The 69,567-nt window shown below is 56.2% G+C and overlaps 2 protein-coding genes across 2 annotated transcripts in view; both read right to left on the bottom strand.

The window, feature by feature from the left end:
* LOC140911755 (B-cell differentiation antigen CD72) overlaps nucleotides 1–12,729 on the bottom strand; it is a 28,180-nt gene extending 15,451 nt beyond the window's left edge. The window contains exons 1-4 of the mRNA XM_073345487.1: nucleotides 12,645–12,729; nucleotides 12,463–12,561; nucleotides 8,898–8,987; nucleotides 1,323–1,679 (exon numbers count right to left, since the gene is read on the bottom strand). Of these exons, the coding sequence (XP_073201588.1) occupies nucleotides 1,323–1,679; nucleotides 8,898–8,987; nucleotides 12,463–12,561; nucleotides 12,645–12,729 (631 nt within the window). The remainder of the gene's footprint in view (nucleotides 1–1,322; nucleotides 1,680–8,897; nucleotides 8,988–12,462; nucleotides 12,562–12,644) is intronic.
* A 10,854-nt stretch (nucleotides 12,730–23,583) lies between these two features.
* Nucleotides 23,584–64,333, bottom strand: LOC140911997 (B-cell differentiation antigen CD72). Its single transcript, XM_073346151.1, has 8 exons — nucleotides 64,249–64,333; nucleotides 64,067–64,165; nucleotides 48,904–48,993; nucleotides 43,827–44,183; nucleotides 42,087–42,235; nucleotides 37,293–37,393; nucleotides 24,205–24,356; nucleotides 23,584–23,718 (listed from the first exon to the last, which is right to left on the bottom strand). The coding sequence occupies exons 1-8, from the start codon at nucleotides 64,331–64,333 to the stop codon at nucleotides 23,705–23,707; spliced, it is 1,047 nt and encodes a 348-aa protein (XP_073202252.1). The 3' UTR covers nucleotides 23,584–23,704.
* Between the last annotated feature and the right edge of the window lie 5,234 nt (nucleotides 64,334–69,567).

Genomic DNA, 69,567 nt, shown 5'->3' with positions numbered 1-69,567 from the left:
ACGAGCGGCATCTCCCTGTCCTTTTGCTCTCCCCCACCCCCGGGGATTCAGCCACCGTGAGGACGTGGACACTGCTCCGTTACAGCTCTGGCCGGAGGGCTGGGCAGTGATGCGCGGACAGACTGAGCCCTTCTAGGGATCGGGCTGTTTCCCTCGTTCTGACAGAGCTCCTTGTTCCGTGTGAGCAGACGGCGACGCGCTGCCCGTGTCACCTGGCAGCCGCCTCCTCCCCGTGCCCCGCTCTGCCCGTTGGCGAGGCCCCAGGCTGTCTGCGATGGCGCGTCGTCCTCAGGGCTGGGATTCTGCCCTTGGCGAGGGTGCAGGGCCCTGGGTGTCTCCACCGCACCAGAGCCCCGGCTGGAGAGTCGCCCAGCTCGCCTGCCTGGGAGCCCGGGCCAGGACTGGCAGGGGCAGCCTCAGGGAAGCTGATCTCATTTTTTATTGCCTGGGATAGTTTCTTTGCCTGGGGTGGTTGAAGCACCAAGCGCGTCATGGGCACAAAATATGACTCAACCTGCCCCGTGTGTGGGCATTTGCTACAAGAAGTCCCAAAGGCGAACGGGCCGTTGTGTGCTGGGCCCCATGGGCTGTTTGTGCGCGTCGCCCACTTCTGAACACATGGGAGAGAGGCCTGGACCTGGATTGTGGGGCTGCAGGTCGGGTCTGAGGAGCGCCAGCAGATCGGGGGGGTGGGGGCAGGGAGAGCAGGGGGGTGCAAGCAGAGCTCAGTGGTGGAGAAGCAGCCCGAATTCAGTTAGTCCAGGTGTTATCTCTTAGCCAGACTGAATCATGGGAGCTCGGCTGACTAATTAGCATGTTCATAGTTTGTATTTGGCCAGCACCCTTTCTCCAAAGATCCTAGCTTGTGTCTACAGATAAACCGTTAGACAGGCTACATGTGGCAGGCATTGCTTCGTGCACCCCTGAGACGCAGCCACCTCTGGGGTGGGATGCAGCGTGTTTAACAGCTGAAACAGCAGGGGGATTTAGGGGAGCTGGTTGGAACTGGGCCAGGACAACGGGTTCACGTCCCAACTCTTATTCCATGGAACCAGCCAGTGCCCACCACCCGGGGTTTTCTGTCTCGTCTCCAGCACTGATTGCCGCCCCCACCCCGCCCTCGCCATCAATACACACACACTCCCCTGCACCATGCAGACCTGGGGGCCAGCACTGCCTGGGGGAAGAGCTGCCCCTCCTGAATGACCAGAGCCACTTGCTGCAGCACGGCCCTGGCCCTGGGTGCTCCCCCGCCCCAGAGCTCAGCTGTCCCTGCTGGGGGGTGGGGTGCCCCAGTGACCCCCACCCCGGGAACCCAGTACCTGTTTGCTCGCAGGGGCGGATGCTGGACAGGGCGCTCTCCGTTTGGTTCAGCTTCTCTTTAATTTCTCTCTTCTCCTCCTGTACCCTCGCCAGCTCCTCCTTCGTTCCCTCTAACGCGGCCTCCCGCTCTCGCAGCTGCTCCTGGGTGCTGTTCTCCTCCTGCCGCATCAGCTCCAGCTCCCGCCTGGCCTGCTCCAGCTCCCTCGCCGTCTGCTCCAGCTCCCTCGCCGTCTGCTCCAGCTCCCTCGCCGTCTGCGCCAGGGTCGCCCCCTTGGTGCTGACTTGCTGGGAGAGGCGGCTGCTCTCGGCCTCGTGCGCTCGGGATGCCTGCTGCAGATGCTGGGAAACCTGCCAGTCTGCAGGGGACAGACAGCGTGAGCCTGGCCGGACGCATAGGCCGACGGGCACGTGCCAGCAAGGCAGGGTGGGGCCGGGAGGGCGACTCAAGAACTGGGCTCACTCATCCACCCCAGCAGGGCCCCAGGGGGACAGGGACCCTCCCGACCGTGGAGAACAGCCCCGTAATGCTGTTGTATCAACCAGGCAAGGTACTAACAAGCTTCAACAGGACTTTATTTTTGAAGTGGAAACCTCTTTACCAAGCTGCTGCTGCACCCTCGGTAGTTTTCTCCCAGCCTCTCAACTCCTCCCCGCTCCTTCCTGATTCCTGTCCTTTCAGACTCCCAACAGCCAGAGCTCCCAATTCTAATAATTACAAGCAACATCTAAACACCACATTCACGCCTCTCTTAAGAAACTCTCCCAATTAAAATAAACATTATTGTTCTAACCACAGGAACAAATATGAAACAAGACACTATACTGTTGGCAGAAATATGACACTGAAAACACTGTAGATACTACATAACCTAGTCTCTAGTCCAGACAGGTGGTCATCTGGGTCTGACAGGCCGTCTCTCAAGCCCCGGTTCCAGGTCAATGTCTTGTTGTGTTGGTACCACGGTGAAGTCATCCCATGCAGACTGGGCGTTGGCATAATCTCCTCTTGGTGCATAGGCAGGTGCAAGATAAGAAGCATTCCATACTCGCCCATCAGAAAGTCAATAGGTGTAAGGTCCCTTCTTTTCTATGATTTTAAGAGGAGCTGTGAATTTATGGTCCCCTTTGCGTAAAGCTCCAGGTTTTTGTATTCTCACGAAGGAACCACACTCAAACTTTGGTTGCTTAGCACCCCGCCGCTTGTCTGTGAAAGCCTTAGACTTTGCTTGGTTCTGTTCAACTGTTTTTCTGACATCATCCTCGGTTGGGGCATCAGGTCGTGCCTTTAACAATCCAACAATGTTCAGTTTAGTATTCATCTGTTTCCCATGCAGTAACTCTGCAGGCGATCTTTGCGTGGTGGCATGTCGTGTAGCCCGGTATGCTTGCAAGAAATCAGTTGTGAAGGGTATCCACAATCGCCCTTCCAGTTTAGCCATTTGCAAACTCTCTTTCAAACTTCTGTTAAATCATTCAATTTCCCTACTGGCTTGAGGGTACTATAGGGATGACCTTCTGTATAAAATGTTCCTCTGTGCTAGAAAAGTTTCAAACTCCAGGGAAGTAAATTGACGACCATTATCTGAAACCAGTTCTTTGGGGTTACCTTCCCTGCTAAAAACTGAAGAGAGGAACTTAATTACTGTAGCAGAAGAGATTTGCGATGTAAACGCTACCTCAGGCCATTTACTGAAATAGTCTATTAAGATGATGGCATAATGGCAGTCAATTGGAGCAGTATCAAAGGGTCCTACAATGTCAATTGCCACTTTTTCCCATGCAGATTCAGGAAGAGGAACAGGCTGTAATGGAGGGGTACATGTCACTGCTCTCTTATCATGCATTTGGCAAGTGACACAGGATTTTATGACTGCTTCAGTTTGAGAGTCCATCCCTGGCCACCAATACAGATCCCGTAGTCGTTGTTTGGTTTGGACAATTCCTGGATGAGTATCGTGTGCCAGGTGTATGAGTTTTGACTGTAATTCTTCTGGCACAAGGAGCCGGTGTGTACCTGGTAGCACACAGCCATCAAACAAAGTTCATCCTGAACTCTAAAATAAGGCAGCAAAACCGGGTCAAGGTTTTTAGGGTGACTGGGCCATCTCTTTGTCAGAAATTCCTGTAGTTTTTGTTGAATTGGACACGCTGAACAAGTAGCTTGAAATCGTTCTCTTGTAACTGCAGTGAGAGCACTTGTAATAAGCGCAACCACGACATCCTCATCCTCCGGTGGACCATCTGGTGAAGGCAAAGGCAGGCGAGAAAGGCAATCGGCGACCACGTTTTGGTTTCCAGGCTTATATTCCAGTTCATAACTGAAAGAGAGTAGTCCTGCAGACCCTCGAGCAATACTATATCCTGCTCTTCCCAGTCCTTTCGTGGTGAGCAACGTCGTCAAAGGGCTGTGGTCTGTGCGCAACTTGAACCTGCGGCCCCACGGGTAAGTTCTCCATCTTTCCATAGCCCAGACACAAGCAAGTGCTTCTTTTTGGACTGTAGAATATTTCCTCTCAGCATTACTTAGTCTCCTTGAACCAAACGCAAGCGTCCTCTCTGTGTTGTCCTCACGCAGTTGTGTGACAACAGCCCCAAGGCCATAATCAGAAGCATCAGTAGTTACAACTGAGGGCAATGCAGGACTGAACAGTGCAAGTACTGGACTATGAACAATCAAGTCTTTCACCGTTTCGAAACTAGCTTGTGCGTCTTCTTGTCCACACTAAGGTTGAACTTCTCCGTAGTAATTCCCGTAACGGTTCAATGACAGAAGCATAACTGGAAATGAGTTTTGCATACCAGGAGGTAAGACCCAAGAATGAATGTAAGGTTTGCAAATCTGTTGGAGGAGGAGCATTTGAAATTGCCAGGATATGATCTGGATCAGGTTTTAGTCCAGCCTGTGAAATTGTATGCCCCAGAAAGGAGAGTTCAGTTTGTCTAAATTTGCATTTGGACCTATTGCGTTTGAGGCCTGCTTTGCTGAGGCAGTTTAGTACAGACTGCAGGTTATTGTCATGCTCCTCAGAAGTATTTCCAAACATGATAATATCATCCAGATAGCACTGAACTCCATGTTGATTCTTCAGAATCAATGACATCATTTTTTGGAAGGCACTTGGGGCAGATGCGAGACCATATGGAACACGTTTAAAACGAAATAGTCCCTTATGTGTAATAAATGCTGTGAGGTCTCTGCTATCTTCATGCAACGTAACCTGGTGGTATGCACTCTGCAAATCAAGAGTAGAAAACATCTTTGCTCCACGGAGTTCTGCAAATGCTTCTTCTATGTGAGGAAGAGGATGGCTGTCAATCACAATAGCTTTATTTGGCTCCCTTAAGTCCACACAAAGGCGAATGCCTCCACCCTTCTTCTGCGTCACTACGACAGGTGAAACCCATTCCGAGGAGTCGATCTCTTCAATAATGTCCTTTTGAACAAGTTTTCTCAGTTCCTCTGAAACAGCTTCCCTGCCTGAAAATGGTAAGCACTGTAACTTCTGTTGCACAGGCATCACATTATTCCGCATTTTACCTTTATGCAGAAACCCATAAGCACAGCCGCATTTCTCCTCAACTTGGTGTTGGGTCCCAGCTGAAACTGGTGTGTGTACCGCAGGAGCGCTTTGCTGAGGAAGATCAATTCGTCCATTAACTACCCTGAGATTTAAAGCAGCCAATAAATCTCTGCCAAGGATAGGAGTGCCTTTGTGGACAATGTAGAACTCTGCAGTTACACAGCAATCACCAAAAGTAACTATTGCTGGCAGGCAGCCATGTACTGGAATATGGTTTTTCAAATAGCACACCAAGTGAAGTCTGGGTTCAGTAAGAGGCACGTCTTTAAAGTAAGGCAGAAAGATGGAATCAGGTAGCATAGATACTGCTGAGCCAGTGTCCAACATTAGCTGAATAGAATCATAGAATCATAGAATCATAGAATATCAGGGTTGGAAGGGACCCCAGAAGGTCATCTAGTCCAACCCCCTGCTCGAAGCAGGACCAATTCCCAGTTAAATCATCCCAGCCAGGGCTTTGTCAAGCCTGACCTTAAAAACCTCTAAGGAAGGAGATTCTACCACCTCCCTAGGTAACGCATTCCAGTGTTTCACCACCCTCTTAGTGAAAAAGTTTTTCCTAATATCCAATCTAAACCTCCCCCACTGCAACTTGAGACCATTACTCCTCGTTCTGTCATCTGCTACCATTGAGAACAGTCTAGAGCCATCCTCTTTGGAACCCCCTTTCAGGTAGTTGAAAGCAGCTATCAAATCCCCCCTCATTCTTCTCTTCTGCAGGCTAAACAATCCCAGCTCCCTCAGCCTCTCCTCATAACTCATGTGTTCCAGACCCCTAATCATTTTTGTTGCCCTTCGCTGGACTCTCTCCAATTTATCCACATCCTTCTTGAAGTGTGGGGCCCAAAACTGCACACAGTACTCCAGATGAGGCCTCACCAATGTCGAATAGAGGGGAACGATCACGTCCCTCGATCTGCTCGCTATGCCCCTACTTATACATCCCAAAATGCCATTGGCCTTCTTGGCAACAAGGGCACACTGCTGACTCATATCCAGCTTCTCGTCCACTGTCACCCCTAGGTCCTTTTCTGCAGAACTGCTGCCTAGCCATTCGGTCCCTAGTCTGTAGCTGTGCATTGGGTTCTTCCGTCCTAAGTGCAGGACCCTGCACTTATCCTTATTGAACCTCATCAGATTCCTTTTGGCCCAATCTTCCAATTGGTCTAGGTCCTTCTGTATCCTATCCCTCCCCTCCAGCGTATCTACCACTCCTCCCAGTTTAGTATCATCCGCAAATTTGCTGAGAGTGCAATCCACACCATCCTCCAGATCATTTATGAAGATATTGAATAAAACCGGCCCCAGGACCGACCCTTGGGGCACTCCACTTGATACCGGCTGCCAACTAGACATGGAGCCATTGATCACTACCCGTTGAGCCCGACAATTTAGCCAGCTTTCTACCCACCTTATAGTGCATTCATCCAGCCCATACTTCCTTAACTTGCTGACAAGAATACTATGGGAGACCGTGTCAAAAGCTTTGCTAAAGTCAAGAAACAATACATCCACTGCTTTCCCTTCATCCACAGAACCAGTAATCTCATCATAAAAGGCGATTAGATTAGTCAGGCATGACCTTCCCTTGGTGAATCCATGCTGGCTGTTCCTGATCACTTTCCTCTCATGCAAGTGCTTCAGGATTGATTCTTTGAGGACCTGCTCCATGATTTTTCCAGGGACTGAGGTGAGGCTGACTGGCCTGTAGTTCCCAGGATCTTCCTTCTTCCCTTTTTTAAAGATTGGCACTACATTAGCCTTTTTCCAGTCATCCGGGACTTCCCCGGTTCGCCACGAGTTTTCAAAGATAATGGCCAGTGGCTCTGCAATCACAGCCGCCAATTCCTTCAGCACTCTCGGATGCAACTCGTCCGGCCCCATGGACTTGTGCACGTCCAGCTTTTCTAAATAGTCCCTAACCGCCTCTATCTCCACAGAGGGCTGGCCATCTCTTCCGCATTTTGTGATGCCCAGCGCAGCAGTCTGGGAGCTGACCTTGTTAGTGAAAACAGAGGCAAAAAAAGCATTGAGTACATTAGCTTTTTCCACATCCTCTGTCACTAGGTTGCCTCCCTCATTCAGTAAGGGGCCCACACATTCCTTGGCTTTCTTCTTGTTGCCAACATACCTGAAGAAACCCTTCTTGTTACTCTTGACATCTCTGGCTAGCTGCAGCTCCAGGTGCGATTTGGCCCTCCTGATAACATTCCTACATGCCCGAGCAATATTTTTATACTCTTCCCTGGTCATATGTCCAACCTTCCACTTCTTGTAAGCTTCTTTTTTATGTTTAAGATCCGCTAGGATTTCACCATTAAGCCAAGTTGGTCGCCTGCCATATTTACTATTCTTTCGACTCATCGGGATGGTTTGTCCCTGTAACCTCAACAGGGATTCCTTGAAATACAGCCAGCTCTCCTGGACTCCTTTCCCCTTCAAGTTAGTCCCCCAGGGGATCCTGGCCATCCGTTCCCTGAGGGAGTCGAAGTCTGCTTTCCTGAAGTCCAGGGTCCGTATCCTGCTGCTTACCTTTGTTCCCTGCGTCAGGATCCTGAACTCAACCAACTCATGGTCACTGCCTCCCAGATTCCCATCCACTTTTGCTTCCCCCACTAATTCTACCCGGTTTGTGAGCAGCAGGTCAAGAAAAGCACCCCCCCTAGTTGGCTCCTCTAGCACTTGCGCCAGGAAATTGTCCCCTACGCTTTCCAAAAACTTCCTGGATTGTCTATGCACCGCTGTATTGCTCTCCCAGCAGATATCAGGAAAATTAAAGTTTTTTTTTAATTTAAAGTTTAAATTAAATAGAGTGTGGTTTGCCTGAGGGTATACCGGAAACGTTTACAGTGCACTTTATTTGTTCTGGAATATGTGCAGTTGTGATTTTGTCCACGCTCAGCACAGTAACATCTGGTATTGTAACTGTATGCACCTGTTTATTGAACTGGCTACTGCGACATACTTGAGCAAAATGTCCAGTCTTTTTGCAATGATTGCACTGAGCTACTTTTGCTGGACATCCTGTGTAGCTTGCAAGGTGTTGTGGGGATCCACAGCAAAAACATGCTTTTCCTGTATTTTTAATTTGCTGATTCGGTGGTTTTAGCAACATCTAAACACCACAAATGCCAGAGCCTCCAGCAGCGGTGACGGAGACTCAGGAACGCTGGGCCGAGGCAGTTCAAACAGCTGGGAGGTGAGTGGGGGCTGCAGCCAGCAGGCAGCCTCCGAACCCACAGCGAGGGGCCCCGGGTGCTGGCCAGCGAGGGGCTGGGCAGAGCGCCCTGCAGGCAGCCAGCCAGGGCCAGCCGAGTGCCCGCCCAGCAGCCTTTCCTGGCCCTGCCAGGGACCCGCCTGTGCCCTACAGCCCTTGGCCAGCGGAGCTGGGGAAGCGTCAGCCCCACCATGCGCTGACTGGCCCCAGCAACATCTGTGCCGGTGGGCGGGTGCCAGGCGGGCAGCGGGTAGAGGGCCCAAGAAACAGGGCCCCGCCCCTCCCCCCATGGGCCCCTCCCCAGAGAGGATTCCCTGACAGGGGCTCCCATGGCTCCCTTGTGACAGGGCCCCCCCAACTGCCCCAGGACAGGGCCCCCCACATTTTCCTGGTAACAGGGCCCCCACCTGCCCTGGGACAGGGCCCCCCACATCTCCTTGGTAAAAGGTCCCCACCTGCTCTGGGACAGGGCCCCCCACATCTCCCTGGTAACAGGACCCTGCCTGCCCCAGGACAGGGCCCCCAAATGCCCCGGACAGGGCCCCCCATGGCTCCTCAGCTGGATCCGTGTTGCTGCTGGGGAGGTTTCCTGAGCTGCAGCCCAAACTCTCCTTTGCTCGGGTTCACCCCTCCCCGCGCCCTGTGTTGCCCTGACCCCCCCCCATGGGGCCCCCTGCCCCCCACATCATCACTCCCCACATGCAGCTCCTTCCCTCTCTCCCCTGGCCGGGCGTTTTGTCCCCACAAGCCCCCCACAGCCCGAGTCCCCTACTCACAGCGAACCCCCAGGCCGATGGTGGTGGCCAGAAGGAAGAGGCAGGTCCCCAGCAAGCCAAGGGGCAGGTACCGTGTGCTCCACCATGGCTCTGCTGGAGAGAACCAGCTGCGTTAACGCAGGGGAACCCTGGGCACCAGGTCCCCCATCTCCTTCCTCCAAGAGGGCAGCGTGCCTGGGAACCCAAACCCACGGCCCAGCTCCCCCCTCCGGCCACCCAGGGAATGGGGCTCAGCCCCCCAGGAAGGCAGTGGGAGCCAGGGGAGAGCTCCCAGTGCCATGGGGCTGCAGGGACACGACCCACCCGGGCTTAGGCTACCAGCTCCGGTTCCCCCACAGTGCGTGGCTGGCAGCGTGGTGGGGTGGGCGCCGAAGCCCTGCCCATGCAGTGGGCCACGCACCCAGGCTTTGCCCTGTGCTCCTGCCCACCCAGCTGGGGCCTCTGCCCTCACCCAGCCACACTCCCCCATCCCCATCCCCACCAGGAACAGGGACACCCTGCCCAGGGGCCGGGACAGGCTCCTGGGGGCATGGCCAGCACCAGCTGCTGGAGTGCTGGGGAGCGCCCCATGGGCAGGTCTGGGCTAACCCCAGGTGCTGGGTCATTCCAACCTGATCCCTGAGCCAGCCGGGCGAGGACCCCGCAGACAGAAGAGCCCCAGCAGCCCCCCAAGCCCGTCCCCGGGGCTGGGCCAGGTATCGCCTGGGGCCTGGCCCAGCCCCCTAGGGAGACAAGGGACAGTTCACTATAGCGCCCGTCCCTGCCCAAGAGGTCTGTTCTCTCGCGTTCAGAGCCTGATGGGGGCCGTGTCGGAGGGGGCTGCGTGGGGGGTCTGAGCTCCTGTGAGTGGGCTCCATGCCCCTTGTGTGGGCTCTCCCCACGTATGCCCCACCAGCCGCTGGATTTCCTCTCTGTGGCCAGGCGGCCTGCTCCAGACACTGGGCCTGGGGCCTCGTGCCTGGCTGGCTACTCTGGGCGCTCACAGCTCCACTCAGAGCTGGGTGAGCGGCAGGGCCCAGGCCCCAGCCCCTCCGAGCGGCAGCGGGAGGCAGCTCCAGCCGGGCACCCGCAAAGGAGGCTCCAGCGAGCATCGGCCGCAGCAGCTCTGTAGGGCTCCACGCCCCAGGGGCTCTGCAGCCAGTGGGGCACAGGACACAGCCCTTGTTATCCTATACGGCAATTCGTTACCATGGCCCGCTTGTGTTGAGGTGTGTGTGGATCTACCTCACGTACCTGTTATATGTGTAACCCTTCTGCCCATCAGCGTTGGCAGCAAGAAGGGCCGGGTTCAGTATCTAGGGGATCCATTCCCAATAACACAGTGCAACCGGCTCGAGCCCCCACCCAGTGACCTGGGACAATTACACACCACCCCCTGGGCACCTCTGAGAGGCAAAACTTCCCCTCTCGCAAGCACGGAGTCTGAGTGCAGCCAAAGTCTTTTGATAAAGGAGGGAAACAATGCAGCATTATGTTGGGGAAACACCCCCAACAGGATTCATAACACCAACCATGAGCAAAAGACCCACCCCCAAGTGAGTTGGGCAGTGTCCTCTTCCTCTCAGGGTCTTAAGTCCAGCAACCCAAAAGTCACCCAATTCTCAGCCCCTGTCCTTAGTCAGTGCAGCCCCAGAGTTCAGAACTTCATCTGCAGAGTTCACCTCCCAGCCCAGGTGGAAGGTACGGAGGCACCTTACACGCTCCGCTGCTCAGGGCCAATTGCCTCACTGCTGTGTGGGGTCCTGCTCTGGTCCTCTCCACCCGCCACTCACCAATGTGCCCTCAGGGCCACCCCCCACTTAACACAGCTCTCAGTGAGTTCAGCTGTTCGCAGAGGAGCCTCACTGCTAGCACACCTGCATAAGCTTCTTGCACCAGAATCACTCGCCCAGAGCAGATCTCACGCTTAAACCCAGGTCTCAACGATTTCAGCTCAACAGCATTTTACAAGACTCTTATCTGAATCAGCTCTATTATTACACAGTGTTTAAAAAACCCCACCCCCCAGAGGACAGCATTTCAAAGCCCAACTACCTCTCCTAAGCCCCAGGTCTTTGGAACCCATGTCCCTTGCCTAGTGAGTGCTTCTCAGCTGAGGGAGAGCCCCTCAGGCATAAAATGCCAAGTACAGTTCTACTGTCCTGGATTCAAATAACCAGGATAAGAACACTTTATTACTCCTGCCCCAATAACAAAGAGACCGGGGATCCCACAGCAGACAACGTGACCTTTGGGCAAGCAGTCCCATCATGCTAGGCGGGGTGGGTATGCCCATGCAAACGAGATCAGCCCCTGAAGGCCTTTTCCACAGCTCAGCACCAGATGTCAGGGGAGAGCTCATTCTGACTCTGCTTACAGAGATGTCGATTCACTGCCACGACACTCTGGTGGTTGGTTGTTCCTGTGGTCAGAAATTCCCCTTAAACCCTCAACTTTCAGCTCCCCAATACTTGGTGTTTCCGTTGGGTCGTTGATCTCTTCAAAGCTCATAGACCTCAAGACGTATGCTAACTGCAGACGCTAATGTCTTACAGGAGACAGGCCTGTCGGCTGACTCTCACTACAGCAGCTAAATATCATGAAGGGAAGGAAGGAAAAGGCAAGCTAGCTCTATGGGCTACGCTCCCAGCCCGGGCAAGGAGACACCCCCGGGGCCAAGCCATACCCTGGGGTCCCTTGGTGGGGATTCCTGCAAACGGTCCCCTCAGCCCCACAGATTGGCTCTCCCTTGTCCTGCACCGCTCCTCCAGCCCTCCGGCAGTGGGGCTGCTGCAGTGGGGTGGGGAGTGGGCAGGCTGTGCAAGCCTGTGCCGGGGGGACTCCAGCGCTTTCCTAGCAGGGATCTGGTGACATAGGCACCGCTGCAGGGTGTGATGGCGAGCGGCTCTCCTCTCCAGAGCTCCTGGGGCCCAGCCCTGCAGAGCTCGGCTGAGGGCTTGGGGGCCATACTAAGGGGGGGGGCCCTCAGGGCACAGCCACCTGGGTAAGGTCCCTTCTGGGGGCCTGAGCCAGCACAGCGGGGGGTCCTAGACTTAGAGCCCAGTCATAGGCTCGCATCCGGCACCGCTGCCGGACAGCGTCTCACTCGCTCCCCGGGGTTTCCTCCCGCTCTCCAGTCATTGCTGCGACGCGTCCGGCCCCCAGCATCCTTCATAGAACACAGCCCCCGGAGCTGGTGCGGGATCCCGGGTCGGCCTCACCAACCCCTGCCCCCCGCCTACTCCCCTCTTTGTGCACCCCAGGGTCGCGTTAGCCCCTTGTGCCACAGCATCGCGCTGGGTGCTCGTCTTCCCTTTGTCCACTGTGACCCCAATTCCCCCTCCGAGTCGCTGCTTCCCAGATACAGCCCCGCTCTGCACGCCAGCTGCGGTCCTGCTCCCCGCGGGGAGGACTCTGCCTCTGTGTGCCTGGGACCAGCTGACCAAGCGATCCCGCTCGCTCTGTGTGCCAGGCCTGGGGACGGGGCAGGGTCCCTGCAAAGGGAGCAGGAGGCCCCTGGGTGCCTGCCTGGCTTGCTCCCCCCGGGACCCCGGGCTAGGGGCAGGGCGAACAGCCACACACTCACCTTTGCTCTGCTCCGCCCCTTGCCCCCGCCTCACCTCCCCAGGCTGGGCCAGCTGGATGTTCGCGTAGGTGAGCTCTGCCTCCTCCTCGTCTGCGGGCGCTGCAGGGAGAGGGCGCTGGTCAGTCTGCAGGCCTGGCTCAGGGCAGGGGGCGGCACCGCGCAGGGGGCAGGTCAGCTCTTACCTGCCTCCCGCGCCCTGGAGCACACGCTGCTCCCCACAGGGGCCTTCACGAACTTCAGGTCGGCATAAACGACGCTCTGGGCCATCTGGGAGCCGGCTGCAGCTCCGGGGCTCGCTGGGGAGGGGCTGGCAGTGCCTGTGCAGTGCTGGGAAGAGAGAACCCGGCTGTGCCCGCAGTGCCGGCTCTGGGGGAACCGGCTGTGCCCGCGGTGCCGGCTGTGGAGGGACCGGCTGTGCCCGCGGTGCCGGCTGTGGAGGGACCGGCTGTGCCCGCGGTGCCGGCTGTGGAGGGACCGGCTGTGCCCGCGGCGCCGGCTGTGGAGGGACCGGCTGTGCCCGCGGTGCCGCCTGTGGAGGGACCGGCTGTGCCCGCGGCGCCGGCTGTGGAGGGACCGGCTGTGTCCGCGGTGCCGGCTGTGGAGGGACCGGCTGTGCCCGCGGCGCCGGCTGTGGAGGGACCGGCTGTGCCCGCGGTGCCGCCTGTGGAGGGACCGGCTGTGCCCGCGGTGCCGGCTGTGGAGGGATCGGCTGTGTCCGCGGCGCCGGCTGTGGAGGGATCGGCTGTGCCCGCGGCGTCGGCTGTGGAGGGATCGGCTGTGCCCGCGGTGCCGGCTGTGGAGGGACCGGCTGTGTCCGCGGCGTCGGCTGTGGAGGGATCGGCTGTGCCCGCGGTGCCGGCTGTGGAGGGACCGGCTGTGCCCGCGGCGTCGGCTGTGGAGGGATCGGCTGTGCCCGCGGTGCCGGCTGTGGAGGGACCGGCTGTGTCCGCGGCGTCGGCTGTGGAGGGATCGGCTGTGTCCGCGGCGTCGGCTGTGGAGGGACCGGCTGTGCCCGCAGTGCCGGCTGTGGAGGGACCGGCTGTGTCCGCGGCGTCGGCTGTGGAGGGATCGGCTGTGTCCGCGGTGTCGGCTGTGGAGGGACCGGCTGTGTCCGCGGTGCCGGCTGTGGAGGGACCGGCTGTGTCCGCGGTGCCGGCTGTGGAGGGACCGGCTGTGCCCGCGGTGCCGGCTGTGGAGGGACCGGCTGTGTCCGCGGTGCCGGCTGTGGAGGGACCGGCTGTGCCCGCGGCGCTGGCTGTGGAGGGACCGACTGTGCCCGCGGTGCCGGCTGTGGAGGGACCGGCTGTGCCCGCGGTGCCGGCTGTGGAGGGACCGGCTGTGTCCGCGGTGCCGGCTGTGGAGGGACCGGCTGTGTCCGCGGTGCCGGCTGTGGAGGGACCGGCTGTGTCCGCGGCGTCGGCTGTGGAGGGACCGGCTGTGTCCGCGGCGTCGGCTGTGGAGGGACCGGCTGTGCCCGCGGTGCCGGCTGTGGGGGAACCGGCTGTGTCCGCGGTGCTGGCTGTGGAGGGACCGGCTGTGTCCGCGGTGCCGGCTGTGGGGGAACCGGCTGTGCCCGCGGCGCCGGCTGTGGAGGGACCGGCTGTGTCCGCGGTGCCGGCTGTGGAGGGACCGGCTGTGCCTGCGGTGCCAGCTGTGGAGGGACCGGCTGTGTCCGCGGTGTCGGCTGTGGAGGGACCGGCTGTGTCCGCGGTGCCGGCTCTGGGGGAACCGGCTGTGCCCGCGGTGCCGGCTGTGGAGGGACCGGCTGTGCCCGCGGTGCCGGCTGTGGAGGGACCGGCTGTGCCCGCGGTGCCGGCTGTGGGGGAACCGGCTGTGTCCGCGGTGCTGGCTGTGGAGGGACCGGCTGTGCCCGCGGCGCCGGCTGTGGAGGGACCGGCTGTGTCCGCGGTGCCGGCTGTGGGGGAACCGGCTGTGCCCGCGGCGCCGGCTGTGGAGGGACCGGCTGTGTCCGCGGTGCCGGCTGTGGAGGGACCGGCTGTGCCCGCGGTGCCGGCTGTGGGGGAACCGGCTGTGCCCGCGGTGCCGGCTGTGGAGGGACCGGCTGTGCCCGCGGCGCTGGCTGTGGAGGGACCGGCTGTGCCCGCGGCGTCGGCTGTGGAGGGACCGGCTGTGTCTGCGGTGCCGGCTGTGGAGGGACCGGCTGTGCCCGCGGTGCCGGCTGTGGAGGGACCGGCTGTGCCCGCGGCGCTGGCTGTGGAGGGACCGGCTGTGCCCGCGGCGTCGGCTGTGGAGGGACCGGCTGTGTCCGCGGTGCCGGCTGTGGAGGTCCCGGCTGTGTCCGCGGTGCCGGCTGTGGAGGGACCGGCTGTGTCCGCGGTGCCGGCTGTGGAGGGACCAGCTGTGTCCGCGGTGCCGGCTGTGGAGGGACCGGCTGTGCCCGCGGTTCCGGCTGTGGAGGTCCCGGCTGTGCCCGCGGTGCCGGCTGTGGAGGTCCCGGCTGTGCCCGCGGCGCCGGCTGTGGAGGGACCGGCTGTGTCCGCGGTGCCGGCTGTGGAGGGACCGGCTGTGTCCGCGGTGCCGGCTGTGGAGGGACCGGCTGTGCCCGCGGTGCCGGCTGTGGAGGGACCGGCTGTGCCCGCGGCGCCGGCTGTGGAGGGACCGGCTGTGCCCGCGGCGCCGGCTGTGGAGGGACCGGCTGTGCCCGCGGCGTCGGCTGTGGAGGGACCGGCTGTGTCTGCGGCGTCGGCTGTGGAGGTCCCGGCTGTGTCCGCGGTGCCGGCTGTGGAGGGACCGGCTGTGCCCGCGGTGCCGGCTGTGGAGGGACCGGCTGTGCCCGCGGTGCCGGCTGTGGAGGGACCGGCTGTGTCCGCGGTGCCGGCTGTGGAGGGACCGGCTGTGCCCGCGGTGCCGGCTGTGGAGGGACCGGCTGTGCCCGCGGTGCCGGCTGTGGAGGGACCGGCTGTGTCCGCGGTGCCGGCTGTGGAGGGACCGGCTGTGTCCGCGGTGCCGGCTGTGGAGGGACCGGCTGTGCCCGCGGTGCCGGCTGTGGAGGGACCGGCTGTGTCCGCGGTGCCGGCTGTGGAGGGACCGGCTGTGTCCGCGGTGTCGGCTGTGGAGGGACCGGTTGTGCCCCCGGCGCTGGCAGAGGATCTAGCTCACTCGCTCTGTGGCAGAAGAAAAGGGATCTCACAGACAGCAGGAAGCAGAAGTTTGCATAGAGCTGGGAGTAGGTGGGGCCGGCCAAGCGCAGATGGGCTCTCGCCAGCAGCCAACTTCTCTTTTACTTTCTCCAAGCAGAGAAAGTCCCGACCCCTCCCCTGGAGCTAATGAACTTACAGGAGCAGGCTGGAGGGGCTGGAGCGATCCACCCCACGCTCTGTACGGAGATGCCCAGCCTGGCGGAGGCAGAGTTGGTCCAGACCCCACCGGGTTACCGGGGAGGGGCCTTTGTGGCTGGGTGACTCTGGGGAGAGCAGAGCAGCTTGTCTGCTGGCAAGAGCTGCAGCATTGATTTGCCACCCCTGGCCATGTGCAAGGTGCTGCTCAGACAGGGACGGAGACGCTCTCCCTGCCCTGGGAGCTACGCTCGGCACCGGCTCCATGCAGAGGGCAGGGCGCTGGGAAGAGAAGTCTCTGGCTTGGCCTGTGGTTGAAGCTGAAGACTTTGTGAGTCGCTGCCATGCAGGGCTGGGGCCGACGCTGACCGATCTGCCAGCCTGTCTCTGTTGGTTCAGAGCGTGACGACGTCACCCCGAACCCCAGCATGGATGCGGTTATCCCGGCTCCAGGGGCCGTAGCCGGGACAGCGTGTTCCCTCCAGGGCACTGGTCTAAGCTACGCCGGCAGCCGCACCCTCTGGTCAGCCCAGCGGCGTCTCCCGCGTGTCGGGGTGTCTGGTCTGGCAGGGCCTCCCAGGGCAGACAAGGGCTCTGGGGCCCGTGGAGGAGGAGCGGCCGGCAGGGCCCGGTGGGGGTTTGGTGCCAGGCACAGGGAGCAGGCTGGCTTGGACCAGGCAGTGAGATGTTTGACTTTGGGGCAATAGCTCGGGGCAGCCGGCCCCTGTCTACCTGCGACGGGCTTCTTTCAGGAGAACCAGCCCATCTCAGCCCAGCTGTGAACAATCAACTGGCTGCTGGCTGGCGGCTGCCTGGCTAACAAGCCCCTGGACCCCGTAGGAGGCGACCGGAGCTCAGTGGACGAGGGGCTCGGGGAGAGAGATGCTCCGGGAAGGGAGGTGGGGCGGGACCTTCCCGAGAGCTGCGGGAGGCCCAGGCTGTGAGGAGCCGTGTGCTGGGAGAAAGGCTGCAGCTGGCAGGAAGGCCCTGGCTCCAGGGACGGGATAACGGGGGGTGGGGGGTGCCTTGGGGGTGCGGCCGGGGCGTGGCACTGCCGGACTCAGCCGGAGGCGTCCGGGGAAAGGTCTTTCTCGTGTTCCTGGGAATTGTCTGTTCATGAAACCGGTGCCTCCGAAGGGGGCTGCTCTTGGACTGACGGCAGCCTGGCTGAAGCTACAGGCGGGGTGACCCGCCTGGCACCCCTGCTCTCCGCACCTGGCCCCAAGGGGCGCGCGGGTGTCACGGGGTCCCCGGGCGATGCTCTGGAACTGCTCCCCATGAAGCCAGGCAGGACTCTGGGGCAGTCGCCTCTCTGGGAGCAGCCTGTCTGCAGGACACACAGCTCACCCGGCTTCACCTTCCTGGGTCCGACCTCGGAGCATTCAGCATCCTCTGCCCCTCCGTGCGCTTCCCACAGCGAGTCCGCTCAGGCGGGGTCCTGGGGAAGCCAGAGGGTCCTGCCCCCAACTCCGCAGTCAGACGTGACTCTCAGCCAGCCAGTAAAACAGAAGGTTTATTAGATGACAGGAACATGGTCTAACACAGAGCTTGTCGGTGCAGAGAACAGGACCCCTCAGCTGGGTCCATTTTGGGGGGCAGTGAGCCAGACAACCCCGTCTGCCTTTTACTCCATGTCCCCAGCCAGCCCCAAACTGAAACTCCCTCCAGCCCCTCCTCCTCTGGGCTTTGTCCCTTTTTTGGGCCAGGAGGGCACCGGATTCCTTTGTTCTCCAACCCTTTAGCTCTCCCCTTGCAGGGGGAAGGGCCCAGGCCATCAGTTGCCAGGAAACAGGGTGTCAGCCATTCTCTGTGTCCAGACCCCTGCACACACCTGCCCCTAGGGCTCTGCAACGATCATACACCCTTACCCCACCCCCTAGAGACTTAAGAACTGCCTAGGGGAAACTGAGGCACCCCCACACTATTCAGAGGAGCCATTAAGAACAGTGCCACTTCATCATATCTCTCCCCCCTTCGAGATCGAACTGAGCGGGGTCACTTTAGCCGGTGACCTGGGGAAGTTTGAAACCACCAACATTCCCATGGATGCCCCAACATCTCTCCCATTCCTTGGTAGGAGTTACACCAGGCCCTTCCCGTTTCACGCCCTCCCTTTGGTCGGGGGTGGTCGATAGCACTCGCGGGCCGCATGTGGGAAGGTTTATGCAGCCCGTGCCCTTTGGCCACCCCAAAACCCCAGGGGGTCAAACTGGGATTGGGTCTTCTCCCCAACAACCTGTTACAGGATTGTTTAACTTTCTTAACACCTTTCACTCCGAGACCTTCTCAGAGCTATCAACACTGGATCTTTCAACAGGAAAGTCAGTGGATCCATTCACAACAGAACATTTCTGGCCTTTAGGAACTGAAACTTTCTTGATTAAATCACTTTCACACCCTTCAATTGCAGTAAACTGCTTGCAAAGACTCCATGAGGATTCCTTTCCCTGGGGCTTTTCTATGCAACAATTCACCCCTCACAGAAATTCTGCTCTTACCCTCTTCACCTAGGGCTTGCTCCAGAGGAACACTTTCCTGAGCAACAACAGACTCTTTCTGGGTCTCCCTTACATCCAGAATTACCTCTGGCCCATCTGGCGGATTCCTACACAATCCCCTTTCAGGCAAACTGACAGACTTCCTAGATAACAGGTTAGAAGCATTCTCCTTCCCTTTGCCACACACAAGTTCAGGAATCCTTTCCTTCTTGCTACAGGTTTCCACACCCTCAGTAGGTAAGACAATCACATCACCTTCATGCTCTTCTTGTGCCCTGGCTAGGATCTCACCCTGATTAGACAGAGTTGCTCCACCCTTTCCAACAACACACTAGCAACAGGCAAAATACAAGCACCAGAATTGTCTGGTCTCTGGGATTTTGCAGAGACACTAACTGGATGCGACCTAGTTACGGTGCCATTCTCCCGAGTAGACCCAAACTTAGGACCCTTCCCTTCCTGGGCTTTAGCTGAATCCAGAACAAACTCTGAGACAACTGCACTCCCCTCAACCGTCACAGGCTGAAAGGCCCCTTCTGTCTGCTCCACAGACAAAGAAGAGCCGGACACACTTTCTCCTTTCCCAGACACACAGCTTGGGATCTCATTCCCCTTGTCCCAGCATACAAGGCTGGTCACAGACAACTGCTTGGAGATCAGGGTAGCTCACTCCATAGGCAAGTCAATACCCCTGACAGACACAGGCACGTTTCCTTCACTGTCCCAATTCTCCACCCAGCTAACAGGTAAGGTCCAGGGACACTCATCTTCCAGGTTTCAGAATAACAGCCGTGTTAGTCTGTATTCGCAAAAGAAAAGGAGTACTTGTGGCGCCTCAGAGACGAACCAATTTATTTGAGCATAAACTTTCGTGAGCTACAGCTCACTTCATCGGATGCATACCGTGGAAACTGCAGAAGACATTATATACACAGAGACCATGAAACAATACCTCCTCCCACCCCACTCTCCTGCTGCTAATAGCTTATCTAAAGTGATCACTCTCCTTACAATGTGTATGATAATCAAGTTGGGCCATTTCCAGCACAAATCCAGGTTTTCTCACCCCCCCCCCACCCCCATACACATACAAACTCACTCTCTTGCAGGAAAACCTGGATTTGTGCTGGAAATGGCCCACCTTGATTTTCATATACATTGTAAGGAGAGTGGTCACTTTGGATGGGCTATTGCCAGCAGGAGAGTGAGTTGGGGGGGGGGGGGGTCGGAGGGTGAGAAAACCTGGATTTATGCTGGAAATTGCCCAACTTGATTATCATACACGTTGTAAGGAGAGTGATCACTTTAGATAAGCTATTACCAGCAGGACAGTGGGGTGGGAGGAGGTATTGTTTCATGGTCTCTGTGTATATAATGTCTTCTGCAGTTTCCACAGTATGCATCCGATGAAGTGAGCTGTAGCTCACGAAAGCTCATGCTCAAATAAATTGGTTCGTCTCTAAGGTGCCACAAGTACTCCTTTTCTTTTTGCGAATACAGACTAACACGGCTGTTAGTCTGAAACCTTCAGGGGAAGTCTCCCATCGCCAATGCAGATGGTCCCAGTGACCCTCCCCGGCAACCCTCCCTGGGCAAATCTGCCCCACTCCCTGCTGCGTCACGTCTGGCGATTGGATTTGCCCCTGTCTTCTCAGATGCTCCACTGATGTGGGGATTAAGGCCCAGACACCTATGTCTGTTCACCTGCCCTGAGAGGAAACAGTCCCCTTCCACCCACCAGGTAACAATGCAGCAGGTAGGGGAAACTGAGGCACACACAGGCTTCACACAAATATTACAAACGATTTCCAATTTGTCACCGTCTCACTGCAAACACGGGCTGGCTGCGTCAATCACTAAAGAGTGGACATGTCTCTCCCAGGGCTCTGTCTCAGTTGGACTCGCTGGGCAGAGCTCACAGCATGAAGCAGGGGGGCTGGAGCCCCAGAGACTCAGTCTCGGAGGCGGTGAGACCACGTGGCTTACTCTGGAGGAAGAGTGAGACCCGTAGAGGGCCTGTCCCACTGACGGGCGCCTCCTAGAGACTGGTCCAAAGCTGGGGGCGTAGCACCGATCCTGTGGGACTGGGACCGCACGTCTTGAGACAAAGTTCTCCAGTCCAGACTGGGCGGGAGACACCTCCAGGGTGGACCAATGTGCATTGCACGTCCTACAATAGGTGTCTGTTAGCATTCGAAGTCTGATGCCACTGACAGTGGGCAGAGCCTGCAGAAGGACGCTGCCAGGAAGAGGTAAATAGTGGGGTGGGGGTGGGGACCCTAGGTGAACATCACAGGTCTGGTCTGGTGCATTTGGGGGAAGACACCCCAGCACCCTTCACCTAGGCAGTGATCTGACGGCAGGTTTTCTTCATGAAAATGGACTTCAGCCAGGCTTGGTTGTAAAGACCAGGGTGGATTCAGAGGCAGGCCACCCAGGTGACCTTTGGGTGAGAAACTTCGTTAGACAGGAGGAGAACTGGGTAGTTCGGTTCATGAGAACACGTCTTCTGATGTGTACGGAACTGTTTGCTCCCATCTCTCACGCTGGTTTCTGCTTGAATCGCTTGTGTTACTGTAGTTGAACTCAAGCGCTGTGTCTGGTACCGGGGAGGGAGCGAAGGGAAAGCTGGGGTACACTGCTCCTTTGGAACAGGGGATCTTGGATCTCTCGGGGGATGCAGTGACTGGGGCTGGATCACAGAGCGGAGGGGACACTTTGCAGGACCTTGGGGGCTGGGGGGATCGGTTGGCAGCCTGCAAGGCAAAGGCAGGGCTGGTACAGCCTGGTGGAGAGGACTGGAGGGCTGCCAGGCTGGGGGCAGCAGGGGGCTGGCACCGGCAGGGATAACAAGGCGACTCTCAGCCCTGGGTGCCCTGAGAGGCGTCACAGTACGTGCACCCTGTCCGGGCAAACCCCTCAATTGTCCCTGTCTGCCTGGGGTTCTAGCCTGCATCTGCCTTGCAGGGGGACGTTTCTCCCAGGGACGCGAGAGAGCCACCCTCAGTTTTCTCCCTTGCTCCCACTTCGCGTCGGACTTTCTCCTGGCCAGGGCAGCATCAATCCCCAGCCACCTGGCTTCCGGCTGCTCTTCCCGGGTTCGCCAGGGCTGCCTCCCTGGCTCCCCCGGCACTGCAGGGTACAGCTCTCCGCCCTGGCTCTGCCGCCAGCACAGGGCCTGGCTCCGGTGGGGGGAGACTGGGGGCTGCCACAGCGATGCTCAGTGCAGCCTGGCTGTGCTCTGCCTCGGTTGCTGCCGCTTGCGGCTGCCTCTGGCTGGGACTGCAAACCAGCCGGACACCCCCCGCCCTCCGCCAGCGCCTCGCCCTCCCCAGCACAAGCCCAGCGCCCCCAGCCGCTGCTCTCCAGCCTCTGCTGGCGCACGGGCAATGGACCATTGTGACGAAGCAGGACTGTTCTTAATGTTTCCTCTGAATAGTGTGGGGGTGCCTCAGTTTCCCCTAGGCAGTTCTTAAGTATCTAGGTGGTGGGGTAAGGGTGTATGATCATTGCAGAGCCCTAGAGGGCAGGTGTGTGCAGGGGTCTGGACACAGAGAATGGCCGACACCCTGTTTCCTGGCCACTGATGGCCTGGGCCCTTCCCCCCCTGCAAGGTGAGAGCTGAAGGGTTGGAGAACAAAGGAATCAGGTGACCACCTGGCCCGGGGAAAGGGACAAAGCCCAGAGGAGGAGGGGCTGGGGGGAGTTTCAGTTTGGGGCTGGCTGGGACATGGAGTGAAGTGCAGACGTGGTTGTCTGGCTCACTGCCCCCCAAAATGGACCCAGCTGAGGGGTCCTGTTCTCTGCACCTACAAGCTCTGTGTTAGACCATGTTCCTGTCGTCTAATAAACCTTCTGTTCTACTGGCTGGCGGAGAGTCCCGTCTGATTGCGGAGTTGGGGGGCAGGACCCTCTGGCTGCCCCAGGACCCCGCCTGGGCGGACTCGCTGGGGGAAGCGCACGGAGGAGCAGAGGAGGCTGAATGCTCCAAGGTCAGACCCAGGAAGGTGGAAGCCTGGTGAGCTGTGTGTCCTGAAGACAGGCTGCTCACAGAAAGGCGACTGCCCCAGAGTCCTGACTGGCTTCACGGGGAGCAGTTCCAGAGCATCGCCCGGGGACTCCGTGACAACCATCCCTTGCAGGAGTGAGGCGGGGCCTTCAGGATTCGGCCCCGCGTCGGCGACCCAGGAGCCTCTCCGGCTGCAGGCTGCTGCCCATCCTGGCAGCGTGGGGCGAGTCCAGTGAGCCCACCAGCCCCAGCCAGCCGGGGACTGACCCCAGAAAAGAGCTGGGGCTCCCCTGTTCTGGGAAGGGGGCTCAGCCACGGCACGGCTCTGTGCTGTCCTGGGAGGAGCCCCCGGCCCGGGTCCCTCTGTCGCTCACCCTCTGCTGAGAGGTGGGTGGGGGAATGATGCTCCGCGCTGCCGTGGGGCTACCCTAGGCCTTGAGCGACTGGGCTCTGCCTGGGCTGTGAGCCGCTGGGGCACGGCTTCCCTGGGTGCTGGTGAGGGCTGCGTATGGGTGCGCTGAAGGGAATGGGTGCAGGGGTCCCCCTCCCCCGACACACGGGCTCCCAAGAGAAGGTGAGACGGGAACATTTTAAGTGTTTATTGGTGAGCTTTACAGAGGTGGGGTGGGGGAAACAGCTTCCCCCCGGCTGCTGCTGCCCATCACCATTACAGCTGGGTGCCTTCCCATCAAATCTAGAGCGACAGCACGGTCCTTAGGGGGCTTCACGGAGCCTCTGGCATCCTTCCCCTTTGGGGATAAAATCGGGGTTGGGGGATGCAGTGGGGGGCGGGGGGTTCGGACGGGGAAAGCCTTGTCGAAGAGGGAGGTGTTGCAGAGTTCCTCGGAGAGGCTCTGACTCCGGATTCACCTGATCTCCAGAAGCTCATGCCACCGCCGGTCCCCTCGCCCGGGCATGCCGGGTCCCGGCTCAGGCACTGTGCCCTGGACTCTGCGGTCTGCACTGCCCCAGAGGAGCGCAGCTGCCGGGGGGCCAGAGAGCGACAATCTGGCTCTGGTGGAGCGGGGGCTTGATCCGGTGATTGCTCTGACGGTTAGGCCTGGGCAGGACCTGGGGGCCGCTGGATGGAGTGGAGCATGGGTCTGACGGGCTCATGGGAGCCCAGACCCTGGGGCGGGCGGTAGCGTGGGGGTGCATGGGTCACTGGGCTCCCAGGAGGGCAGGAGCACCGGGAGCAGAGGGGAGCAGGTCACCAGGTGCAGGGTCCTGGGTCTGGGCCCTCAGCCGCTCTCACTGGGGATCGAGGCAGGTGTAGGTCGTGTTCCCCACCAGGAAAGTGGGAGGGGCAGAGCCGTGGCCCCACTGCAAGGTGAGGGCACTCTGCTCACAGATCCAGCAGCAGGGGTCTGTGCACGACCCGCCCGACAGCCCAGGGCCCGACACCCTCCCACAAGCCAGGTAGGAGGCGGTGGAGCGCGTCACTGGGAAGAGCCTGGGCGGAGAGAGCAGAAAAGGCAGCGTCAGGACGTCTCCTGGGTCCTCCTTCATGGAGATCCCTGGGGGCAGCACCCAACCCTCCACCCCACAGGGGCTCGGACAGAGCCGCCCCACAACCCCCCCTCTCCACCACCCCGCGTGTGCCCTGCTCCCCAGCTCCGCCCCACAAACCCACGGCTCCCCCGCTCCCTCTGTCCTGCCCCCCAGCTCCACCCCGCAAACCGCCCACTCGCCCCCCATGTGCCCTGCCCCCCAGCCCCGTCCCGCAACCTTCTGCTCTCCCACCCCCCGTGTGCCCTGCCCCCCAGCTCTGCCCCGCAAATGCCCCACTCCCCTGCCCCCCGTGTGCCCTGCCCCCCAGCTCCGCCCCACAGGCGTGGACTTCGCCCGGGATGTCCCTAATATGGGGATGGTGCTCCAGACTAACAGGACTGTCCTGTCATCAGGGCCAGCGGCTCTCATTGATTGTCTCTCCGGGTACCGTAAGGAGGCAATGGTCTGTCTGGGCTGGGTTTGCTGGGTGCCTTCTCACAGATCCATGGCTTTCGATCGTAGCACGGGTCCCTCTTTATGACGCCATTTCTTATTGCTCCACACGACATATAACCCGTGTAACTCGAGTAGCTCCAGTCTCTGGAAAGAGAAGGGGCATTGCTGAGACGGCCCGGCCCGCCCTACGCTGGCTGTCAGCTCTGCCACCTGGCGCACTAAGGCCAGGTCACCATCGATTTCAAGGCCAGAGTCGCTTCACCCAGCGACAGCCGCAGCCCAGCCAGGAGCCCCTCCTTCAGCGAAAGCGACACCCACTCGTCACGGAAACCCGGGGGATGGAGACTCCGCCGCGTGCCTGGGTGAGTTGTTCCACTGGTTAATTCCCCGCCCGGTTTTCTGCCTTATTTCCTGTCTGATTTTTGTCTCTCTTCGTCTTCCAGCCACTGGGGCTTGCTCTGCTCTCGTCTGCAGCTAGATTGAGGAGCCGCCTGCCACCAGAAATCTGCTCTGTATGTGGGTGCCCTGGGCCCAGATCCACAAAGACACGCAAGTCCCAGGCCTCGGCACCCTGCGCTGCAGAAAATCCCCCCTCGGCTGCCGCTGAGCCCTGGAGGAGCCTAAAGTCACTCAGCACCTAACCTTTGGCTGTCAAGGTTTCCTGGCCCTGGCTGCTGTGGTCACAGCTGAGCTTCTGCCTTGGAATCCTGTCCCCCCTGGGCATTCACACCTCCCCTGCCTGCTGCTGCTTCTGCCGGCTCCCTTCAGCCTCTCCTGCCCCTCTGCCCCTCTCGGTGGGCTTGGCACAAGGCTCGTCTCCCTGTCCACCCTGGTCCAGTCGTGCTGCTTCTGCCCCCAGCTCTGCGGTGACTCAGCTCTGCCTCTCCATACTCAGCTTCATGGATTCCCGGGCCAGCAGGGACCACTGTGCAAATCTAGTCTGACCCCCTGCACAGCGCGGGCTAGAGACCTGCCCCTGTACGGGGAGACTTTGGCAAACCAGTAAAGTGCCTGAAACCACTATGGCTTATTGCGAAAAGCAGCCAAGTCAGCAGGCTTAGCTTAACAAAGGTGTGTGTGATGGCGGTGGTGGAGGGGGTTGGGTGCCCCAGAAAGGGCAGCTTGACCCCGCGTCCTTCCTGATAAGAATTGTGTTGAAGTTGCTGATACATGCATCTTAGAAGAGCAGGATGTGCCCCAGGAATATCTATTGGGGCCTCAAAGCTGCAAACTCTGGAAAAACCCACACCTGGTTAATCGATAATCAGAAGGAACCTCTCGCTTCAGAAGGAGTGAAATCAGGAAGGCCACTCACAACTGGAGTTGTGGCTAGCAAGAGATGTTAAGAGTAACAAGAAGGGTTTCTACAGGTATGTTAGCAACAAGGTCATCAGGGAAAGTGTGGGCACCTTACTGAATGAGGGAGGTTTCAGAGTAACAGCCGTGTTAGTCTGTATTCGCAAAAAGAAAAGGAGGACTTGTGGCACCTTAGAGACTAACCAATTGACTTGAGCATAAGCTTTCATGAGCTACATCATCCGATGAAGTGAGCTGTAGCTCACGAAAGCTCATGCTCAAATAAATTGGTTAGTCTCTAAGGTGCCACAAGTACTCCTTTTCTTTTTGTGAATGAGGGAGGCAACCTAGTGACAGAGGATGTGGAAAAAGCTAATGTACTCAATGCTTTTTTTCCCTCTGTCTTCACGAAAAAGGTCAGCTCCCAGACTGCTGCACTAGGCAGCACAGCATGGGGAGGAGGTGACCAGCCCTCTGTGGAGAAAGAAGTGGTTCGAGACTATTTAGAAAAGCTGGACGAGCACAAGTCCATGGGGCCGGATGTGCTGCATCCGAGAGTGCTAAAGGAGTTGGCGGATGTGATTGCAGAGCCATTGGGCATTATCTTTGAAAACTCATGGCGATCAGGGGAGGTCCTGGACAACTGGAAAAAGGCGAATGTAGTGCCCATCTTTAAAAAAGAGAAGGAGGAGGATCCTGGGAACTACAGGCCAGTCAGCCTCCCCTCAGTCCCCAGAAAAATCATGGAGCAGGTCCTCAAGGAATCAATCCTGAAGCACTTAGAGGAGAGGAAAGTGATCAGGAACAGTCAGCATGGATTCAGAAGGCCAATGGCATTTTGGGATGTATACGTAGGGGCATTGCCAGCAGATCGAGGGACGTGATCGTTCCCCTCTATTCGACATTGGTGAGGCCTCATCTGGAGTACTGTGTCCAGTTTTGGGCCCCACACTACAAGAAGGATGTGGAAAAATTGGAAAGCGTCCAGCAGAGGGCAACAAAAATGATTAGGGGACTGGAACACATGACTTATTAGGAGAGGCTGAGGGAACTGGAATTGTTTAGTCTGCAGAAGAGAAGAGTGAGGGAAGATTTGAGAGCAGCCTTCAACTACCTGAAAGGGGGTTCCAAAGAGGATGGATCTAGACTGTTCTCAGTGGTAGCTGATGACAGAACAAGGAGTAATGGTCTCAAGTTGCAGTGGGGGAGGTTTAGGTTGGATATTAGGAAAAACTTTTTCACTAGGAGGGTGGTGAAACACTGGAATGCGTTACCTAGGGAGGTGGTGGAATCTCCTTCCTTAGAAGTTTTTAAGGCCCAGCTTGACAAAGCCCTGGCGGGGATGATTTAGTTGGGGATTGGTCCTGCTTTGAGCAGGGGGTTGGTCTAGATGACCTCCTGAGGTCCCTTCCAACCCTGATAGTCTATGATTCTATGATAAGTAGACAAGAATAAAGGTATAACATAAAGTACAATAATAATAAAAATCAACTATAAATAAAAGTATATAACTGCAATGTTTTCAAATTTCATACCATGAAATGCGAATATGTTTTATTATTTTGCCTTTCAAAGTGTAGGAGTGCCATTTTGGTCGGTGGGGAGGCCGAAGAACAATGTAGAAAGCGATGGAACTTTTTAAAACTTCCTAGCTCACTCGTGAGAGTGTTTGAGACTGTTCTATCGTGGGAGTGGTTACCTCTACCACTCACCGTGCAAGACCAGCTACTTACCAGACTGGTGGTGGGGTATATGTAGGGCAGCACGCATCCGTACATAATTGTAGTAGTTTACCATTCGCGATAACTCAAATTAACTTGCGTCTGTTATTATTCACAAATCAGGAAAATTATTTTTATAGATTTTTTTTTATTGTGGCCACGATTAAGAAAAGGAAGTACGATGAAGACTACATTATGTATGGTTTCACCATCATGGAAAAAAACCAGGATCGATCATCCTCAATGCGTAGTATGCCATGCAGTTCTCAGCAATGATGACTTGAGACCTAGTTGTCTTGAGCGACGCTTGACAAAGAACCACAGCACTTTGAAAGACAAACGAAAAGAGTTTTTTGCTGCTAAACTTCAAAATTTAAAACGCATGAAGCTGGACACTACTGGAGCTTTTCACCAAGTGTCGGCCAAAGTGGTAGAAGCATCTTATGCACTCTCATTGCTCATCGCTAAAGCCAAGAAAGCGCACATAATAGGAGAAACTTTTGTGAAGCCTTGCTTGTTGAAAGCAGCTGAGATTGTGCTTGGTGCCGAAAGCAAGAAAAAAAATTTGGAAATTTCGCTTTCTGACAATTCCGTGAAACGTTGCGTCGATGACATAGCGAAAGATTTAAAACTTCAAGTTGTGGAGGCAGTGAAAGCTTCTTCTTTTTTCGCAATTCAGTGCGACGATACCACTGATGTAGCACAATGCTGACAGTTGCTCGTCTACGTTTAATTCATTAATGATGGAACTGTGAAAGAAGAACTGCTTTTTTCGAAGGAATTGACGACCACATCAAAGGCCTCTGATGTTGTTATGAAAACGGTTTCCGACTTTTTTGAAGAAAATGGACTTTCATGGGAAAAACTGGTTGGTGTATGCACAGACGGTGCGTCAGCGATGCTTGGCTCTCGCTCTGGATTTGTGACATTGGTGAAAGAAAAAAATCCAGCTGTAACCACGACTCACTGCGTCATACACATACAAGCGTTGGCTGCTAAAACTCTTCCAGATGACCTACGTGACTTATTGAATTTGGCCATCAAAGTTGTAGATTTTGTGAAGAGCAGCGCTTTAAATACGAGACTTTTTGCAGCTCTTTCCGCGGACTTGGGAGTGGATCATAAAATTGTTTTGTTTCACATGGAGATACGATGGCTTTCCAAAGGGAACATGCTTTTGAGATTATTCGAACTGAAAGACGAAGTGGAAATTTTCCTCAAGCAACAGAAAAAAGAAGAATTATATCATGCGTTTACGGACCAAACGTTTCAACTTTCACTGGCATACCTCGTGGACATTTTTGAATGTTTGAACAATCTCAATTTGAAGCTGCAAGGAAACAACGCTGCAAACATTATAGCGCACCACGATGCCATCAAAGTGTTTATGGAAAAAATCAAGCTTTGGAAACGTCAAACGCAAGCTCAGATGTCTAGCTTTTCGTCTTTTCCAACATTTTCATCACTCACTGAAAATGAAGGTTTCCAAGAACTTTGTAAAGAGGATGCGAAGAACAAAAGTGTGTTTCATCTGGACTGCCTTGCTGACAAATTCATCCGCTATTTTCCAGACAACTTTTCTGGCAACCCCTTTCATAAATTAGCACATAATCCGTTCAACGTTGATGTCGATTCATTGCCAGAAGTATTGCAAGTACAAGCACTCAGAATGAAATACGATTCAAGTGCGAAAGATATTTTTGAAAACTTACACCTGGAGGAATTTTGGATGAAATATTTCCCAATTTACCTGAAAGTTGGAGAAGAAGTGCTACGTATACTTCTTCCGTTTTTGTCAATGTACCTCTGTGAAAAAAGCTTTTCAAGTTTAGTCATAATAAAAACGAAACAGAGGAATGAACTGGACGTCGAAAACAATTTGTGTTGCGCACTTTCATCTTTCAAACCTAGGATTTCCCAACTCGTGAAGAAAATGCAGCATCATCCTTCACATTGAATTTGTTTTGTTTATGTTATTTCTTGTTTTAAATTACATTTTTGTTAAACTTTTGTGCCAAGAAAAACTATTTGTGCTTATTTTTAAATTTAAATACAAAATTTTATATCAAGTTTTTGTGTTTATTTTTAATTTTAAATCACTAATTGAATTTGTTAAAAGGGGGGTTGGATGATGGTGAAGGAGAGGTGGGGGCATGAGGGTTTCTCGAAAATTAAAAAGGGGGCGTGATGCCAAAAAGTTTGGGAACGAATGGTTTAAAAAGTTAGGAAAGAAGTCTGTGTAAAAAAAGAAGCAAAGCGAAGGGGTGACTGACCCCTCGGGCATGGCTAAGGCAGAGTACAGTGCATGGATCACTGCTCGTCTTATCTGCTAGTCTGATCTGTTTTTACAATGGAGAGCAGCGGTGGCCAACCTGGGGCTCCGGAGCCACATGCGGCTCGTCAGAGGTTAATGTGCGGCTCCTTGTCTAGGCACCGACTCCGGGGCTGGAGCTACGGGCACCAACTTTCCAGTGTGCCGGGGGGGCTCACTGCTCAACCCCTGGCTCTGCCACAGGCCCTGCCCCCACTCACCCTTTCCTACCCCCTCCCCTGAGCCTGCCGTGCCCTCGCTCCTCCCTCCCCCCAGAGCCTCCTGCACCCCAGGAAACAGCTGATGGGGAGGGAGGGGAGGTGCTGATCAGCAGGGCTGCCAGTGGGTGGGAGGCACTCGGAGTGGGGGGGAGCCGATGGGGGGCTGCTGACGTGTTACTGTGGCTCTTTGGCAATGAACGTTGGTAAATTCTGGCTCCTTCTCAGGCTCAGGCTGGCCACCCCTGATTAGGGAAAGCCACAGCTCCAGCCTGCGCTGTATTAATTTAATAAAATCTATGGACCCAAAACAAACACAGGAGCTTGTCCCTGTGTCTCAGCACAAGGGTTGCAAACATCTAAAAACAAAGATATTCGGGGGCCATTTAGGGATTTGGGCAAAAATTCGGGATTGGTCCTGCTTTGGGCAGGGGGTTGGACTAGATGACCTCCTGAGGTCCCTTCCAATCCTGATATTCTATGATTCTATGAGTCTAATAATGCAACAGAAAAATTCATTCTTAAATCTCAAAGTCCTAAAAAAAGGAAAGCTTAATAGAATTTTCACACGGATTTGTTGAAAAGTGGGGAGGAAAATCAACTTCTCTCTGATCCACTGGATTACAGAATAAGGGGAATATAAATTAGCTGTTAACACGGTTCTGTGCTTTTCACTCTGGGGCATTTCTCCATGCTCTCTCTTTCTCTCTCTCTCTCTTTTTTTATTGAAACACACATGTAAAAATGTTAAATAAAGGGATGTGTCTTCACATAGGCTTGTCTTTTAAAGTGTTTATTCCTTTACAAAACTTCATATAACTTTCACTTGCTTTTGTTAAAAAGTGGGGGAAGAAGCAGCCTTCTTCTCTCTGATCCACTGACTCACAGACACTGTTTTTGCTAATGGGCTTTGCTGCAGCTTCAAATTCTCCTCACTAAAAAATGACCAATGTTAGTCTAAAACATAGGGGGGGAACTTTAAAACCTGTTTGTTACGAAGGGTTTATGGTTTTAAGCTTTATTAAAGCACCTGTGTAAAAGTGCTGCCTGGCGGGAGAGATGCTTGGGCTCTGATTTTTTAGATAAGAGTAAGGCAGTTAAAGGGGGGTACTGAGGGGAGGGGAGGGAGATGGCTCATGTTTAAAAACCTTGGGACTACAGGATTGGTTCAGGAAAATGTAATCTATGACGCAGCTGTAAAGCAGCATCTGATTGGTCCGATCCAAAGGTGGCGATAACTAGCCTGAGGGGTTGTGAGCCTTGGGAGCTCCCTCTTTCCGCAGAACAACCCAGATATCTCTTTCTGACTCAATCATGTGCTGTCTATCTTTACCCTTTGCAAAGGGGGCTTTCTTTTCCTTTTCTTGCCCTGTTCTCTGTTTTAACCTATCGTTATATGTTTCTCTTTTATTTAATGTTTTTAAATGCTCTTTTCTTAACCTACCAGACCAGTGGGGTACAGGAGTCTGGTCCTGTTGGGATCCAGGACGTGGGCGGGCGAAGCTCGTCCACTATGAAAGGATCCCCCCCCAGCCTAAGGGGGGGATCCACAGGACCTGGAAAGCCAACTAATTACGGGGGACAACTCATGAAAAACAGGGACGGGAGTGCGGTCAAAGGGTCAAACGAAGGGAACCGGACGGGGACACCGAGCAGAGAACCCCAGACAGCACCCACCGCTCCTCAAAGGCGTCAAGGGAGTCGGTGGACGCCGCCCAGAGGAACTCCGCTCGGAGGCGTGAACGGACAGAGGATCGGAAATAGGCCCCGCAGTCGCAGGAGACTCCATCGGCCAACCTCCTCACCCTGGTTTTATAGATGGCCGCTTTAGCCAGGGCCAGGAGGAGGTTGACCAGGAGGTCCCACGACTTAGTGGGGCCACGGACAGGGAGTGCGTAGATAAGGAGGTGAGGAGAAAAGTGCAACCAAAACCATAACAAAAGATTGGTGAGGAGCCGGAATAGGGGCTGCAACCTGGCGCACTCCAGATAGACGTGCGCCAGGGTTTCCCTCACGCTGCTAACCACTAGACCACCAGGGATACAGGAGTCTGGTAGAAGGGAAATACACTGGCCACTGGATGAATAGTTTTCTGTTCCCTGAGTGACCAGAGCAGGGGCTGCACTAGAGCAATCAGGAACCCGCTAGATTAATTATGGCAGGTAGATTAATCAGGACACCTGGTTTAAAAGGACCTCCCATCAGTTAGTGGAGGGGTGCAAGGAGCAGGGAGTGAGAAGGCATGCTGCTGGCGGACTGAGGAGTACAAGTGTGATCAGGCTTCAGGAGGAAGATCCTGCTGTGAGGATACAGAAGGTGCTGGGGGGAGGCCATGGGGAAGTAGCCTGGGGAATTGTAGCTGTCACGCAGCTAATCCAGGAGACATTGTAGACAGCTGCTATCCACAGGGCCCTGGGCTGGAACCCGGTGTAGAGGGCGGGCCCGGGTTCCCCCCATCCCTCCAACTCCTCATCGGACACAGGAGGAGTTGACCTGGTCTGTGAGCAACACTAGAAGGGAAGGTCTCATTTGGAAAAGGATCTGGCCTGTCCCTGACCCGCTAGGTGGATCAGCAGAGACTGTGGAGACTGGTCTCCATTTCCCCCATGCTGACCAGCGATGAGGTTAGCTGAGTGAACGGCAGGTTTGAGCCTCTAGCAGAAGCGGCCAAACTGAGGGCTGCTGTGAACATCTGAGGCGACCAAATCTGCCAAAAAGCGAGGACCCACCAAGGCAGAGGAGGAACTTTGTCACACCTTGTATTTAATATTTTAAATGCTTTTCTATTAACCTCTCTTTACTTTTTTACCATGTGCTTACTAAATACTCTTTGCTTTAGTAAATGCCCTTTTTTGGCTTGTGTGTTCTTTTTTAACCCCTCTTTATATTTTTCTCTTTTATTTAACTCTTTGTAAAGGCTCTTAAACTACCCTTATATTTAATACACCTTTTAAATTTATCTCAAAAATTTTTATTCTTTAATAACATGCCAAATTAGGCATTTAAAATCATCTCTCCTTACTAACCCTAACCAAAAGTCTATTTTCTTTAATAACCATTCTTTCCTTTTTTCCTCTTAACCGTACCAAAGCTTTCTTTTTTTAATCTTTAAGCTCTCTCACTCTATTCTTTCAACCGTTTTCTCTAAACAATCAACCAAAAGTATCAAAGCACAAGCATGCAACATTCCCCCTATTCAAACATAAAAAATAATTTAAAAAAATTCAAAATGGCTGACAGCGCCAAACTTCTACACCAACGGAAACAGGAATGTAGGGTGGGACATGAGCCCTAAAGGGGGCATGGAAACCTGTCAAAAAATGCATGGTGATGAATACTATCGAGGCGTATACTACTCAGGGGGAGTGAAATGGTGTTATCCATGTTACCTTTATTGTATGACTAAAGGGCAGCCGAACCATGCTGAGCCTGTCCTGATTGAGGGGGTCACCCTCAACTGAAAGGAGCTTGCTAAGCCAGGGGCTTGAATGCCAGAGTCCTCCCCTGTGAAAGTAAGAGGGGTGGGGACAGGTGTCCCTGCTAGGAGGTGTGAATGATACTTAAGGGTCCCAGGTACAGTTTGACCTGCCCCTCCCCACTGTTCACAGATACAGCTGAGTGCAGCGTCTTTCGTTACGTGCTCACTAGCACTGACATCACTTGTGGGGGGCAGCGTTTCTGCCCAGCATGCTTCAGCAAGGCAGTTCCCCCTCCCCAAGAGCTGACAGTCCCTGAGAGCTGGGGGAGCCTCAAGGGACGGACCTGCCGAGGTCACAGCAGAGAGGAAGGAGGCAGTGGAAGATGACAGGGTGCAGCGGAGCAGCGAGTGGCTGGCAGAGCAGCAAGCGGGTTGGCCAGAGGAACCGCGGCTGGCAGGGCAGCCAGACAGAGCAAGTGCTCAGAGGCCGGAGCAAGCCAGGTGCCTTCTCCCCCGGGTGGGAGGGGAACTCACACAGCTGCGCCTCTGAACCCTGGGTCCTCACTGACCCAGGACAACCCCTGTGAATGGGGTGTGGTGAGGGAGCAGAGGGGGGCATAGAAAGGGAACTGTTCGTTGTAGATCTCAAGAACACGAGGCGGAAGCTCTGCCCCACGCACTCTGGGCTGGGCGTCCTGCTCACAGTTTAGGTTTATGAATCCTGCTTGTGGCATTTTCCCTAATTAATGTCAGGTGACTTTTTCCTTTCATTAAAAGTTTCTTTCCTACACTCAGACTCTGTGCTTGCGAGAGGGGAAGTATTGCCGCTTGAGGTGCCCAGGGGTGGGGGTGTAATTTTCCCAGGTCACTGGGTGGGGGCTCGAGCCAGTTCTGTGTTGTATTGTTGAAAAGGGACGCCTAGATATTGAACCCGGCCCTGGTTGCTGCTGGCTCCACTTGGCAGAAGGGTTGCAAATGGAACTAATAGGGCACATGTTAGATGGATTAAAAACTGGCTCACTGGGAGGTTGCAAAATGTCTTTGTTCCCAATGAGCGGGCCCATTTCTAGTGGGGTCTCCCAAAGATCGGTTCCTGGTCCAACACTTTAATATTATCAACAATCTAGATCATGATATAAAATCTTGGCTGGTAAATATGCAGGTGACACAAAGTTTGGTGGGGTGGTGAGTAGTGAAGAAGACAGGAGATTGTCACAGTCATCTGTATTGTCTGGTTAAATGGTCACTATCCAACAAAACGTGATTTAATACAGCCAAATGCATGGCAGTGCATCTGGGAACCAAGAACACTGGTTATTTCTACAGGACATGTGTAACGTTATTGACATGAACTGTTACCGTATAGATCATTGTTGCAACCACTGTTATATATTTGCAGCAGATTTTGTACAAAGGTTGTCGTGTGAGGTGTCTATGGAAAGGTTATAATTTGCTGATTATGATGATGCTATCTGTATGGGTGTGTCATTTTTGTAGTTGAAGTTATGAATATTGGCTATGTACTTGTATCTTAATGTGTTTTCATAGAATCATGGAATATCAAGGTTGGAAGGGACCTCAGGAGGTCATCTAGTCCAACCCGCTGCTCAAAGCAGGACCAATCCCCAATTTTTGCCCCAGATCCCTAAATGGCCCCCTCAAGGATTGAACTCACAACCCTGGGTTTAGCAGGCCAATGCTCAAATCACTGAGCTATCCCTCCCCCCTCAGTAGCCTCAGTGAAGCATTTGGTCAGCTTCTTGACAAAGGACTATTCTCAGTAAGTGCCCAGTCAAGAAACACCTAACTGACAATGAACTTTGGGGGACGCCAATCCACATCTGAGCTTTCCTGGGAACGTTCAAACTAACATGTAAACAATGGTGTTGGCCTGTAAAGAACTGAGTCATGCATGGACATGTGACTCCAAACTCCATCTTGCCGCTGTGTCCGTCTATGGGCAGAGAATATAAAATGCCCTGAAAACACCTCCATCTTGTCTTCAATCCTGCTTCTTAATTCTGGAGGAACCTTACTGCAAACTGAAGCTCTCAACAAAGGACTGAAAGACCACCCCAGCTGTGGATGTTCTCCAGAGACTTGATTTGAACCGGAAGTTTATTCCATCCCTGCTACAAGCCTGACCCAAGAACTCTGCCATTACTGGATGTCATTGATTCCATTGAACCACTTCTAGCTCTCATCTCTCTCTTTTCCCTTTTATGAATAAGCCTTTAGATTTTAAATTCTAAAGGATTGGCAACAGTGTGATTTGTGGGTAAGATCTGATTTGTATATTGACCTGGGTCTGGGGCTTGGTCCTTTGGTACCACTGGTAGTGATACTGGGCAACTGGAGTGTCTGAGGGAATTGCTTGTATAACTTGTGGTTAGCCAGTGGTCCTCTTGTCTGGCTGGTTTGGTGTGCCTTAGAGGTGGAGAAACCCCAGCCTTGGGCTGTAATTGCTCTGCTTGAAGCAATTTGTCCTGAACTGGTACTCTCAGAAGTGTCCCACCAAGGGCAGAATCGTTACAACATGAGACTTTGTCTTGGGAAGCAGCGACTCACAAAAGGACTTTGTGTGGCCTCAACGTGAGCCGTGAGTGCAAGGCTGTGGCAGAAAGGGCTAACGTGCTCCATGGGTGTATAAAAAAGGGACTTTCCAGTAGAAATAAGGAAGTGATCTTAGCCTGACCATGCTGCGTACAGAGGGGATACTAGAATACTGTGTCCAGTCCTGGTGTCCGCACCTCAAGAAGGATGTGGAAATACCAGAGAATGTTCAGAGGAGGGTCACAAAAATGATCCAGAGGATGGAAAACAGGATGTATGATCCGAGGTTTGAGGAGCCCAATCTAATCCGCTTACCAAAGACAAGGTTGAGAGGTGACGCCGTCTCAGTGTCTAGGTTCTGACACATGGAAAAGAGAGCTGACACCAAGGGGCTTTTCAGGCTAGCAGACAAAGCCATAACAAGGTCCAATGGCTGGAAGTTGGAGTTGGACAAATTCAACCTTGAAATAAGATGCTGTTTCCTAGCTGTGAGGGTGATTAACCACTAGAACAGCTCACCATGGGAGGGGGGGGGTGTCTCCATGGATTGGAGTCTTTAAATCGAGGTCAGATAGATTTCTAGAAGATACGTTTTAGTGCATCTTTGGGGAGCAGTGCTCTGGCCTGTGTGTGACGGATGTCAGGCTAGATGAACATCGTGGTCCCTTCTGGTCTACGAATAAATTACTGGTTGGGACTGTCCTCTGTGTGCCCACACTGAATGTGATCAGGTCGTGAGACCTCCCACACCTCTCCCAGACTGAAGTCCCTCATAACACAGGTTTTCTTCCCACGTCACAGACAAGAGGTTAGTGAGTATCCCATTCTGTTCTCTGGTTTGATTTGGTGTCTGTAACAGACCCCACCCGTGCACCCGCTGGGCTTTGTTAGCACATTCATCCATAGGCATGATCCTGCACTTCTGAGTTAGCAACACCTCTAAAACAGGTGATGCTGCCTTTCATGCAGAGTGCCCCCCAAAAACCTTCCTAAAGAGGCTGTAACCAGTGAGTTTAACATCCCCGTCCTGTGACTCATCCCGCCAGGCCTCAGTGATGACAATAATACCTCATTTCTTCTCATCAGTGAGAATTTCCAATTCCTCTGGCTTGTTAGCCAGATTCCCAGCATTGGGTCAGAGACAATTAAGAAATGTCTCCTCTTCACGTTCCCTGCCAGCGCTGTTCAGTACGTTCCTGACATCTGGATTTGTGTTTTACACTCATTTGCTCTGTGGTTTTGCCCCTTGCCCTCCCAGGAACCACCTGACTTACGCTTGGGCGCTACCGATAAAGAATTTACTCAGAGGACTTGAAACTGCTTGAAACTCGTTATTTTGCAGCTTTCAAGTACATGGTGTTGCTTTAAATATTCCCCCCTGGCAAAGGGTCCACATGAGGAACTGCAGGCCCATTGGTTCCATTATGGGAAGCCACTTCTAACCCTTCCAGCGCACTTTAGTCAGTGGCTTTAGCTACAGCTACTAAAGTGCATATTTCTTTTGGATGGTGCCACTGGTTAGCACATGGAGCATCTAGCTTAAGAAATAAATATGATACTTACTCTTCGAAGCGTGAGTTATCAACCCACTTCCACTGCCACTGTGATTCCTGATTCCGGACTAGTCCAATCCAGTACTGGACATTAGTATTTTTCAGAAAATTCTAGGAAGAAAAGAGTCACATAATGACACCCCTGCATTCAAGTGACTGCGGTGAAGAAGCAGAGAACTGCAGGGAAGGGATTAGCTGGTGGAGAAAAGGATGTTTCCATGAGCATGATCACATTGCTCCAGAAGTGGGGTTACCCAGCTAGCCAGGTGTGGGGCAGCGAACAGCATCCTCCCAGCGCACCCTGCTATTAGTTATCCATCGTACTGGAGCCCACTCACCCCAGCTCCCAGAAATGAGAGGCCCTGGGTACTTTCCCTGCTGCGATCGGCTGTGCTAACTGGGCCTACGAGTTTCCCCGAAGTGTGAGCTCAGCTGTGAAAAGTGGGCAACGGTTCCTAAGATGTCACAATACCCCTAGGACAAGAAACGTGATGGGAAAAGGTGGAAAAAGGAGACAGACTGAATTAGTCCAAATAAAAAGGCCCCCTGGTGTAACTCAAGGACTGCGTTAAGGCCTTGCCTGATAAACAAGAGACGTGTGGGACAAAAGTCAAGGAGCCAAAATTGGTGTGTCAGAAATTAGGTCTAATTGGTAGACAAAACAAGGAGGGCAGGGGCTGTTCTACCCACTACTCCCTTCGGCATCCTTAAAGAAAGAGACTTTGGGAGACAAATTGCCTGCTGAAGCCAGCTTCACCATCCTGGCTGCCCTTCACCCATCTTCTGGGACCATCATTTGGACCCTGAGAGATGTCCTGTCCTGACCAGACTGGACCAGAGAGAGGGACCCAGATGACACCAGCTCTGGCTGAGTCCTGAACACCATTTGGGATGTGAGACTTCATCTCTCCATCTCCCTTGGGCGTCCCTTTCCTTCCCCACCTTATTTCTTCCCTCCCCTGTCCTTCTCCTTTTGACTTCTGTCTAATAAGAGTCTGGGTAGCCAGCCAAGACTGTACATTTTGCAGCAAGGCTGTGAGCCTGTGACCAGGGAGGCAGAGGAATGCAATGCCCTAACCAGCCCAATGGTGGTACGAGTTTGTCAGGTCTCAGAGTGGCCGATCAGACCTTGTGCTGGGCCTGAGTCTCTCCAGCAGTGAGGCTGCACGTGAGAGTCAGCACCAGAGAGAGAAGCTGCATTTTCTCTCTTTGCTGTTCTCTTCTCTCCCCCTTTGGGTGTTTGTCTCGTTTTGTCTTTTAGGAAACAGGACTGGACTTTAACAGCAGCGCTAGCCCATCTCAGCTAACGTCTTCTCCTCTCCCCAGAAGGACAGTTATCACCATCTTTGATACCATCTGAGACAGTGGTTGTCAGGCAGGGAAACATGTACCCCTGGGGTACACAGAGGTCTTCCAGGGGGTGCATCAATTCAGCTAGATATTTGCCTAGTTTTACAACAGGCAACAGAAAAAGCACCAGCGAAGTGAGGACAAACTAATATTTCAGACAGACACTGACTTGTTTGTACTGCACTGTATGCGATACACCAAAATGTCAGTACAATATTTATATTCCAGTGGATTTATTTTATAATTATATGGTAAAAATGAGAAAGTCGAAATTTGTCAGGACTAGTGAGCTGTGCCATGTCTGTATTTTTATGTCTGATTTTGTATTTAAGTAGTTTTTAAGTGAGGTGCAACTTGGGGGTACGCAAGATAAATCAGACTCCTGAAAGGGGCGCAGAAGTCTGGAAAGGTTGACAGCTGCTCATCTAAGAGACTGTCAAAAGGGAGACAGGTTCTTTTTAAAAACTCTCTCCAGCTGAAAGGAAAGGGAACAAGGGATGTTGTTCAAATGCAAGCCTTACATAATACTTTAATTCCAAAGGCTTTAACTGTTTTTCCCCCTTTTCTGTATCTTTAATGAAAGGTTAAGAGGCTGTTGAATGGGGTGTTTGCCGGGGCACTCAGCAGGCCGAGGTCTCTGTAGACCAAACCCTGAACGTTGTTTAAAACTGTTCAATGCTGGACAGTGACAGGGTCGTGTTAACACCTTTGACTCTTTGGGCTGGTACACTCCCTCTAAATCAATACAACAGACCTGCAGGCCCGGACCAGCCCAGCGCTCCCTGGCTAGAGCGGAGGCTGGGAACTGGCCAGTGGGAGCCACGGGGACGGCGCTTGCGGACGCGGGCAGCGCACGGAGACACACTGTCCCCTTCCCCGCAGGGGCCGCGGAGACGTGCTAGCAGCCGGCCACTTCCGGGAGCGCCGTGGGGCCACAGCAGGCAGCCTGAGCCCAGCTGTGCCGCCGGGCGGGAGCCGCCTGTAGTAAGTGCCTCCCGGCTGGAGCCTGCACCTCACACCCCCTCCCGCACCCCAACCCCCTGCCCCAGATCAGAATCCACCCCTGCACCCCAACTCCCTCCCAGACCCCGCACCCCAACCCCCTGCCCCAGATCAGAATCCCCCTCCTGCACCCCAACTCCCTCCCAGACCCCGCACCCCCTCCTGCACCCCAACCCCCTGCCCCAGATCAGAATCCCCCTGCTGCACCTCAACTCCCTCCCAGACCCCGCACCCCAACCCCCTGCCCCAGATCAGAATCCCCCTCCTGCACCCCAACTCCCTCCCAGAGCCCGCACCCCAACCCCCTGCCCCAGATCAGAATCCCCCTCCTGCACCCCAACTCCCTCCCAGACCCCGCACCCCAACCCCCTGCCCCAGATCAGAATCCCCCTGCTGCACCCCAACTCCCTCCCAGACCCCGCAACCCTCCTGCACCCCAACCCCCTGCCCCAGATCAGAATCCCCCTGCTGCACCTCAACTCCCTCCCAGACCCCGCACCCCAACCCCCTGCCCCAGATCAGAATCCCCCTCCTGCACCCCAACTCCCTCCCAGAGCCCGCACCCCAACCCCCTGCCCCAGATCAGAATCCCCCTGCTGCATCTCAACTCCCTCCCAGACCCCGCACCCCCTTCCGCACCCCAACCCCCTACCCCAGATCAGAATCCCCTCCTGGACCCCAACTCCCTCCCAGAGCCCGCACCCCAACCCCCTGCCTCAGATCAGAATCCCCCTCCTGCACCCCAACTCCCTCCCAGACCCCGCACACCCTCCTGCACCCCAACCCCTGCCCCAGATGAGAATCCCCCTGCTGCACCTCAACTCCCTCCCAGACCATGCACCCCAACCCCCTGCCCCAGATCAGAATCCCCCTCCTGCACCCCAACTCCCTCCCAGACCCCGCACACCCTCCTGCACCCCAACCCCCTGCCCCAGATCAGAATCCCCCTCCTGGACCCCAACTCCCTCCCAGACCCCGCACCCCCTCCCGCACCCCAACCCCTGCCCCAGATCAGAATCCCCCTCCTGGACCTCAACTCCCTCCCAGACCCCGCACCCCAACCCCCTGCCCCAGATCAGAATCCCCCTCCTACACCCCAACTCCCTCCCAGACCCCGCACCCCCTTCTGCACCCCAACCCCCTGCCCCAGCCCCTCCTGCACCAAACTCCCTTCCAGAAAGAAGACTTGTTTACAGGGACCCCACAATATCTAATAGCCCCGGGCCCACAGGAGAGTTAATCCGGCCCTGACTAGAAGTCATGGCCTATGAAGAAAATTATGACTCAATTGGCATTAAGGGGACTTAGTGGGACAGCTCCCATGACTCGAGTACCAGCACTGAGGGATAGAGCTTGTTCCAGAAGGACAGATATGGGGACAAAGGAGGAGGTGTTTGCTGTAGGTCAGGAACGTGCACACTTGCCGCGAGGCGAAGTACGTGGCAGAACTATGGAGAGTCTCTGGGTGAGGATAACAAGGGAAAAGAACAGCAGAGATCTTATGGATGGGCGTTGTCTGTTATAGACACCAGATCAGGACGAGGAAGTGGACAAGTCATTCCACAAGCAGGTAACAGGATTAGCTAACACGCATGAGCTCGTATTAATGGGGGATTTTAACTTCCCTGGCATCTGTTGTAAGACTGTTACAACAAGCCATAACATGCAAGTTCTTAGCACGTGTAGGGGACAGTTTTCTGATTCAGGAGGAGTTGAGCAAACAACGAGGGGGTCATCCATGTTGGATCTGGTGTTGACCAACAGGGATGAACCAGTTGCGACCGTGAAGGTGGGCGGGAGCTTGGGAGGAAGTGACCATGATCTGATGGAATTCAAGACCCTAAGGAAAGGAGGACACGAGAACAGCAAAACAAGGACACTGGACTTCAGAAAGGCGGATTTCAGCGGAGTCAGCCAAATCGCAGGCAGGGTCCTGTGGAGGGGAGAGAAGGAGTCGAAGGGGGCTGGCAGTTCCTAAGAGCTGTAACACTCAGGCTATTCGGAGGCAGAGGAGAGAGAAGAGGAGCGGCAGGAGGCCAATGTGGCTACACGAGGAGCTTTCTAGCTCTCTACAAACCCATAGGGACAAATCCAGGGAACGGAGGGCGGGGCACGGCTCCAAGAGAGTGGACGTGGCAATAGTGCAAGCATGTAGGGACAAAATCAGGAAAGCCAAGGCAAGGAACGAGTTACAGCTGGCAAGGAATGTTAGAGACAACAGGAAGGGGGGTTCTTCAAATCTGTCAGACACAAAAGAACAATCCAGGACAGTGCGGGTGCGCTGCTCAGTGGAGAAGGTGAGCTGGTAACGCTCCTCCAGCCCCTGGATCATTGCCATTGCTCTTCTCTGAGCCCCTGCCTATTTGCCAACGCCCCCCCCGCCCAGCCTGGAGACACCCCCTCTTTACGCAGTGTTCCGGCCGCGCTCGCTCCGGCCGTGCATGTACCGTACCGGCATTGCCCTCGAGTCCCAGGATTTGGTGATAAGAAGCCGAGCAGAGTTCCCTTTGCAGTCTTTCTTGCTTTCTTCCCAAGTCTTCTCCTCCTTCGAGACGAACAAGCACTTTCCTCTGTACAACACCCAGTCTGCCGGGCAGCAGCCTGGAGGGAAGAGGGAGTGAGAGGCTCAGAGGCGCTCCTGGCCCTGAGTTCAGCTAACAGGCTCATGCCCTGGGCCGTACAAAGAAGGCCTGGTCCCTCCCCAGGGGCTCACACTCCCCCAGACTCCAGGCTGCCCCAGGAGCTGCTCCGAGCAGGTGGAGGGCGGGGGGGGAGGGTTCTCGAGGGTTTGGGGCAGGCTGGGAGCTGAGTCCAGGGCTCAGATACAAGTGTAACTGTTCATGGGGTTCAACATTTCCCTGGTGGGGTAAACGAGCGGCATCTCCCTGTCCTTTTGCTCTCCCCCACCCCCGGGGATTCAGCCACCGTGAGGACGTGGACACTGCTCCGTTACAGCTCTGGCCGGAGGGCTGGGCAGTGATGCGCGGACAGACTGAGCCCTTCTAGGGATCGGGCTGTTTCCCTCGTTCTGACAGAGCTCCTTGTTCCGTGTGAGCAGACGGCGACGCGCTGCCCGTGTCACCTGGCAGCCGCCTCCTCCCCGTGCCCCGCTCTGCCCGTTGGCGAGGCCCCAGGCTGTCTGCGATGGTGCGTCGTCCTCAGGGCTGGGATTCTGCCCTTGGCGAGGGTGCAGGGCCCTGGGTGTCTCCACCGCACCAGAGCCCCGGCTGGAGAGTCGCCCAGCTCGCCTGCCTGGGAGCCCGGGCCAGGACTGGCAGGGGCAGCCTCAGGGAAGCTGATCTCATTTTTTATTGCCTGGGATAGTTTCTTTGCCTGGGGTGGTTGAAGCACCAAGCGCGTCATGGGCACAAAATATGACTCAACCTGCCCCGTGTGTGGGCATTTGCTACAAGAAGTCCCAAAGGCGAACGGGCCGTTGTGTGCTGGGCCCCATGGGCTGTTTGTGCGCGTCGCCCACTTCTGAACACATGGGAGAGAGGCCTGGACCTGGATTGTGGGGCTGCAGGTCGGGTCTGAGGAGCGCCAGCAGATCGGGGGGGTGGGGGCAGGGAGAGCAGGGGGGTGCAAGCAGAGCTCAGTGGTGGAGAAGCAGCCCGAATTCAGTTAGTCCAGGTGTTATCTCTTAGCCAGACTGAATCATGGGAGCTCGGCTGACTAATTAGCATGTTCATAGTTTGTATTTGGCCAGCACCCTTTCTCCAAAGATCCTAGCTTGTGTCTACAGATAAACCGTTAGACAGGCTACATGTGGCAGGCATTGCTTCGTGCACCCCTGAGACGCAGCCACCTCTGGGGTGGGATGCAGCGTGTTTAACAGCTGAAACAGCAGGGGGATTTAGGGGAGCTGGTTGGAACTGGGCCAGGACAACGGGTTCACGTCCCAACTCTTATTCCATGGAACCAGCCAGTGCCCACCACCCGGGGTTTTCTGTCTCGTCTCCAGCACTGATTGCCGCCCCCACCCCGCCCTCGCCATCAATACACACACACTCCCCTGCACCATGCAGACCTGGGGGCCAGCACTGCCTGGGGGAAGAGCTGCCCCTCCTGAATGACCAGAGCCACTTGCTGCAGCACGGCCCTGGCCCTGGGTGCTCCCCCGCCCCAGAGCTCAGCTGTCCCTGCTGGGGGGTGGGGTGCCCCAGTGACCCCCACCCCGGGAACCCAGTACCTGTTTGCTCGCAGGGGCGGATGCTGGACAGGGCGCTCTCCGTTTGGTTCAGCTTCTCTTTAATTTCTCTCTTCTCCTCCTGTACCCTCGCCAGCTCCTCCTTCGTTCCCTCTAACGCGGCCTCCCGCTCTCGCAGCTGCTCCTGGGTGCTGTTCTCCTCCTGCCGCATCAGCTCCAGCTCCCGCCTGGCCTGCTCCAGCTCCCTCGCCGTCTGCTCCAGCTCCCTCGCCGTCTGCTCCAGCTCCCTCGCCGTCTGCGCCAGGGTCGCCCCCTTGGTGCTGACTTGCTGGGAGAGGCGGCTGCTCTCGGCCTCGTGCGCTCGGGACGCCTGCTGCAGATGCTGGGAAACCTGCCAGTCTGCAGGGGACAGACAGCGTGAGCCTGGCCGGACGCATAGGCCGACGGGCACGTGCCAGCAAGGCAGGGTGGGGCCGGGAGGGCGACTCAAGAACTGGGCTCACTCATCCACCCCAGCAGGGCCCTAGGGGGACAGGGACCCTCCCGACCGTGGAGAACAGCCCCGTAATGCTGTTGTATCAACCAGGCAAGGTACTAACAAGCTTCAACAGGACTTTATTTTTGAAGTGGAAACCTCTTTACCAAGCTGCTGCTGCACCCTCGGTAGTTTTCTCCCAGCCTCTCAACTCCTCCCCGCTCCTTCCTGATTCCTGTCCTTTCAGACTCCCAACAGCCAGAGCTCCCAATTCTAATAATTACAAGCAACATCTAAACACCACATTCACGCCTCTCTTAAGAAACTCTCCCAATTAAAATAAACATTATTGTTCTAACCACAGGAACAAATATGAAACAAGACACTATACTGTTGGCAGAAATATGACACTGAAAACACTGTAGATACTACATAACCTAGTCTCTAGTCCAGACAGGTGGTCATCTGGGTCTGACAGGCCGTCTCTCAAGCCCCGGTTCCAGGTCAATGTCTTGTTGTGTTGGTACCACGGTGAAGTCATCCCATGCAGACTGGGCGTTGGCATAATCTCCTCTTGGTGCATAGGCAGGTGCAAGATAAGAAGCATTCCATACTCGCCCATCAGAAAGTCGATAGGTGTAAGGTCCCTTCTTTTCTATGATTTTAAGAGGAGCTGTGAATTTATGGTCCCCTTTGCGTAAAGCTCCAGGTTTTCGTATTCTCACGAAGGAACCACACTCAAACTTTGGTTGCTTAGCACCCCGCCGCTTGTCTGTGAAAGCCTTAGACTTTGCTTGGTTCTGTTCAACTGTTTTTCTGACATCATCCTCGGTTGGGGCATCAGGTCGTGCCTTTAACAATCCAACAATGTTCAGTTTAGTATTCATCTGTTTCCCATGCAGTAACTCTGCAGGCGATCTTTGCGTGGTGGCATGTCGTGTAGCCCGGTATGCTTGCAAGAAATCAGTTGTGAAGGGTATCCACAATCGCCCTTCCAGTTTAGCCATTTGCAAACTCTCTTTCAAACTTCTGTTAAATCATTCAATTTCCCTACTGGCTTGAGGGTACTATAGGGATGACCTTCTGTATAAAATGTTCCTCTGTGCTAGAAAAGTTTCAAACTCCAGGGAAGTAAATTGACGACCATTATCTGAAACCAGTTCTTTGGGGTTACCTTCCCTGCTAAAAACTGAAGAGAGGAACTTAATTACTGTAGCAGAAGAGATTTGCGATGTAAACGCTACCTCAGGCCATTTACTGAAATAGTCTATTAAGATGATGGCATAATGGCAGTCAATTGGAGCAGTATCAAAGGGTCCTACAATGTCAATTGCCACTTTTTCCCATGCAGATTCAGGAAGAGGAACAGGCTGTAATGGAGGGGTACATGTCACTGCTCTCTTATCATGCATTTGGCAAGTGACACAGGATTTTATGACTGCTTCAGTTTGAGAGTCCATCCCTGGCCACCAATACAGATCCCGTAGTCGTTGTTTGGTTTGGACAATTCCTGGATGAGTATCGTGTGCCAGGTGTATGAGTTTTGACTGTAATTCTTCTGGCACAAGGAGCCGGTGTGTACCTGGTAGCACACAGCCATCAAACAAAGTTCATCCTGAACTCTAAAATAAGGCAGCAAAACCGGGTCAAGGTTTTTAGGGTGACTGGGCCATCTCTTTGTCAGAAATTCCTGTAGTTTTTGTTGAATTGGACACGCTGAACAAGTAGCTTGAAATCGTTCTCTTGTAACTGCAGTGAGAGCACTTGTAATAAGCGCAACCACGACATCCTCATCCTCCGGTGGACCATCTGGTGAAGGCAAAGGCAGGCGAGAAAGGCAATCGGCGACCACGTTTTGGTTTCCAGGCTTATATTCCAGTTCATAACTGAAAGAGAGTAGTCCTGCAGACCCTCGAGCAATACTATATCCTGCTCTTCCCAGTCCTTTCGTGGTGAGCAACGTCGTCAAAGGGCTGTGGTCTGTGCGCAACTTGAACCTGCGGCCCCACGGGTAAGTTCTCCATCTTTCCATAGCCCAGACACAAGCAAGTGCTTCTTTTTGGACTGTAGAATATTTCCTCTCAGCATTACTTAGTCTCCTTGAACCAAACGCAAGCGTCCTCTCTGTGTTGTCCTCACGCAGTTGTGTGACAACAGCCCCAAGGCCATAATCAGAAGCATCAGTAGTTACAACTGAGGGCAATGCAGGACTGAACAGTGCAAGTACTGGACTATGAACAATCAAGTCTTTCACCGTTTCGAAACTAGCTTGTGCGTCTTCTTGTCCACACTAAGGTTGAACTTCTCCGTAGTAATTCCCGTAACAGTTCAATGACAGAAGCATAACTGGAAATGAGTTTTGCATACCAGGAGGTAAGACCCAAGAATGAATGTAAGGTTTGCAAATCTGTTGGAGAAGGAGCATTTGAAATTGCCAGGATATGATCTGGATCAGGTTTTAGTCCAGCCTGTGAAATTGTATGCCCCAGAAAGGAGAGTTCAGTTTGTCTAAATTTGCATTTGGACCTATTGCGTTTGAGGCCTGCTTTGCTGAGGCAGTTTAGTACAGACTGCAGGTTATTGTCATGCTCCTCAGAAGTATTTCCAAACATGATAATATCATCCAGATAGCACTGAACTCCATGTTGATTCTTCAGAATCAATGACATCATTTTTTGGAAGGCACTTGGGGCAGATGCGAGACCATATGGAACACGTTTAAAACGAAATAGTCCCTTATGTGTAATAAATGCTGTGAGGTCTCTGCTATCTTCATGCAACGTAACCTGGTGGTATGCACTCTGCAAATCAAGAGTAGAAAACATCTTTGCTCCACGGAGTTCTGCAAATGCTTCTTCTATGTGAGGAAGAGGATGGCTGTCAATCACAATAGCTTTATTTGGCTCCCTTAAGTCCACACAAAGGCGAATGCCTCCACCCTTCTTCTGCGTCACTACGACAGGTGAAACCCATTCCGAGGAGTCGATCTCTTCAATAATGTCCTTTTGAACAAGTTTTCTCAGTTCCTCTGAAACAGCTTCCCTGCCTGAAAATGGTAAGCACTGTAACTTCTGTTGCACAGGCATCACATTATTCCGCATTTTACCTTTATGCAGAAACCCATAAGCACAGCCGCATTTCTCCTCAACTTGGTGTTGGGTCCCAGCTGAAACTGGTGTGTGTACCGCAGGAGCGCTTTGCTGAGGAAGATCAATTCGTCCATTAACTACCCTGAGATTTAAAGCAGCCAATAAATCTCTGCCAAGGATAGGAGTGCCTTTGTGGACAATGTAGAACTCTGCAGTTACACAGCAATCACCAAAAGTAACTATTGCTGGCAGGCAGCCATGTACTGGAATATGGTTTTTCAAATAGCACACCAAGTGAAGTCTGGGTTCAGTAAGAGGCACGTCTTTAAAGTAAGGCAGAAAGATGGAATCAGGTAGCATAGATACTGCTGAGCCAGTGTCCAACATTAGCTGAATAGAGTGTGGTTTGCCTGAGGGTATACCGGAAACGTTTACAGTGCACTTTATTTGTTCTGGAATATGTGCAGTAGTGATTTTGTCCACGCTCAGCACAGTAACATCTGGTATTGTAACTGTATGCACCTGTTTATTGAACTGGCTACTGCGACATACTTGAGCAAAATGTCCAGTCTTTTTGCAATAATTGCACTGAGCTACTTTTGCTGGACATCCTGTGTAGCTTGCAAGGTGTTGTGGGGATCCACAGCAAAAACATGCTTTTCCTGTATTTTTAATTTGCTGATTCGGTGGTTTTAGCAACATCTAAACACCACAAATGCCAGAGCCTCCAGCAGCGGTGACGGAGACTCAGGAACGCTGGGCCGAGGCAGTTCAAACAGCTGGGAGGTGAGTGGGGGCTGCAGCCAGCAGGCAGCCTCCGAACCCACAGCGAGGGGCCCCGGGTGCCGGCCAGCGAGGGGCTGGGCAGAGCGCCCTGCAGGCAGCCAGCCAGGGCCAGCCGAGTGCCCGCCCAGCAGCCTTTCCTGGCCCTGCCAGGGACCCGCCTGTGCCCTACAGCCCTTGGCCAGCGGAGCTGGGGAAGCGTCAGCCCCACCATGCGCTGACTGGCCCCAGCAACATCTGTGCCGGTGGGCGGGTGCCAGGCGGGCAGCGGGTAGAGGGCCCAAGAAACAGGGCCCCGCCCCTCCCCCCATGGGCCCCTCCCCAGAGAGGATTCCCTGACAGGGGCTCCCATGGCTCCCTTGTGACAGGGCCCCCCACATTTTCCTGGTAACAGGGCCCCCACCTGCCCTGGGACAGGGCCCCCCACATCTCCTTGGTAAAAGGTCCCCACCTGCTCTGGGACAGGGCCCCCCACATCTCCCTGGTAACAGGACCCTGCCTGCCCCAGGACAGGGCCCCCAAATGCCCCGGACAGGGCCCCCCATGGCTCCTCAGCTGGATCCGTGTTGCTGCTGGGGAGGTTTCCTGAGCTGCAGCCCAAACTCTCCTTTGCTCGGGTTCACCCCTCCCCGCGCCCTGTGTTGCCCTGACCCCCCCCCATGGGGCCCCCTGCCCCCCACATCATCACTCCCCACATGCAGCTCCTTCCCTCTCTCCCCTGGCCGGGCGTTTTGTCCCCACAAGCCCCCCACAGCCCGAGTCCCCTACTCACAGCGAACCCCCAGGCCGATGGTGGTGGCCAGAAGGAAGAGGCAGGTCCCCAGCAAGCCAAGGGGCAGGTACCGTGTGCTCCACCATGGCTCTGCTGGAGAGAACCAGCTGCGTTAACGCAGGGGAACCCTGGGCACCAGGTCCCCCATCTCCTTCCCCCAAGAGGGCAGCGTGTCTGGGAACCCAAACCCACGGCCCAGCTCCCCCCTCTGGCCACCCAGGGAATGGGGCTCAGCCCCCCAGGAAGGCAGTGGGAGCCAGGGGAGAGCTCCCAGTGCCATGGGGCTGCAGGGACACGACCCACCCGGGCTTAGGCTACCAGCTCCGGTTCCCCCACAGTGCGTGGCTGGCAGCGTGGTGGGGTGGGCGCCGAAGCCCTGCCCATGCAGTGGGCCACGCACCCAGGCTTTGCCCTGTGCTCCTGCCCACCCAGCTGGGGCCTCTGCCCTCACCCAGCCACACTCCCCCATCCCCATCCCCACCAGGAACAGGGACACCCTGCCCAGGGGCCGGGACAGGCTCCTGGGGGCATGGCCAGCACCAGCTGCTGGAGTGCTGGGGAGCGCCCCATGGGCAGGTCTGGGCTAACCCCAGGTGCTGGGTCATTCCAACCTGATCCCTGAGCCAGCCGGGCGAGGACCCCGCAGACAGAAGAGCCCCAGCAGCCCCCCAAGCCCGTCCCCGGGGCTGGGCCAGGTATCGCCTGGGGCCTGGCCCAGCCCCCTAGGGAGACAAGGGACAGTTCACTATAGCGCCCGTCCCTGCCCAAGAGGTCTGTTCTCTCGCGTTCAGAGCCTGATGGGGGCCGTGTCGGAGGGGGCTGCGTGGGGGGTCTGAGCTCCTGTGAGTGGGCTCCATGCCCCTTGTGTGGGCTCTCCCCACGTATGCCCCACCAGCCGCTGGATTTCCTCTCTGTGGCCAGGCGGCCTGCTCCAGACACTGGGCCTGGGGCCTCGTGCCTGGCTGGCTACTCTGGGCGCTCACAGCTCCACTCAGAGCTGGGTGAGCGGCAGGGCCCAGGCCCCAGCCCCTCCGAGCGGCAGCGGGAGGCAGCTCCAGCCGGGCACCCGCAAAGGAGGCTCCAGCGAGCATCGGCCGCAGCAGCTCTGTAGGGCTCCACGCCCCAGGGGCTCTGCAGCCAGTGGGGCACAGGACACAGCCCTTGTTATCCTATACGGCAATTCGTTACCATGGCCCGCTTGTGTTGAGGTGTGTGTGGATCTACCTCACGTACCTGTTATATGTGTAACCCTTCTGCCCATCAGCGTTGGCAGCAAGAAGGGCCGGGTTCAGTATCTAGGGGATCCATTCCCAATAACACAGTGCAACCGGCTCGAGCCCCCACCCAGTGACCTGGGACAATTACACACCACACCCTGGGCACCTCTGAGAGGCAAAACTTCCCCTCTCGCAAGCACGGAGTCTGAGTGCAGCCAAAGTCTTTTGATAAAGGAGGGAAACAATGCAGCATTATGTTGGGGAAACACCCCCAACAGGATTCATAACACCAACCATGAGCAAAAGACCCACCCCCAAGTGAGTTGGGCAGTGTCCTCTTCCTCTCAGGGTCTTAAGTCCAGCAACCCAAAAGTCACCCAATTCTCAGCCCCTGTCCTTAGTCAGTGCAGCCCCAGAGTTCAGAACTTCATCTGCAGAGTTCACCTCCCAGCCCAGGTGGAAGGTACGGAGGCACCTTACACGCTCCGCTGCTCAGGGCCAATTGCCTCACTGCTGTGTGGGGTCCTGCTCTGGTCCTCTCCACCCGCCACTCACCAATGTGCCCTCAGGGCCACCCCCCACTTAACACAGCTCTCAGTGAGTTCAGCTGTTCGCAGAGGAGCCTCACTGCTAGCACACCTGCATAAGCTTCTTGCACCAGAATCACTCGCCCAGAGCAGATCTCACGCTTAAACCCAGGTCTCAACGATTTCAGCTCAACAGCATTTTACAAGACTCTTATCTGAATCAGCTCTATTATTACACAGTGTTTAAAAAAAAAAACCCCACCCCCAAGAAGACAGCATTTCAAAGCCCAACTACCTCTCCTAAGCCCCAGGCCTTTGGAACCCATGTCCCTTGCCTAGTGAGTGCTTCTCAGCTGAGGGAGAGCCCCTCAGGCATAAAATGCCAAGTACAGTTCTACTGTCCTGGATTCAAATAACCAGGATAAGAACACTTTATTACTCCTGCCCCAATAACAAAGAGACCGGGGATCCCACAGCAGGCAACGTGACCTTTGGGCAAGCAGTCCCATCATGCTAGGCGGGGTGGGTGTGCCCATGCAAACGAGATCAGCCCCTGAAGGCCTTTTCAGCTCAGCACCAGATGTCAGGGGAGAGCTCATTCTGACTCTACTTACAGAGATGTCGATTCACTGCCACGACACTCTGGTGGTTGGTTGTTCCTGTGGTCAGAAATTCCCCTTAAACCCTCAACTTTCAGCTCCCCAATACTTGGTGTTTCCGTTGGGTCGTTGATCTCTTCAAAGCTCATAGACCTCAAGACGTATGCTAACTGCAGACGCTAATGTCTTACAGGAGACAGGCCTGTCGGCTGACTCTCACTACAGCAGCTAAATATCATGAAGGTGTGACCAAGTGGGACAGTTCTTAATGTTTCCTCTGAATAGTGTGGGGGTGCCTCAGTTTCCCTTAGGCAGTTCTTAAGAATCTAGGGGGTGGGGTAAGGGTGTATGATCCTTGCAGAGCCCTAGACGGCATGTGTATGCAGGAGTCTGGACACAGAGAATGGCCGACATCCTCTTTTCTGGCAACTGATGACCTGGCCCTTCCCCCCTGCAAGGTGAGAGCTAAAGTGTTGGAGAACAAAGGAATCAGGTGACCTCCTGGCCCGGGAAAGGGACAAAGCCCAGAGGAGGAGGGGCTGGAGGGAGTTTCAGTTTGGGGCTGGCTGGGACATGGAGTGAAGGGCAGACGGGGTTGTCTGGCTCACTGGCCCCAAAATGGACCCAGCTGAGGGGTCCCGTTCTCTGCACCTACAAGCTCTGTGTTAGACCATGTTCCTGTCATCTAGTAAACCTCTGTTTTACTGGCTGGCTGAGAGTCACGTCTGACTGCGGAGTTGGGGGCAGGACCCTCTGGCTTCCCCAGGAGCCCTGCCTGAGCGGACTCGCTGTGGGAAGCGCATGGAGGGGCAGAGGAGGCTGAATGCTCCGAGGTCAGACCCAGGAAGGTGGAAGCTGTGTGAGCTTTGTGTCCTGAAGACAGTCTAAACCAGTCGGAGAACACTTCAATCTCTCTGGTCATGCGATTACAGACATGAAAGTTGCTATATTACAACAAAAAAACTTCAAATCCAGACTCCAGCGAGAGACTGCTGAATTGGAATTCATTTGCAAATTGGATACAATTCACTTAGGCTTGAATAGAGACTGGGAGTGGCTAAGTCATTATGCAAGGTAACCTATTTCCCCTTGTTTTTTCCTACCCCCCCGCCCCCACAGACTTTCTTGTTAAACCCTGGATTTGTGCTGGAAATGGCCCACCTTGATTATCATACACATTGTAAGGAGAGTGGTCACTTTAGATAAGCTATTACCAGCAGGAGAGTGGGGTGGGAGAAGGTATTTTTTCATGCTTTGTGTGTACAAAAAGATCTTCTACAATTTCCACTGAATGCATCCGATGAAGTGAGCTGTAGCTCACGAAAGCTCATGCTCAAATAAATTGGTTAGTCTCTAAGGTGCCACAAGTCCTCCTTTTCTTTTTGCTCACAGAAAAGCGACTGCCCCAGAGTCCTGACTGGCTTCATGGGGAGCAGTTCCAGAGCATCGCCCAGGGACTCCGTGACAACTGGTGGCAGACATGGGATCTACTGCACCCCATGGGTGGCACTTCCTGCAGTAAGTGACTGGGGAGCAGTAAAACGAAGAGGGATTGACGAGAACCAGGCATGCTGAAGGCTCAGAGAGGAGCGGTTTCAGAGGGCGGTTAATCCCTGGGAGTGTGTGACCAGCAAGAAAGACTGTGCAGTAATGGGGTCCCCCTGGGGACTGCAGTGAGCAGTCTCACGGGCGGAGGAGCCTGCAGCTTGGCCCTGGGAGAGAGAATCATAGAATCATAGAATATCAGGGTTGGAAGGGACCCCTGAAGGTCATCTAGTCCAACCCCCTGCTCGAAGCAGGACCAATTCCCAGTTAAATCATCCCAGCCAGGGCTTTGTCAAGCCTGACCTTAAAAACCTCTAAGGAAGGAGATTCTACCACCTCCCTAGGGAACCCATTCCAGTGTTTCACCACCCTCTTAGTGAAAAAGTTTTTCCTAATATCCAATCTAAACCTCCCCCACTGCAACTTGAGACCATTACTCCTCGTTCTGTCATCTGCTACCATTGAGAACAGTCTAGAGCCATCCTCTTTGGAACCCCCTTTCAGGTAGTTGAAAGCAGCTATCAAATCCCCCCTCATTCTTCTCTTCTGCAGGCTAAACAATCCCAGCTCCCTCAGCCTCTCCTCATAACTCATGTGTTCCAATCCCCTAATCATTTTTGTTGCCCTTCGCTGGACTCTCTCCAATTTATCCACATCCTTCTTGAAGTGTGGGGCCCAAAACTGGACACAGTACTCCAGATGAGGCCTCACCAATGTCGAATAGAGGGGAACGATCACGTCCCTCGATCTGCTTGCTATGCGCCTACTTATACATCCCAAAATGCCATTGGCCTTCTTGGCAACAAGGGCACACTGCTGACTCATATCCAGCTTCTCGTCCACTGTCACCCCTAGGTCCTTTTCCGCAGAACTGCTGCCTAGCCATTCGGTCCCTAGTCTGTAGCTGTGCATTGGGTTCTTCCATCCTAAGTGCAGGACCCTGCACTTATCCTTATTGAACCTCATCAGATTTCTTTTGGCCCAATCCTCCAATTTGTCTTGGTCCTTCTGTATCCTATCCCTCCCCTCCAGCGTATCTACCACTCCTCCCAGTTTAGTATCATCCGCAAATTTGCTGAGAGTGCAATCCACACCATCCTCCAGATCATTTATGAAGATATTGAACAAAACCGGCCCCAGGACCGACCCCTGGGGCACTCCACTTGACACCGGCTGCCAACTAGACATGGAGCCATTGATCACTACCCGTTGAGCCCGACAATCTAGCCAACTTTCTACCCACCTTGTAGTGCATTCATCCAGCCCATACTTCCTTAACTTGCTGACAAGAATACTGTGGGAGACCGTGTCAAAAGCTTGCTAAAGTCTAGAAACAATACATCCACTGCTTTCCCTTCATCCACAGAACCAGTAATCTCATCATAAAAGGCGATTAGATTAGTCAGGCATGACCTTCCCTTGGTGAATCCATGCTGGCTGTTCCTGATCACTTTCCTCTCATGCAAGTGCTTCAGGATTGATTCTTTGAGGACCTGCTCCATGATTTTTCCAGGACTGAGGTGAGGCTGACTGGCCTGTAGTTCCCAGGATCCTCCTTCTTCCCTTTTTTAAAGATTGGCACTACATTAGCCTTTTTCCAGTCATCCGGGACTTCCCCGGTTCGCCACGAGTTTTCAAAGATAATGGCCAATGGCTCTGCAATCACAGCCGCCAATTCCTTCAGCACTCTCGGATGCAACTCATCCGGCCCCATGGACTTGTGCACGTCCAGCTTTTCTAAATAGTCCCTAACCACCTCTATCTCCAGAAGGACTTTTGCAGTAACAGGGTTCCCCTGGGGATCGCAGCGAGCAGTCCAAGGGGCGGAGGAGTCTGCGGCTCGACCCTGGCAAGGAGGTGGTGACCTCGAGAAGGGCTGGCACATGAGGGGTTCTACCTGGAAACCGTGGGGAGCTGAGAGCACACAGGCCTGTGAGTCCTCAACAACTTGGGAAGAGCGGAGTGACGGCCTGTCACCGTCTCCTTAAGAAGGACATTGTAACCCTGTGCAGAAAGAGAGGGTTGAGCATTGGAAAGTTCACCAAAGCACAGTTAATTGTGCAGCTGGAGGAGGATGACCGCTCTAAGGAACAGATTCCTGACCCCAAATGGGGCAAGAGCAGGATCTGGGAGCAGCTGGAGTGGGAGCCAGGCATCCCCAAGACTCCTGTCCCCGACCAGACGAGGTTCTTCGCGATTGGGTTCCCCATTCGGGGATCGGAGATGGATGGGATTGGAGCTGAGTCCGAGAGAGCAAGAGGACTGTGGGAGACAGCGAGAGCCCGAGAAAGAGCTGCAGAAGCACCAGAAGCATGAACTGGCGGTGGGGGAGTGGAGAGGCCTAGGGGACCTCCCCGGGGTGAGTGGGGATAGACCCCGGGGGGCCAGTTCCGCAGGGAACCTCGAGACTAAATTGCTGCCCCTGGTTAAGGAAGGGGGGGATGTAGATGCCCATCTCACTGCCTTTGAGCAGGCTGGAGATTTGAACCAGGGGGACCCTGCGGAAAAGCCCCGGTGTCTAGCTCCCTTGCTGGGTCCCAAGACCATAGACTCCATCAGCCAGATGGGTGGGGAGGTGGACAGGCTCCCACTCCAGACCCCAACCTATGTCTGTGTGGAGTTTCCTGGGGCCAGGCCCCTCGGACCCCCAGTGGGAGCGGAAGGTGATGGTCAATGGGGAGACATTCCTGGGGTGGCGAGATCCTGGGACAGAGAGAACTGGTGTCAGGCCCTGGGTGGTGCAGCCTCAGAGGCTGAGGGCCTGTGTGAGCTGGGTGAGGGTCCCAGGGACGAAGCCTCTGTCACGGAGTGCGGGGGAGTCCGGGCCCTGCACCCCTCTTCCTGGGATTCACTGAGACTCTCAACCAGCCAGTAAAGCGGAAGGTTTATTGGACAACAGGAACACAGTCTCAAACAGAGCTTGTGGGTACAACCAGGACCCCTCAGTCAAGTCCTTCTGGGGGAGCAGAGAGCTTAGACCCCAGCACTGGGGTTCCCTGAGTTCCTCCACCCAGCCCCAAACTGAAAATAAACCCCCCCAGCAGGCTCCCTTCTGCAGCCTCTGTCCACATTCCCGGGCAGAGGTGTTACCTCCCCGTCCCCATCCTGGCTCAGGTGACAGGCTCTCAAGTCTCCCATCCCCAGGACACATTCCCAGGTCAGCACTCCCCCCTCCTTGCTGCGTCACATCGTCACATCTCTCCCCCCTTCGAGACTGAACTGAGCGGGGTCACTGTTACCAGTGACCTGGGGAAGTTCAGGGCCCCCTCTCCGGGACAGCGCATCCGCTATCAGGTTGGCCCTTCCCTTCACGTGGACCACGTCCATGTCGTAATCCTGCAGGAGCAGGCTCCATCTCAGGAGTTTGGCGTTGGCTCCTTTCATCTGGTGCAGCCAGGTCAGGGGAGAGTGGTCGGTGTAGACGGTGAAGTGTCGCCCGAAGAGATAGGGCTCTAGTTTCTTGAGGGCCCACACCATGGCCAGGCACTCCTTCTCGATGGCCGCGTAGTGTTGCTCCCGGGGTAGCAACTTCTTGCTCAGGTACATGATGGGGTGTCTCTCCCCCTTTTCATCCTCCTGCATTAACACAGCCCCCAGTCCCGTGTCGGAGGCATCGGTGAACACCACAAAGGGCTTGTCAAAGTCTGGGTTTGCCAGAACTGGGCCACTGACCAGAGCCTCCTTCAGCGCCCGGAAAGCCTCCTGGCACTGCTCGGTCCAGACCACCTTGTCTGGCTTCCCCTTCTTGCATAGCTCAGTGATGGGGGTGGCTATGGCGCTAAAGTGGGGCACAAATCTTCGGTAGTATCCTGCCATCCCAATAAAGGCTTGGACCTGCTTTTTGGTGTGGGGAGCGGGCCAGTCTCTGATCACCTCCACCTTGGCTGGTTCCGGCTTTAGGCGGCCACTCCCCATCCGATGGCCCAGGCAAGATACTTCAGCCATCCCCACCTTGCACTTCTCCGCTTTTACAGTCAGCCCAGCCCCCTGGAGTCAGTCCAGCGCTTGTCTAAGCTGGGACACGTGGTCCTCCCAGGTCTGGCTAAAGACACAGATGTCATCAATATACGCCACGGCAAAACTCTCCATCCCCCTCAGGAGCTGGTCCACCAGGCGCTGGAAGGTGGCCGGCGCTCCCTTGAGGCCGAAAGGCAGGGTCAGGAACTCATAGAGCCCCAGAGGGGTGATAAAGGCCGATTTCAGTCGGGCATCTGCATCCAGCGGCACTTGCCAGTAGCCCTTTGTAAGGTCCATGGTGGTAAGGTACCGAGCTCCTCCCAGCTTGTCTAGGAGCTCGTCCGGCCTGGGCATGGGGTAGGCATCAGATACAGTGATGGCATTGAGCTTCTGATAGTCCACACAGAACCGGACCGACCCGTCCTTTTTGGGGACCAGCACCACCGGCGAGGCCCAAGGGCTGGCAGATGGCTGGATCACCCCCAAAGCCAGCATGTCCCGGACCTCTCTTTCCAGGTCCTGAGCAGTTTTCCCTGTGACTCGGAAGGGGGAGCATCTTATCGGCGGGTGTGACCCTGTCTGCACCCGGTGGACAGTCAGATTAGTGCGTCCAGGCTGGTTGGAAAACAGCTGTCGGTAGGGATGCAGCACCCCCCTGACCTCAGCTTGCTGGGCAGGGGTTAGCTGATCCGAGAGGGGAATTGTTTCCAGGGGGGAACCAGCTCTGGTCCCAGGGAATAGATCCACTAAAGGGTCATCTCCCTGCTCTTCCCACTGTCCACACACGGCCAACACCACATTCCCCCTGGCATAATATGGCTTCATCATATTCACATGGTACACCCGGCGGTGGCGCGCCCGGTTCGACAGCTCCACCACATAGTTTACCTCATTGAGCTGCTTGATGACCTTGAAAGGGCCCTCCCAGGCGGCCTGTAGTTTGTTCTTTCTCACGGGGATGAGAACCATCACCTGATCCCCGGTGGCGTAGGCACGGGCCCGTGCCGTGCGGTCATACCAGACCTTCTGCTTCCTCTGGGCTCTGGCCAGATTCTCCCTGGCCAGGCCCATGAGTTCAGCCAGTCTCTCTCGGAAGATCAGGACATACTCCACCACTGACTCTCCATCGGGAGTGGCCTTCCCCTCCCATTCGTCTCTCATCAGGTCCAGGGGTCCCCTCACCCTCCTGCCATATAACAGTTCGAAAGGCGAAAATCCGGTCGACTCCTGGGGCACCTCCCTGTACGCGAAGAGCAGGTGAGGTAAGTACTTGTCCCAATCCTGCGGGTGCTGGTTCATAAAGGTTTTCAGCATCATCTTCAGCGTCCCGTTGAACCTCTCCACCAGCCCATTGGACTGGGGGTGATAAGCTGAGGCCCAGTCGTGCCGGACCCCACATTTCTCCCACAAGCACCGGAGCAGGGCCGACATGAAGTTGGAGCCTTGGTCTGTCAAGACTTCCTTGGGGAACCCCACGCGGCTGAAAATGGTCAGGAGCGCATCGGCCACGGTGTCGGCTTCAATGGAAGCTAAGGGCACTGCCTCGGGGTAGCGGGTGGCAAAATCTACCACCACCAGAATGTATTTCTTCCCCGACCGGGTCGTCCTGCTGAGAGGCCCCACGATGTCCATGGCCACCTTCTGGAAAGGCTCCTCTATGATGGGCAAAGGTTTCAAAGCTGCTTTCCCCTTGTCCCGGGCCTTCCCCACCCTCTGACAGGGGTCACAGGATCGGCAATACTGACTCTCTCTCTCTGCATCGGGGGGCGCCTGTTCTTTTGGGACTCCTCCCGGCTACCCCCTGACCGACTGTTCACAAACTCGTCGGCCAGCTGCCCTGCGTGCTGGGGGTTCTCGAGCTTTTTGTCCACCAGCCACAGCCTCAGGTCGGAAGGGCACTGATCATACAGTTGCTCCAGTACGATTAGGTCCAGCAGGTCCGCTTTAGCTCGGGCCCCAGCTGTCCACTTGCGGGCATATCCCTGCATCCGGTTGACCAGTTGTAGGTAGGTGACCTCAGGCGTTTTACGCTGACTCCGGAACCTTCTCCGGTACATCTCGGGGGTCAGCCCAAACTCACGGAGCAGGGCCTGCTTGAACAGTTCATAGTCCTCTGCCTCCGCCCCTGTCATCCGGCTGTACACCTCCACGGCTTTGGGGTCCAGTAAGGGGGTGAGGAACTGGAGCCTGTCTGCAGGGTCAACCCTGTGCATCTCACAGGCCTTCTCAAAGGCCGTCAGGAAGCTATCTATGTCCTCCCCCTCCTTCCGCTGGGCCAGGAAGCACTTATCAAAGCTCCTTGCAGTCTTGGGTCCCCCCGCACTCACCGCAGCCGCAGCCGGGGCCCCACTGCTCCTCAGCCTGGCCAGCTCCAGTTCATGCTGTCTTTGTTTCTCCTTCTCCTGACGTTCCCTCTCCTTCTCATCCTGCTCATGTTAACATTGTTTCTCCTCATGTTGACGTTGTTTTTCATGGACCTCCAGCTCCCTCATTTTCATCTCTCACTCCCATTCCAGCCGCATCCGCTCCAGGGATGGGGAGCTCCGCCGGGAGGATCCCCTGCTGGCTGCCGGGGTCAGGGTGCCCTCAGTATTCACTGGGCTTCCCCCAACCCCTTCCCCAGGCATAGGTAGGAAGGGTCTCGGGATGTCCTCGGCAGCAGTCTGACCCCTACCAGCCCGGTCAGACCCCAGGGCCCACGCTGCGTCTGCCGGGCGGCTTCCCTCCGGGACAGGGATCGGGTCATCCAAGCGATCCCTCTCCTCCAACTGGGCAATCAGCTGTTCCTTGGTGGACCTCCCGATGCGCAGCCCCCTCTGCCTGCACAGCTCCACCAGGTCGCTCTTTAGGCGTTTAGCGTACATCTCCCTGCTGGCCACTCGCAGGCCGGGCAGCTTTCCACGGTTTCCAGGAAAAGCCCCTCGTGTGCCAGTCCTTCTTGAGGTCACCACCTCTTTGCCAGGGTCGAGCTGCAGACTCCTCCGCCCCTGGGACCGCTCGCTGCAATCCCCCGGGGGACTCTGTTACTGCAAAAGTCCTTCTCTCTGGTCACACACTCCCAGGGGTTAACCGCCCCCTGAAACGGTCTCTCTCTGAATCTTCAGCACCCCTGGTCCCCGTCAATCCCCCTTTGTTTTACTGCTCCCCAGTCACTTACTGCAGGAAGCGCTGTTCACGGGGTGCAGTACATCCCACCGCTGCCACCAGTTGTCACGGAGTGTGGGGAGTCCAGGCCCTGCACCCCTCTTCCAGGGATTCACTGAGACTCTCAGCCAGCCAGTAAAACAGAAGGTTTATTGGACCACAGGAACACAGTCTAAAAGAGAGCTTGTGGGTACAACCAGGACCCCTCAGTCAAGTCCTTCTGGGGGAGCAGGGAGCTTAGACCCCAGCCCTGGGGTTCCCTGCGTTCCTCCACCCAGCTCCAAACTGAAACTAAACCCCCACACAGCAGGCTCCCTCCTGCAGCCTCTGTTCACATTCCTGGGCAGAGGTGTTACCTCCCCCTCCCCCTCCTGGCTCAGGTGACAGGCTCTCAGGTCTCCCCTCCCCAGGGCCCATTCCCAGGTCAACACTCCCCCCTCCCTGCTGCGTCACATCGTCACAGCCTCTCGCCCTGCCTGTGGCCCAGATCCCTGTGCAGACCCAGGAGGGGTGAGGCTGGCTGGCCGTTGGGGTGCTCCAGGATAACAGCTGTGAGACCCTGTTGTGGGGTGAGTGTGTCTCTTTGGGATAGGATCCAGGCCCTTTTCCTGTAACTGCCAAGGGTTTGAATTTGAATCCAGGGAACGATGCAGTGAGGAAAGCAGTGAGCTCGCTGCCTGCCCCCACTGGGACAGCAAGGGCAGCGCTGAGCACAGTGGGAGCTGAGACCCCAGCTGAGGTGGGGGAGACACAGGCAGGGCAGGGGATCTGTGGGGAGTGGCAAGGTGCTTGTGTGACGAAGTGGGACTGTTCTTAATGTTTCCTCCGAATATTGTGGGGGTGCCTCAGTTTCCCCTATGCAGTTCTTAAGTATCTAGGTGGTGGGGTAAGGGTGTATGATCATTGCAGAGCCCTAGAGGGCAGGTGTGTGCAGAGGTCTGGACACAGAGAATGGCCGACACCCTGTTTCCTGGCAACTGATGGCCTGGGCCCCCCCCACCCCCAAGGTGAAAGCTGAAGGGTTCGAGAAGAAAGGAATCAGGTGACCACCTGGCCCAGGAAAGGAACAAAGCACAGATGAGGAGGGGCTGGAGGAAGAGTCAGTTTGGGGCTGGCTGGGACATGGAGTGAAGGGAAGACGTTGTTGTCTGGCTCACTGCCCCCCAAAATGGACCCAGCTGAGGGATCCTGTTCTCTGCACCTACAAGCTCTGTGTTAGACCATGTTCCTGTCGTCTAATAAACCTCTGTTTTACTGGCTGCCTGAGAGTCACGTCTGACTGCGGAGTTGGGGTGCAGGACCCTCTGGCTTCTCCATGAGCCCTGCCTGAGCGGACTCGCTGGGAGAAGCGCATGGAGGGGCAGAGGAGGCTGAATGCTCCGAGGTCAGACCCAGGGAGGTGGAAGCTGTGTGAGCTGTGTGTCCTGCAGACAGGCTGCTCACAGAAAGGAGACTTCCCCAGAGTCCTGGCAGGCTTAGAATCATATAGAATCATAGAATATCAGGGTTGGAAGGGACCCCTGAAGGTCATCTAGTCCAACCCCCTGCTCAAAGCAGGACCAATTCCCAGTTAAATCATCCCAGCCAGGGCTTTGTCAAGCCTGACCTTAAAAACCTCTAAGGAAGGAGATTCTACCACCTCCCTAGGTAACGCATTCCAGTGTTTCACCACCCTCTTAGTGAAAAAGTTTTTCCTAATATCCAATCTAAACCTCCCCCACTGCTTCATGGGGAGCAGTTCCAGAGCATCGCACAGGGACTCCGTGACAGCTTGGTAAGGAAAGTTTGGATGAGCCTAGGCAGCCTTGTGAGCTGATGGCTTTGTCTAGTCAGCAGGGTGGGAAGGCGAGGAGAGTGGGAGATGAGTGTCCCTGGACCTTACCTGTTAGCTGGGTGGAGAATTGGGACAGTGAAGGAAACGTGCCTGTGTCTGTCAGGGGTATTGACTTGCCTGTGGCGGGAGCTACCCTGATCTTCAAGCAGTTGTCTGTGACCAGCCTTGTATGCTGGGACAAGGGGAAAGAGATCCCAAGCTGTGTGTCTGGGAAAGGAGAAAGTGTGTCCGGCTCTTCTTTGTCTGTGGAGCAGACAGAAGGGGCCTTTCAGCCTGTGACGGTTGAGGGGAGTGCAGTTGTCTCAGAGCTGGTTCTGGATTCAGCTAAAGCCCAGGAAGGGAAGGGTCCTAAGTTTGTATCTGCTCGGGAGAATGGCCCTGTAACTAGGTTGCATCCAGTTAGTGTCTCTGCAAAATCCCAGAGACCAGACAATTCTGGTGCTTGTATTTTGCCTGTTGCTAGTGTGTTGTTGGAAAGGGTGTCGCAACTCTGTCTAATCAGGGTGAGATCCTAGCCAGGGCACAAGGAGACCATGAAGATGATGTGATTGTGTTACCTACTGAGGGTGTGGAAACCTGTGGCAAGAAGGAAAAGATTCCTGAACTTGTGTGTGGCAAAGGGAAGGAGAATGCTTCTGACCTTTTATCTAGGAAGTCTGTAAGTTTGCCTGAAAGGGGATTTGCAAAAAGAAAAGGAGGACTTGTGGCACCTTAGAGACTAACCAATTTATCTGAGCATGAGCTTTCGTGAGCTACAGCTCACTCATGCTCAAATAAATTGGTTAGTCTCTAAGGTGCCACAAGTACTCCTTTTCTTTTTGCAAATACAGACTAACACGGCTGTTACTCTGAAACCTGAAAGGGGATTGTGTAGGAATCCGCCGGATGGGCCAGAGGTAATTCTGGATGTAAGGGAGACCCAGAAAGAGTCTGTTGTTGCTCAGGAAAGTGTTCCTCTAGAGCAAGCCCTAGGTGAAGAGGGTAAGAGCAGAATTTCTGTGAGGGGTGAATTGTTGCATAGAAAAGCCCTAGGGAAAGGAATCCTCATGGAGTCTTTGCAAGCAGTTTACTGCAACTGAAGGGTGTGAAAGTGATTTAATCAAGAAAGTTTCAGTTCCTAACAGCCAGAAATTTTCTGTTGTGAATGGATCCACTGACTTTCCTGTTGAAAGATCCAGTGTGGAGAGCTTTGAGAAGGTCTCAGATGAAGTGAAAGCTGTTAAGAAAGTTAAACAGTCCTATAACCAAGTGGCTGTGTTTGGCCAGCTTGTTGGGGAGAAGACCCAATCCCAGTTTGACCCCCTGGGGTTTTGGGGTGGCCAAAGGGCACGGGCCGCAGAAACCTTCCCACATGCATCCTGCAAGTGCTATCGACCACCCCCGACCTAAGGGAGGGCGTGAAACTGGAAGGGCCTGGTGTAACTCCTACCAAGGAATGGGAAGGATGCTGGGGCATCCATGGGAACGTTGGTGGCTTCGAACATCCCAGGTCACTGGCTAAAGTGACCCCGGTCATTTCAATCTCGAAGGGGGGAGAGATGTGTTGAAGTGGGACTGTTCTTAATGGCTCCTCTGAATAGTGTGGGGGTGCCTCAGTTTCCCCTAGGCAGTTCTTAAGTATCTAGGGGGTGGGGTAAGGGTGTATGATCGTTGCAGAGCCCTAGAGGGCAGGTGTGTGCAGGGGTCTGGACACAGAGAATGGCTGACACCCTGTTTCCTGGCAACTGATGGCCTGGGCCCTTCCACCCCCTCCCCGCCCCCCAGAAGAGAGCTAAAGGGTTGGAGAACAAAGGAATCAGGTGACCTCCTGGCCTGGGAAAGGGACGAAGCCCAGAGGAGGAGGGGCTGGAGGGAGTTTCAGTTTGGGGCTGGCTGGGACATGGAGTGAAGGGCAGACGTGGTTGTCTGGCTCACTGCCCCCCAAAATGGACCCAGCTGAGGGGTCCTGTTCTCTGCACCTACAAGCTCTGTGTTAGACCATGTTCCTGTCGTCTAATAAACCTTCTGTTTTACTGGCTGGCTGAGAGTCCCGTCTGACTGCGGAGTTGGGGGGCAGGACCCTCTGGCTGCCCCAGGACCCCGCCTGGGCGGACTCGCTGTGGGAAGCGCAGGGAGGGGCAGAGGAGGCTGAATGCTCCGAGGTCAGACCCAGGAAGGTGGAAGCCGGGTGAGCTGTGTGTCCTGCAGACAGGCTGCTCACAGAGAGGAGACTTCCCCTGACTCCTGACTGGCTTCATGGGGAGCAGTTCCCGAGCATCGCCCAGGGACTCCGTGACACCTGCCTGGCTTGCTCCCCCCGGGACCCCGGGCTAGGGGCAGGGCGAACAGCCACACACTCACCTTTGCTCTGCTCCGCCCCTTGCCCCCGCCTCACCTCCCCAGGCTGGGCCAGCTGGATGTTCGCGTAGGTGAGCTCTGCCTCCTCCTCGTCTGCGGGCGCTGCAGGGAGAGGGCGCTGGTCAGTCTGCAGGCCTGGCTCAGGGCAGGGGGCGGCACCGCGCAGGGGGCAGGTCAGCTCTTACCTGCCTCCCGCGCCCTGGAGCACACGCTGCTCCCCACAGGGGCCTTCACGAACTTCAGGTCGGCATAAACGACGCTCTGGGCCATCTGGGAGCCGGCTGCAGCTCCGGGGCTCGCTGGGGAGGGGCTGGCAGTGCCTGTGCAGTGCTGGGAAGAGAGAACCCGGCTGTGCCCGCGGTGCCGGCTGTGGAGGGACCGGCTGTGTCCGCGGTGCCGGCTCTGGGGGAACCGGCTGTGTCCGCGGCGTCGGCTGTGGAGGGACCGGCTGTGCCCGCGGTGCCGGCTGTGGAGGGACCGGCTGTGCCCGCGGTGCCGGCTGTGGAGGGACCGGCTGTGCCCGCGGCGCCGGCTGTGGAGGGACCGGCTGTGCCCGCGGCGTCGGCTGTGGAGGGACCGGCTGTGCCCGCGGTGCCGGCTGTGGGGGAACCGGCTGTGCCCGCGGTGCCGGCTGTGGAGGGACCGGCTGTGTCCGCGGTGCCGGCTGTGGAGGGACCGGCTGTGCCCGCGGCGCTGGCTGTGGAGGGACCGGCTGTGTCCGCGGTGCCGGCTGTGGAGGGACCGGCTGTGTCCGCGGTGCCGGCTGTGGAGGGACCGGCTGTGTCCGCGGTGCCGGCTGTGGAGGGACCGGCTGTGCCCGCGGTGCCGGCTGTGGGGGAACCGGCTGTGCCCGCGGTGCCGGCTGTGGAGGGACCGGCTGTGTCCGCGGTGCCGGCTGTGGAGGGACCGGCTGTGTCCGCGGTGCCGGCTGTGGAGGTCCCGGCTGTGTCCGCGGTGCCGGCTGTGGAGGGACCGGCTGTGTCCGCGGCGCCGGCTGTGGAGGTCCCGGCTGTGTCCGCGGTGCCGGCTGTGGAGGGACCGGCTGTGTCCGCGGTGCCGGCTGTGGAGGGACCGGCTGTGTCCGCGGTGCCGGCTGTGGAGGGACCGGCTGTGTCCGCGGTGCCGGCTGTGGAGGGACCGGCTGTGCCCGCAGTGCCGGCTGTGGAGGGACCGGCTGTGCCCGCGGCGCCGGCTGTGGAGGGACCGGCTGTGTCCGCGGTGTCGGCTGTGGAGGGACCGGCTGTGCCCGCGGTGCCGGCTGTGGGGGAACCGGCTGTGCCCGCGGTGCCGGCTGTGGAGGGACCGGCTGTGTCCGCGGTGCCGGCTGTGGAGGGACTGGCTGTGTCCGCGGCGTCGGCTGTGGAGGGACCGGCTGTGCCCGCGGTGCCGGCTGTGGAGGGACCGGCTGTGTCCGCGGTGCCGGCTGTGGAGGGACCGGCTGTGTCCGCGGCGTCGGCTGTGGAGGGACCGGCTGTGTCCGCGGCGTCGGCTGTGGAGGGACCGGCTGTGCCCGCGGTGCCGGCTGTGGAGGGACCGGCTGTGTCCGCGGTGCCGGCTGTGGAGGGACCGGCTGTGTCCGCGGTGCCGGCTGTGGAGGGACCGGCTGTGCCCGCGGTGCCGGCTGTGGAGGGACCGGCTGTGCCCGCGGTGCCGGCTGTGGGGGAACCGGCTGTGTCCGCGGTGCCGGCTGTGGAGGGACCGGCTGTGTCCGCGGTGCCGGCTGTGGAGGGACCGGCTGTGTCCGCGGTGTCGGCTGTGGAGGGACCGGCTGTGCCCGCGGTGCCGGCTGTGGAGGTCCCGGCTGTGTCCGCGGTGCCGGCTGTGGAGGGACCGGCTGTGTCCGCGGTGCCGGCTGTGGAGGGACCGGCTGTGTCCGCGGTGCCGGCTGTGGAGGGACCGGCTGTGCCCGCGGCGCCGGCTGTGGAGGGACCGGCTGTGTCCGCGGTGTCGGCTGTGGAGGGACCGGCTGTGTCCGCGGTGCCGGCTGTGGAGGGACCGGCTGTGTCCGCGGTGCCGGCTGTGGAGGGACCGGCTGTGTCCGCGGTGCCGGCTGTGGAGGGACCGGCTGTGTCCGCGGTGCCGGCTGTGGAGGGACCGGCTGTGCCCCCGGCGCTGGCAGAGGATCTAGCTCACTCGCTCTGTGGCAGAAGAAAAGGGATCTCACAGACAGCAGGAAGCAGAAGTTTGCATAGAGCTGGGAGTAGGTGGGGCCGGCCAAGCGCAGATGGGCTCTCGCCAGCAGCCAACTTCTCTTTTACTTTCTCCAAGCAGAGAAAGTCCCGACCCCTCCCCTGGAGCTAATGAACTTACAGGAGCAGGTTGGAGGGGCTGGAGCGATCCACCCCACGCTCTGTACGGAGATGCCCAGCCTGGCGGAGGCAGAGTTGGTCCAGACCCCACCGGGTTACCGGGGAGGGGCCTTTGTGGCTGGGTGACTCTGGGGAGAGCAGAGCAGCTTGTCTGCTGGCAAGAGCTGCAGCATTGATTTGCCACCCCTGGCCATGTGCAAGGTGCTGCTCAGACAGGGACGGAGACGCTCTCCCTGCCCTGGGAGCTACGCTCGGCACCGGCTCCATGCAGAGGGCAGGACGCTGGGAAGAGAAGTCTCTGGCTTGGCCTGTGGTTGAAGCTGAAGACTTTGTGAGTCGCTGCCATGCAGGGCTGGGGCCGACGCTCACCGATCTGCCAGCCTGTCTCTGTTGGTTCAGAGCGTGACGACGTCACCCCGAACCCCAGCATGGATGCGGTTATCCCGGCTCCAGGGGCCATAGCCGGGACAACGTGTTCCCTCCAGGGCACTGGTCTAAGCTACGCCGGCAGCCGCACCCTCTGGTCAGCCCAGCGGCGTCTCCCGCGTGTCGGGGTGTCTGGTCTGGCAGGGCCTCTCAGGGCAGACAAGGGCTCTGGGGCCCGTGGAGGAGGAGCGGCCGGCAGGGCCCGGTGGGGGTTTGGTGCCAGGCACAGGGAGCAGGCTGGCTTGGACCAGGCAGTGAGATGTTTGACTTTGGGGCAATAGCTCGGGGCAGCCGGCCCCTGTCTACCTGCGACGGGCTTCTTTCCGGAGAACCAGCCCATCTCAGCCCAGCTGTGAACAATCAACTGGCTGCTGGCTGGCGGCTGCCTGGCTAACAAGCCCCTGGGCCCCATAGGAGGCGACCGGAGCTCAGTGGACGAGGGGCTCGGGGAGAGAGATGCTCCGGGAAGGGAGGTGGGGCGGGACCTTCCCGAGAGCTGCGGGAGGCCCAGGCTGTGAGGAGCCGTGTGCTGGGAGAAGGGCTGAAGCTGGCAGGAAGGCCCTGGCTCCAGGGACGGGATAACGGGGGGTGGGGGGTGCCTTGGGGGTGCGGCCGGGGCGTGGCACTGCCGGACTCAGCCGGAGGCGTCCGGGGAAAGGTCTTTCTCATGTTCCTGGGAATTGTCTGTTCATGAAACCGGTGCCTCCGAAGGGGGCTGCTCTTGGACTGATGGCAGACTGGCTGAAGCTACAGGCGGGGCGACCCGCCTGGCACCCCTGCTCTCCGCATCTGGCCCCAAGGGGCGCCCAAGGGGCGGGTGTCAAGGAGTCCCCGGGTGATGCTCTGGAACTGCTCCCCATGAAGCCAGTCAGGACTCTGGGGCAGTCGCCTTTCTGTGAGCAGCCTGTCTGCAGGACACACAGCTCCCCCAGCTTCCACCTTCCTGGTTCTGTCCTCGGAGCATTCAGCCTCCTCTGCCCCTCCGTGCACTTCCCACAGCGAGTCTGCCCAGGCAGGGTCCTGGGGAAGCCAGAGGGTCCTGCCCCCCAACTCCGCAGTCAGACGGGACTCTCAGCCAGCCAGTAAAACAGAAGGTTTATTAGACGACAGGAACATGGTCTAACACAGAGCTTGTAGGTGCAGAGAACAGGACCCCTCAGCTGGGTCCATTTTGGGGGGCAGTGAGCCAGACAACCCCGTCTGCCCTTCACTCTATGTCCCCAGCCAGCCCCAAACTGAAACTCCCTCCAGCCCCTCCTCCTCTGGGCTTTGTCCCTTTCCCGGGCCAGGAGGACACCGGATCCCTTTGTTCTCCAACCCTTTAGCTCTCACCTTGCAGGGGGGAAGGGCCAGGCCATCAGTTGCCAAAAAACAGGGTGTTGGCCATTCTCTGTGTCCAGACCCCTGCACACACCTGCCCTCTAGGGCTCTGCAATGATCATACACCCTTACCCCACCCCCTAGATACTTAAGAACTGCCTAGGGGAAACTGAGGCACCCGCACACTATTCAGAGGAAACGTTAAGAACATTCCCGCTTCATCACACCCAGTCCTTTGATCTGGAGCTGGGGATTGTTCAGTTTCCCTAAGGAGAGACAGGGCAGTCCGTATCCACTGGGTCGTTGGATGCTAGGTGCCAATGTCTCGATGTCACAGAGTGTGACGAAGTGGGCCTGTTCTTAATGTTTCCTCCGAATATTGTGGGGGTGCCTCAGTTTCCCCTATGCAGTTCTTAAGTATCTAGGGGGTGGGGTAAGGGTGTATGATCATTGCAGAGCCCTAGAGGGCAGGTGTGTGCGGGGGTCTGGACACAGAGAATGGCCGACACCCTGTTTCCTGGCAACTGATGGCCTGGGCCCTTCCCCCCCTGCAAGGTGAAAGCTGAAGGGTTGGAGAACAAAGGAATCAGGTGACCACCTGGCCCAGGAAAGGAACAAAGCCCAGAGGAGGAGGGGCTGGAGGGAGTTTCAGTTTGGGGCTGGCTGGGACATGGAGTGAAGTGCAGACGTGGTTGTCTGGCTCACTGGCCCCAAAATGGACCCAGCTGAGGGGTCCCGTTCTCTGCACCTGCAAGCTCTGTTTTAGACCATGTTCCTGTCGTCTAATAAACCTTCTGTTTTACTGGCTGGCTGAGAGTCACGTCTGACTGCGAAGTTGGGGTGCAGGACCCTCTGGCTTCCCCAGGAGCCCCGCCTGAGCGGACTCGCTGGGGGAAGCGCACGGAGGGGCAGAGGAGGCTGAATGCTCCAAGGTCAGACCCAGGAAGGTGGAAGCTGTGTGAGCTGTGTGTCCTGAAGACAGGCTGCTCACAGAAAGGAGACTTCCCCAGAGTCCTGACAGGCTTCATGGGGAGCAGTTCCAGAGCATCGCCCAGGGACTCCGTGACAACTGGTGGCAGCGGTGGGATGTACTGCACCCCGTGGATGGCGCTTCCTGCAGTAAGTGACTGGGGAGCAGTAACACGAAGGGGGATCGCCGAGGACCAGGCCTGCTGAAGGCTCAGAGAGGAGCGGTTTCGGGGGGCGGTTAACCCCTGGGAGTGTGTGACCAGCGAGAAGGACTGTGCAGTAATGGGGTCCCCCTGGGGACTGCAGTGAGCAGTCTCAGGGGCGGAGGAGCCTGCAGCTTGGCGCGGGGAAAGAGAAGGACTTTTGCAGTAACAGGGTTCCCCTGGGGATTGCAGCGAGCAGTCCAAGGGGCGGAGGAGTCTGCATCTCGACCCTGGCAAAGAGGTGGTGACCTCGAGAAGGGCTGGCACACCAGGGGTT

The sequence above is a fragment of the Lepidochelys kempii genome, chromosome 5 (genome assembly GCF_965140285.1).
Source record: "Lepidochelys kempii isolate rLepKem1 chromosome 5, rLepKem1.hap1, whole genome shotgun sequence".
NCBI classification, from domain to species: domain Eukaryota; kingdom Metazoa; phylum Chordata; order Testudines; family Cheloniidae; genus Lepidochelys; species Lepidochelys kempii.
Note: the sequence above shows the minus strand (reverse complement) of the source record. Positions and strands in the feature narration are given on the sequence as shown.

Coding starts and splice junctions, on each gene's coding strand:
- LOC140911997 (XM_073346151.1), bottom strand. CDS start 64,333: ATGGCCCAGAGCGTCGTTTATGCCGACCTGAAGTTCGTGAAGGCCCCT. Junction 64,166..64,248: donor CTCCAGGGCGCGGGAGGCAG/GTAAGAGCTGAC, acceptor CTCTCCCTGCAG/CGCCCGCAGACGAGGAGGAG. Junction 37,394..42,086: donor GGGACTCGAGGGCAATGCCG/GTACGGTACATG, acceptor TTTTCTTCCTAG/AATTTTCTGAAAAATACTAA.